Below are 65,671 nucleotides of genomic sequence, written 5' to 3'. Positions count from 1 at the left end.
TCTTCCAGTGGAGGCAGGACAAACACCGTCTTTAAAGGAGCCATTGCTGCTGTCAGATACTTGCCTTGGCCTCCAGGATGTGGATTTTCCCCTCTTGTGGATAACTTCTCTCATGGATTTCAAAGGGACCTAATTGCAATTCACTATATCTTGTGCAAAGAGAAAAGTCACTGGAAAAGACCCTGATGCTGGGAAAGATTGAAAGCAAAAGGAAAAGGGGACGGTAGAGATGGCTAGATAGCATCACCAATGCAATGAATATGAACTTGAGCACGCTCCGGGAGAGAGCGCAGGACAGCAAGGCCTGGCGTGCTATGGTCCATGGGGTCACGAAGAGTCAGACATGACTTAACGACTGAACAACAACAACAAATGTCTTGAATCCAATTTATTTCTCTCAATCAGGGGTGCCTGGGGGCCAAATCCAGCCCTCTTGGGGTCTCAATCTGGACTTCTGGAGTTCCCCAGATGGCCTGCAACCTACTCCTGGCCTCACCCAATTTCCTCTGACCACCAATCAATTGGTTTCCCACTAACTATAAAGGGTGTTAAAGGCTTAAAGCCCTTACTGGAATTAATCTTTATGCTAAAATATGCTGGAATTTTTGGTATTTTGCCCACACACTAGGGATGTCAGAGAATTCCACCCAAATTTTAAATGGGATCAAATTCTGACAAATCTGGTCCGCAGAATCCTCCTCAGAACAGGGTGGCCCAGTCAACCTGGACCGGAGCTCATGTGGACCCTTTTTTTTTTTTGTCCACCGATTTTACAAAAATAATCATGAAAAGAAATCCATAAATAAGAAATGGGGGAAGAAGAACGCAAATGGCTTTACCCTTTTTATGAGGCATTTTCCCTGTGACCCAAGGCTTTCTTTTGCTGGGGCTCAGTTGTGAAGTCCACGGAAATCCTCCATCTTTTCTGTTTATTGTCTGTGGAGGTGAGGTCAGGTCAGGTCAGGTCAGGTCCGGTCAGGTCAGATGAGGTGTGGTCAGGACAAGTCCACTGAGGTCAGGTGAGGTCAGGTCCGGTCAGGTCAGGTAAGGTGAGGTCAGAACAGGTCCAGTAACATCAGGTAAAGTGAGGTCAGATGAGGCGAGGACAGGTCCGTTGAGGTCAGGTCAGGTCCGGTGAGGTCATATCAGGTCCGGTGAGGTCACGTGAGATCAGGTGACCGGAAGTTATGTGGGGAATCCCCACAAAGGGCTTTACCCTTACAGAGACTGACAGTGGGCGCACAAAAAGGATTTTTCAGCGATACTTACAAAATTATTTATGTAAGTTCGGGGAGCTGGAAAAAAACAGGGGAATCTGGGGCATGCAGACGGCGGAACGGGGCGGCCCTGGGCTCTGCAGAATCCTCACAGAGAGGAGCCACTCCACGAGGATTCCAGGAGGGAGGAACGGATCACATCCCCCCCTCCACGGATTTCCCACTAGAACGGACAGTGGGGAATCTATACATCCCTACCACACACACACACACACACACACCACCACCACCACCACCACCAGGACTGGAAGGCATCCCCCAAGGCCTTCTCCAAAATGGGATTCAGCCCTCAAGCTGAAAGAGGTTCAACAGCCCTGCTCTAAGTTGTGGAGGGAAAAGGGGGAGGGACTGCAGTTGAATGATTGACAGGCCCACCTTCTAATCCTAGGTCACAAACACGGGCGGTGTAGTGAAGTGGAAGGAATCAATTCCCCAAGCCTCACCACAAAATTGGAGAGCTCCCCTTCCACATGAACCACTGCACCTATCCTTCTGAAACTAGGTTGTTTACTTACTTAAGGAAACATCTGGGATATCTATCATTTTCAGAACAATGGTCCACAAAGAGCATAGGGTGATAAGCACGTCCCCCTCAAAATGTCAATGCTCTTTCACACAATTAATGTGCTACAATCATTATGAAATTTGGCAGAATTCATCACTTCAGAAGGGGTAACTATCCCTGCAATTTTCATTTAATTCTTCCAGGACATTTTTTAAGAAGCTATCGGGAGTTCCGTTTTCAAAAACCAAAACATAGTGGTGTATAGCAGGAAAAAACCTACACCTCTTTCCCTGAGGGGTTAGTATTCCTGCAAATATCATCCAATTCTAACCAAGAGAAGAAAACACTATAGCTGTTCTTGGATTTCCCATGATAATGAATGGGAAGCACAAAGCCTGTGGAAATACTCTGAATCGGCCAAGTAGAAGCAAACCATTTTCAGAAGCACCAAATCAGGGTCTGAGTCTAAGCTGGGGCGGGGGATGCCTGCACAGATCCCTAATATTTATTTCTGAGCAGCACCAGCACTCTCTTCCCCCTTACTGCTTGGGTGTAAAGATGTATGAGCTTTCCCCTGCTCACCTCAATAGATTCAGAAATGAACTGAGTTATTTCAAAGACATATATCAAAAATATATTTGAGACAATCCAAAAGTCTAAAAAGCTGATGGCTAGCAAAGCAATATTTTCTGTCACTTTGTTAAGGGAGAAGGGTTCTTTTTAGAGCTGCTCCCATGAAACCTGGGGGTGGGGGCCAAAAACCCACCCCATGGGAGATCCTGGGGTTAAGAGATCCCTTCCATAGGGATGTCAATTCCATCATATACTGTACCTGTCTTATGTTATCTATGCTGCTCTCTCTCTCTCTCTCTCTCTCTATATATATATATATATATATATATATATATGATAGAAAGACTAACAACAGAGTATTAAAATATATTTTAAGCTGAATGTTTTGGCTTCCACCCTCATCAGTAGCTCTGCTGTCATTTTTTATATATACAAAAAAACACTTATGACAGGTTCAGCCATCTGCTTTGAGTAAGCTCAGTTACAATGTCTTTAAGCTTCTTACAATTTGCATTTTGTCAGTGCATCATGATGTAATGCAATGAGAGGGAGACACGGTGGGAGAAAGCGACTGGGTGTGAACACCTGGGTGTGTGCCCACCCTGTGGCTCTCATGGATGGTTTTTCCCCTCACCTGCCCACTAAGATCTCTGGTATTTCCAAGTAGGAAAGAACTCTCACTTGAACCCTTGCAGAGCAACTGTCAATCATGGCACTAAGCTACATCGGCTGTGAGAACTTGGCCCAGAAAATCTGTTGATGACCATGCCCCCCCACGCCCCCAAGGGAATATCAAAGTTTAGATGGTAAGCTCTTCGGAGCAGAGACCATTCCTTTTTGCCACTTTCATTTGTAAATCATAATACTTCATTAATAAATATTTTTGAAACAACATAACATGCTTAATAAACTCCAACAGGACAAAAAGTAATTGGAAGTGATCTGATGAAAGACTTGTACTTCAACATGATAAAGCAGAACATCATCTTCCCCATACTGTGACTCTGCATTTAAGCTTTGGCCTTCAGAGAGTGAGCTGTGGCTGGACTTCGATCTAGCTCTAGCAAAGACACCCCAGTCTCTCTGTCACTAACTTCATTTTATCCCTGAAAGAAGAAAATAATAAGTGTAGGATTCAGGAAAAGACCCCTTTTAGTTTTGTCATGCATGACGCAACTTCAAAGACTAACAATACACTGGAGAAGTGATCATCTCCCATATCATTGTCTAAATTACTGGTTTCCATACTGTTACTCAATGGATTTCCAGAGCCCGATGACAAGATCAACAGTCAACATCTGGACAAAGCTATAAAACCCCACATGCAGTTCAGTTCTCGATTTCGGCATAGCCAGGGCAAGGCACTGCAATATGTGTGTATGCACAATTCCCTTTTATATTTTAGGCACATTTCCAGCAACACATTCTACATTGTTTTAGTCCAAAAAAGTATGCTGTGAGTACCTTTCTTCATCACACCTTCGCCTTGACCAGTTAATCTGGCAACTGCTCCTTTCTTACTCTGAAATCTGGGACCGTATTAAAGTCTTATGAATTAATTGCCTTAGCCTAATATGATGTGCCTTGCATTCCTCTGAGTAAATGTTTTGTATTGCTCCTTATCTTTGCAATTATCTTGCCTCCTTCTTCATTACTGCTCTTTAAAAATTCTAATTCACATAATTAAAAAGAACGATAGGGTGTTCTCAAGGTTCCACTTTTTTCTTTGTACAGTGCTGTGAAGGTATTATTACCTATAGCTGAACAGCTATATATGAAGATCATAAAAAGAAGCTTGTAATTCTCCCTCAGCCTTAGTGGGAAAGTGAGGAGATAAAAAAAAATACTGTTCTGGGAAACTGATGGTCAAAGAGACATTAATAAGTATAAGACCATGGAACTGGCAAACATTTTGTCCAACAGGCCAAGCAGTAAATTGGTGTAGCAATGGAATCATCCACAATTGAAGGGAGGCTGTAACAACACCGACAATATAGATGCATAAAAAGCTACCGATGGAAAAATGGGAATTAATTAGAAGATGTTTTCTCAGCAGGATGATCATGCTGGTGTTGCTGCTTCTACTGCTATGTCATACTGTTTGTAATACATGTTCTATTAAATGCACTACATATGATGATCCTCTCCCTATTCCTCATAAATTTTTCCAGCCAGGTGACCTAGTCATAGGTGGAATTGTTTCGCAGGTTGTCTTCCTCTATGATGATATTTCTTTCATGGAACAGCCAGCACAGATGTTGCATGATGAACCAATGTAAGGCATAATTTCTTCTTCTTCTTCTCCTTGTCCTTGTCCTTCTCCTTCCTCCTCTCCTCCTCCTCCTCCTCCTCCTCCTCCCCCCCCCTCTCTCTCTCTCTCTGTGTGATATGTTCAGGTCATAATACTAAGAACATGAATCACTGTGCTTCAGTAATAATTTATTTGTGGGACAAAAGTGGAATTCTAGCAATATTTGGGCTTGGTAATCTTTTGTCCCCCCTTTGACCTAGTTTGTACATAACACTAACCAATGGTTGATGTAACCCATGGAATGCTGTCCTTCCCAGGGGTTGTCTGGCAGATGATTGAAAATGAAAACTCTGTGGTTTGTTTTCTCAATCTGTGAGAGTTTTGTTTCCATCCTCACTCATCTGCTCCCTCCCTGTGTGGTGTAGTAGTACTGGTATGTACAGTGGCTGAGAGGGGTTTTTTACCACTCTTGCCCATCACCTCTTTTGCCTCATTCAAGAACCTGAGAACAACTCGCAGCTCTGGCCTCACATGCAATAACAATCCATGCTTTAAACAACCTGGAGCTCACAACATAAAGACAAACCATGGGTTCTCTTTCTGGGTTGTTCATGGTTAACAAACCTTTTTTTTCATGCAGCTGAGTTGGCACTTCACAACGACCCAAAATTCAAAAACCCATGGGTTAACTAAACCATGGATTAGAATTATGTGAAAAACAGGACATTATCTCACTGAGTACAAGCTACCATGAGTTTTCCTCCACAGGGTGCATCAGAATGAATCAATAATGAGCATTTCTCTAGGGCAGCCTTCCCTGACCAGGTGCCCTTCCAGCTGACCAGGTGCCCTCCAGACCTCTGCTGGCTGGTACTGATGGGAATCAAAGTCCAAAATGTCTAGAGGGCACTAGGTTGCAGAGGGACTGTCTAGGCCTTTGACAGAATAACTACATCATGGACTGTGCCCATATTTAGTTTTTGAAGCACCACTCCTCATTCCCTGTCATCCTTTCCCTTCATCTTATCCCCTCCTCATGTACTTCCAGTCTCCCATTTTCTAAAAAAAAAAAAAAGTAATTTCTTATTATTCTATTTTAGAAATACTACCATGTTTCATTCTTCTTATTATTTTCATCTCTGTAATGGGCCCAGCAATTTCTACATTATGCAGGGACAAGCTTGGGCTTATTGCTGAAACTTGAAGCACATTTGAGGGGAACCCGCAAGCAAATCAAACGTCCTAATCAGAAAATGTGTGTGACTAGTAGAGTAGTGGCAAATTCAGAAGTGCAGCATCCCTTCATGATGATCACAGCCACGCCCCCTCACAACCATGCCCCCTTCTAAAATTGTACACCCTTGTAAGATTATACAGTACAAATGAACTATCAGTGACTTATTTTGTTTGGAGTATCTGGTCACCCTAATTCAGAATTATTAAATAGTACCTTTGAAAAGAAAACACACACACACACACACACACACAAAGTCATCTCCAGCAACTTGCTAGAAAATATTACTTGGTTAGTCCTTTTTAATTCAAGAAACATGTAGTAGTAGTAACAATAATAAAAATAATACATTTATTATTAATTATTATTATGAAGAGCCATTGCAACCAGGTGTGAAGTGACGCCCTATTAAAATAAGTGGAACTTAGTCTGTGATGACCCACAGTTCCTTTAAGACTGCAATCCTATACACACTTATTTGGCAGAAAATCCCATTGAACATAATGGCACTTACTTCTGAATAGACAAGTAGGATTGCCCTACAAGGATACAAGTGTAACTACACTCAGTATGGGAGAATACTTGCAGGAGGAAGAAGGAAGAAGATAGGAAAGTAGAGGGAGGAGACCAGGAAAAGGCGGAAGGACCTCTCAGAGATCCCCTCCGACCTTACTCAGGTACATATTAACCCTTCAAGTTCAGGTTACGTGACTCATGGCCCTAGTCCCTCCAACATAAATGCCATCGAACACTTTGGGACTTACTTCTGAGTTAACAAGCCTAGGATCCTACTGTCAACCAGAGGGGTTGGACCAACCCCAGACCCCCTCCTGTGACTTGAAGGGAAAATTTGATGTGCAAGCAAACAGCAGGTGAAAACTTTTCACTGCATGGTGCTAAGACACGATCCCCTGCAAACGTCTGCACATCAAGCCCTCTAGAGTCCCTCTCCCACACATAGCAAACCCCACGTGTAAGCCTGAGCAACAGACAATGGCGGCAGCACCCCCACACACACCTGCTCCTGCTGCCATGGCCAGCAGCAGCAGCCCTGGATGGGTGGCCAGTGCTGCAGGATGATTGGGGCAGCGGAGGAGAAGAGGACGGCAGCAAACCCACGCAGCCCCCTGGGTGCACGGGCACGGAGCAGAACGGGCAGCACAGTGGGAGAAGGGGCAGGAACCTGAGGGGCTAGCTGGGGACTGTCGCGTTACGAGGCGTGTCAGCTGCTCGGGGGGTGGAAGGCGAAGAAGCCAAGGGCTGAGGAGGAGAATACGGGGCGCAGAGGAGAGGGGAGGTGGCTTTGCTCCCTTGTGCCACTTTTCTCCCTCCTCCCCTCCTGAGGAGGGGTACAGCTGACCTTGGGGCTGCTGAGCGCCCTCAGGCTCCCTCTCTCACCCCCTTTGTCTGGCCCGCTCGGTGTGGTAGGCAACAGGCAACCGCCAGTGGCCCGCACTCCCTTCCTCAGCTCCTGCTCCACCCTCCTCCCACTGTGTCTGTCCCCGCAGCGGCAGCGGCAGACTGAGACCCAGCTGGGAGCCGGCTCCAATAGAAGTACAGGAGTGAAGCTCCAGTGCGACCTGCCAGCACTACACTGCTGTGCATGATGCACAGGATTTGCAAGCACAGTCTTTTCCACACATATTCATACTTTTACGTCACAAAGTGCACAGTTAAAATATTTATTTATTTTTATTTATTTATTTATTACATTTATATCCCGCCTTTTTTCCTCTTGCAAGGAACCCAAGGAGGCTTACATTATCTTCCTCCTCTCCATTTTACCCTCACAACAACAACCCTGTGAGGTAGGTTGGGCTGAGAGTCTGTGACTGGCCCAAAGTCACCCAGTGAGCTTCCATGGCAGAGTGGGGACTAGAACCCAGATCTCCCGACTCCCAGTCCAACACTGTAGCCACTACACCACACTGGCTCTCCATGAAAATATCATGGGGGTATAGGGTTTTGGGGGGAAAAATGTGAATTGGCCCTCGACACCATCCACTGTTTTGGCCTATCTGGGGTATTGTCATATCTGGGGTATGGCAAATGGCACTTCTAACCATTGGCCATGTTGGCTGAGCCTGATGGGAGTTGAAATCCAAAATATATAGAGGGAACCAGGTTAGGGACGTCTGTTCTTGGTTTCTGTAGAAAAAACACATGGTGGATTTTGGAGATAGATGGATGGACGGACGGACGGACGGATAGATAGATAGGCACACACACACACACACACACACACACACATCACTCCTCATTCCCTGTCATGCTCTTCCTACATCTCTGCCTCCTCTCATGCACTTCCAGTCTTCCCATTATTATTTTTTAAATGTTATTTCATATTATTATATTTTAGAAATACCACCATTCCTCCTATTCATTCCTCCTATTCTTTTCACCCCTGTAATTTGCCTGGGCTATTCGCACATTACAGAGGCACAACCCTGGGTTTATTATTGACACATGATGCACGTACAAGAGGAGCCCACAAATTCTGACTTCCTAATCAGGGAACGTTTATGATGCAGGCATTTGCAGACACAGGCTTGTCCACACATATTCAGACCTTTACACTAAAAAGTGCACAAGTAAAATATATCATAGGGGTATATGTTTTTTGAAGTAATTTGTGAATTGGCCCTCAGGCACCGTCCACTGTTCTGACATATCTGGGGTGATGCCTTCAAATGTAGATAAGTTTATGGAAGCCCTAATGCTCCCCTTTGAATTTCCCACTTTCTGTATGTATGTATGTATGTATGTATGTGTGTATGTATTTCACTTTTATACCACCCAATAACCGAAGCTCTCTGGACAGTTCACAATTTTCCCTCACTGAATGTTCCGAATTTGAATATTTTTAGGATAGATGCCCTTCAGTATTATCAATGTGTCTCTAGTATCAAGCAATATAAATAATCCATTAGCAATTGCTTGACTTCATGGCATCGTATATTTCCTGTTTCGCAGAAATGTTGGTACAGCGATTCAATGAGCATGAACTGAGTCTTGATTTACATGCCCTGACTTCTTAGACTTTGCATTTAAAAAGCTAATAAACACAACATAACTTACATATAGGTTATTTCATGGCTTCTGTCATATTTGTTCCTGCTTGGTAGTTTTGTTTGTGGTTGGTTCGCACAATTGAAAAGGCCACCATGGCTTATTTCAGCCAAGGTGGGCTGTGATGCATGTCGGCACATGCATGTGGGTGGCCATTTAAAATATTCAGTGTCCAGGCATAGCTTGTTGTGTTGTGTGAATCCAGGCAAAGGGGTTGTGTGAGAGTTAAACAACCCTTGCATTAGACCACAACAGACCATGGGTCTGGGTTCACACAATAACACAAGCCATGGGCAGGCACTGAATATTCAAATCCTGTCTGGCATGCACCACTAGCATGCACTGCAGCCCACCAGGGGTCAAATAATCTGAAAAAGTAATAATTGAATAATAATAGTAATAATGAAATAACAACAATAACAATGAAATAATAATAATAATATTCCAATAATAATAATAGTTACATAATTAGTGGTGGTAGGCTCTTTTTATCATGTGGATCAGGTCTTTGGATGAAAAGAACCTGACTCCAATAAACGCATGCAAGTTTACTAAGTACTAGGACTCTCCCAAAATATTCTGAGCACTTAGCTCTATTTCAAATGTCTTGCTTTTTAAAAACTTCCCTCTATTATCTTCCTTCACTGTGTTATATGATTTTAAGCTACACCTCAGTCTTGAAACGATGCTGGTAACTGATGACGAAAGATGCAAATGCATGTTGTTGTTCCTTGGTTACACAGCCTGTAACTCTAATTCCAGTTCGGTGCCTAAGAACTACCAGCATGTCCTGGCCTTGGCATTTGCGGTGAAAGAGATCAATGAAAATCCCCAGATCTTATGCAATCTCTCTCTGGGGTTCCACATCCTCAATAGCTACTATGCTGCAATGATGACCTGTAAGGCCACCCTGAGCCTGCTTTCCACACAACATAGGTTTGTCCCCAACTTCACGTGTCACAACCAAAACAATATGGTAGCTCTCATTGGAGGATGCATCTCTGAAACTTCTGCCAATATGGCCATCGTTTCAGCAAGACATAAGACTCCACAGGTAAGCTGTATGCACGGGTGTATGGAGGCTTCACAGGTGTGACACACCACCTTCTTCATGTAGCAAAGCATTGACAGAGGGTTCCATGCTCTTTTGGTTAGCAAACTGGTTAAATGCAGGCAAAGTGATAAAGTGGGTCGGTGGATTCACATTGGACACATGCTCTTCATGTAGCACGTGGGCTCTACATTGGGCCCACAGTCTTCAATATCTTTCTCAGTGTCTTAGATGAAGGTATGGAAGGAATCCGTATCAACTTGCAGGGGTAGCGAACACCTGAGAAAACGGGTAATATACAAAATGACCTTGATAGAATTGAAACCCGGGCTGACGCGAACAAAATGGAATTCAGCGGAGATAAAAGCACTGCAATGCAGTATTAGGCAGCATTAAAAAAAAATGTTTTGAACCTATGTGAAGTAAGAGCGCCACGTTATTTCACACAGGTCAGACCATAAGTGCTATACTGAATTTGAGAGCTGCCCTTTAAGGCTATAGACAAATTGAGTCAGGTTCAGAGGAGAGCAATGAAGATGGTGAGGGATATGGAAAAACAAGTACTATGTGCAGACGTTCAAGAATTTTGGTTTTTTAGCCTGGGGAAGAGGAGACTCAGGCTGGGGGGGGCATTATAGCACTTAAAATACCTATGGCTGTCCCAAACAAGAGGACCAACACATGTTCTCTGCTCCCCACAGAAAAGAGCTAGATTGTAGTCCAACACTGGGAGAAATATCCTAATGGTAAATGCAGTTGAACACCGGAACCTATTTCGATGGGCAGGGGCTCTCTATTAGTGGAGAATTTTTTGGCAGAGGCTGTGCAGCTGTTTGTTGGGAGATCTCTAATTCTGGATTTCCTGCATAACACAGGGTGTTGCTATACTAGATGGCAAACAGGAACCCTTGCTACCCTACATTTCTATGATTTAACATTCGCATATAATCCATCTGAAAAATGCTTTTATTCAGCTCACCTACGGATCATTTTTGCCAGCCCATGGTGCCGAGATCTTATCCCCATTTTTGTACCAGATGGTCCCAAATGAAGCCCATCAGTATATGGGAGTAGTGAGGTTACTTCAGCATTTTGGATGGACATGGATTGGGCTCTTTGCTGTGGATGATGACAGGGGAAACACGTTTTTACAGACAATAGTGCCAGTGCTTTCCCAGAATGGCCTCTGCTATGCCTTCATAGTCAGAATACCAAAATGGGATTATGTGGATAAACTGACAGACATTATTTTACAGCAGTGGGAAAACTATAATATTGTCATTGAGAGTGAAGCCAATGTATACTTCGTATATGGAGAACCTCCATCCTTTCAAGCTTTGAGAATATTGCTCTTTGCAGCACCCTTCTTGTCATTGCCACCACTAGGTAAAGTGTGGGTCGTTACATCCCACTGGGATTTTGCATCACTATCCATTCAAAAGATTTGGGATATGCAAACCTTCCATGGTTCCATATCCTTCACTGTTCACTCACATCAGCCATTAGGATTCAAAACATTTGTCCAGAAGATAAGACCTTCCTGGGCCAAAGGAGATGGTTTCATCCAGGACTTCTGGGAACAGGCATTCAGCTGTTCACTAAAAATGTCTGATGTGATGGAGGGAAGCAAGGAAACCTGCACAGGAGAGGAAAAGCTGGACACTCTTCCTGGAACTTTGTTTGAAATGAACATGACCGGCCACAGCTACAACATCTACAATGCTGTCTATGCTGTGGCACATGCATTGCATGCTATATATGAATCCAGCTCCAAAAGGAGAAGATTGGTAGAAACAGGGAGACTGGCACTTCAGAATGTGCAGCCATGGGAGGTAATTGTATATCAACACTTTTTTAAAAAGTAGGTTCGCTTATGATCTAGAGATAATGGGAACTCTAATTTTTTTATCAAATCATTCCAGCACAATGGTTTGGTTTTTCAAATCCTTTTGAATTAGTAGTGCCAGCCCCAATGAGTTGGATCTAGACTTAGTCATGCATAGAGTAGTCCAACCGAAATAAATGGGACCATTGATCTCAATGGTTCTACTCTATGCATGAATAAATCTGGATCCAATCCTTTATAAAATAATGATTTTTAAAATTATTATTTATGATCAGCCACATGGAGTCAGCTGGAGGGAAATGACAACTAGAAATATACAACTGGTGTCCAAAAAAAGAGACAGGTCTTTCTGAAGTTAACTGGAGTAACTTCAAGTTCTAGTTCTCTCTTTGTTCATAATCTCTTTTAATCGAGGTCCATCACTTTCTAAGTAACATCTTATTCAACAACAGTGCTGGAGAAACTATACATTTTGAGGGAAATGGAGAACTGGTTACACCATTTGATGTTACAAACTGGATGATGTTCCCCAATGGCTCAGTGGTTAGAGTAAATGTTGGAAGACTGGATCCCCAGGCTTCTCCAGGCAAAGAGTTAACCATTAATGATGACCAAATCGTCTGGCATAAAAGCTTTAACCAGGTTAGCCATAGCTGGAGATGCCTGAGTACATAAACCTCCTCGTTATTTGATGCGTCACATAAAAGAGGTTTGAGGACCAAATGTTGTCATATATCCATTGCTACAGTTCAGTAGTTTTGTTTTAAACTCTAGTCATAAGAGTCTTATGGGGGTGTGAGTTGTGCTCTTTAAATGGTAATGTGTGTTACTTCACTTAATTGAAAGAGTAGTAAGGCAACTGTGCTGCATTTGAGGGCCTTCCTGCTCAGTCTGTTGAGTGGGAGCCTGGAGGTATGCTCCAAAGTCCTACCCTCATTGCACCTCTACATAATAAGCCAGTTTCAGGACTTTTGAAAACTCCTTATTGTGTTCCAACCTTAATCTTTCTGAAAGATCACAAAATCTCTGATTTTTTCATGAACTGATCCCTGGGGTAGGAAAGGGGTCCGGCCCCTTTTAGCATCTCACTAGGCACTGGGTTTGAGGACAACAATGCATTTTCACTGGTCACACTTATGGCTGAAGCATTATTTTATAAATCAGACCACTGAATCAAGTAACACTTAGATGACATTCTTTTTTAGACCTTCTCTGTAACTTGGCCCAGCCCTCAGGCTCACAGTTTGGGTGTTCTCCTGGACTTGACCCTGAACCTGGAAGCCCATGTTTCAGCAATGGCCAAGAGTGTGTTTGTGCACCTGAGGCTAGTCCACCAACTGTGCCCATTGCTTAAGGGTGTCTGATCTGGCCATGGTTACATCCTTAGTTAATACTGTTACATGGGCTGTTCACACAATACACTAATCCACACTCAGAGGTTGAGAGCAGGTTGTTGTTGAACCTTGGGTTGTTTGTTGAACCATGCGTTAGTGTGTTGTCTGAACCTGGGATGCTTTCCACAGGGTCAGTTGTTAACCACCCTAACCACCCACAACAAACCATTTGTTCTCAAGGTGGCTTGTTCAAAAAAAAAAGTCAGACTGAATGATTAACAAGCCATCCTGAAAAAAATATCCTGGGTTCAGACAACACATTAACCCATGGTTCAACAAGCAACACACACTCAACCACTGAGTGTGGGTTAATGAGTTGGGCGAATCTGGTTGCTGTATGTAGGGCTGCCTTTGAAAACTGTTCAGAAACTTCAGCTGGTCCACATTGTTGTTACAGGGAGCATGATACTTCCTTATTATAACAGCTTCTCTGACTACTGGTCTGTTTCTGGGGACAATTCAAAGTGGTGGTTTTGACATATAAAACCCTATTTTATTTTGGACCAGGCTACCTGAAAGACTGCCTTTCCCATGCAAGATCGCACTTCTCAAGATCTTTGGGCGAGGCCCTTCTGTCAGGACTGCCACCTTTGGTGGTAATGCAAGAGAAGGCCTTACCAATTGCTCCTTCCAGGCTGTGGAACTCCCAGTAGAGGGGAGGCTATGATGAATCCCTTTTGTTGTTCTACTGGCTGGCAAAGACATTTTTATTCAAACAGGCCCTTAGTGTGTAAATGGGTCTGATCGATTGGGTGCTGGTTTTATTCTGTTCCTGTTGTATTTGTAATTTAATTTTAATGTGCTTGTTTTATTATTCTTTTTTATCAAATCTTATTTATCTATGACTATAAGCCCCTTCAGTTCCATTTTCAAGGGTCTCTGAAGTTCCCTTCCAAAACCAACTCAGGAGAAATCTTCTGTGCATCTCTAATGTCATCATTCAATCAATGTCAATAGCCCACTATGAGCAGCACAGACTTTCCGAAGACACTGGCTCTTATTGTTAGTCACTCTCCATGATTCTGTACAGGTGCTGCCCCTTTCTGTGTGTAATGACAACTGCTTTCCTGGCTACAGCAAGAAAAAGAAGGAAGGAGAGAAATTCTGCTGCTATGACTGTGCTCCATGTCCAGAAGGCGTGATCTCTCACCAGAAGGGTAGGAGGGTGTATTGGCCCCAGGCCTGTAACCAAGTCACCTGTAGTTTTAGAGGGGGCTAGAGATCCATAAGGCTTGGCTTAGGTTCATTATTGGTGCAATTTCCTTGCTAGTGGGCCTCTGAGCATGTGAGATGCGTCAAAGGTCGATAGCGCGGCCTCAGCACATTCCATGCTAATGAAGACTAGTATCTTATCAGGGCCTAGGATGTGCCTGAGAATAGGGGTGTACGAACCCCACTCACCATTCCGCCTGGGGGTCCGCAGTGGGGGAGGCGATCCGTCCCTCCCCCCAGAATCCTCCCCAGCCGGCTCCGCTCTGCAGTGAGTCCGTGGAGCCGCTGGCCAGGCCTGTCTGCAGCTGGACTTCCATCCGCTGCTGGTCTGCATCCACAAATGGCGTGGCGGACGCCATTTGCATCCCTGCTTTGTTCATGGTAGGCTACATAAATATTTACGTAGCCTATCATGGCAAAGAGCAGGGACGCAAATGGTGTCTGCCATGCCATTTGCGGATGCAGACTGGCAGGGGACAGAAGTCCGGCATAGTGGACTCAGCAGACGGACCTGGACCCAGCCAGCAGCAGGTAGGGTCCATCCGCGGTGAACTTCATGGGGTGGCAGAGGTAAGGGGTTCATTCCGCCATGAATCCAAAGAATCCGGCCTCATTGGAGTCTGTGGTGGAATTCTCCGCCATCCCTACCTGATAAGTGAGGCTGCATTTATGCCAAGTTACAGGTGGCTGTGCTGGGAAAGTTCTGATTGTTTTCCTTCTGAACCAGTACCATTAGTCTATGCTGGGAAAGTTGCAGATGAGTGCTAATTAATGCTTGCTGCTGTCATGCTGCTTCACTGCTGACATGTATATTATAAAACCCATTGTACCCCTTGGCTCTGGGTTCAGAGAAGCTGTCTGATCCAACCACTGGGTACTCCTGTGCGCTGTAAGTATTCAATAAAGGCTCCTTGTAAGTAAACCTGGGTCTGGCTTATCTTGGCACCTCCAAACCTTAGCAGCCCACGGCTGGGGCATACAGAGGGATCATGCACAGAGTTATCCCAATTATGTATGTATTTCTTATTTATGCATTTGGAGAATGTGAACCCCATAAATGTATGTGAAGGCAGTTCTCAATACAGTTTTATTTAAAGAAAAAACAACTAAACATACTTGTAAAAAAATACTTTAAAAGAGAGCAGAATGACTGGTGAAATTCCAAAATCAAAACCAGGCTCTCTTGGAAGGAGGTTCTACAGCCTAGGTGGAGCCACTGAGAAAGTCCTGTCCTAGATTCCAGCCAATTATATCTCTGGAATTGGAAACCCAGTGAGACACTTTCCAAAAGATCTTAGTGAAAGGGTAAAATCATGTAAGAGGAGGTGTTCCTTAAGAAAATTGTACAAGTCATCACCCAGAGATTTGAATTAAATTCAGAATTAGACTGGAAGGTGGTGAAGCTGCTTCAGTCAGAGAGGCACACATTCCCAATAACTGCCTCCAGTTAACTATCTGTCACATTTTGGACCAGCTGAAGTTTCCAAACACTGTTCAAAAGCATCCCTCATAGAGAACATTGCAGTAATGCCATCTCAATATAATATAGGCATATATCTCCATAACAAGACACACTTCCTCTAGTAACAGATGGAGATGGCACACCACACCAAATTGGCCAATTGCATCATACTCCTAGTTATGGCTGACACCTGGCCATCCAGGAGCAAAACTAGTAAAACACTATAAAGAAATATAGTAAAACTAATCAAATGATGGTTTGATTAGTTTATTACATATTATATCCTCTTTGATCCATAATCAAACTCTAGGCAGTGTACATCAGGCTTCATGTAATAAAGGCTGTCAGTGGCTACTAATCATCATGGCTATATATTATGTCCAGTCCAGTACCAGATGCATTATGACCCTGAGTACCAGTTGCTGGGGAAGAAGACTGTAAAAATGATATTGTGCTCATGTCCTGCCTCTGGGCTTCTGATAGGCATCTGGCTGGCCATTTTGGGAGCAGAATGCTCAAGTAAACAGGTCAGAACTAGCAGGGCTCTGTGACCAGACAAACATCGCTGCAACCTCATCAGGATGGCTGTACTATGCGCCTTCAGAACATGTCTGGGAACTAAAGTGTCTTGTAAGGTTAATATTATTATTACTTCCATTTTTAAAATGAGGGATAAGGTGGAGAAAAAATGACTTTTCATAAAGGCTACCTAGTGAGTTCATAAGTTGGCAAGATCTGAGTCCAGGGTCTCCTATCTCACCAAAATACTTAACTTAGCCACTACATAATACGATTTCAGAACAATCCAAAAACTCTTTTTAAGGCAGAAGAACGCAGGAAGGTGCATTCGTACTGTTAGACTTCACACCCCTTCGTAGAAGTTGCACAGTATCATGAAATAATCAATCCGCTCTTCCTTTATTTCAGACATGGATGCCTGCAGCAAATGCCTAGAAGTTCAGTACCCCAACAAGGACAAAACTCAATGCATTCCCAAAGTTCTAAGCTACCTCTCTTATGAAGAATCCTTAGGGATCATCTTGACCATCTTGGTGATTTCTTTCTCTTTGATCACAACGTTGGTGCTGGGAACCTTTCTGAAGCACAAGGACACTCCCATAGTCAGAGCCAACAACCGGAGCTTCACCTACATCCTCCTCATCTCCCTCTTTCTTTGCTTCCTCTGCACATTGCTGTTCATTGGGCAGCCTGGAAAGGCGGCCTGCCTTCTCCGACAAATGGTTTTTGGCATTGTCTTCTCTGTGGCCCTTTCCAGCATCTTGGCAAAGACTATCACTGTGGTTGTGGCATTCATGGCTACTAAACCAGGATCCAGGATGAGGGAAAGGGTGGGGAAAGGACTGGCCAATTCTATTGCCCTTTCCTGCTCCTTGATTCAAGCAGGCATTTGTACAGTTTGGCTAAGTACATCTCCGCCATTCCCAGATGTGGACACACACTCATTGGATGGGAAAATCATTCTGGAATGCAATGAGGGCTCTGCTTCCATGTTTTACTGTGTCTTGGGCTATTTGGGCTGTCTTGCAATTGTCAGTTTCATTGTGGCTTTCTTAGCCAGGAAGTTACCTGACAGTTTCAATGAGGCCAAATTTATTACTTTCAGCATGGTGGTGTTTTGCAGTGTTTGGTTATCCTTTGTTCCATCCTACCTGAGCACCAAAGGAAAATACATGGTGGCTGTGGAGATCTTCTCCATCTTGTCCTCCAGTGCTGGATTACTGGGTTTCATCTTTTCCCCTAAATGCTACATTATTGTACTGAGGCCTGAACTGAACAACAGGGAGCACCTAGTAAGAAGGAGAAAATGAAAGAATATGTTTCTGTCCTAACAGTGAGATGTATTTTACTGGAAATGCTGATGGCAGAGATGTCATAAGAGTTTGAAAATGGGTGTTTGCATCTTGTAAGAAGAATTGAGTGGCTTAGCCAGCCTCAAAAGGGTCCCCATCTTAAGTGAGTTTACACACTCCCCAGCCCCTAAACTGCCTGCTTCCCTATCCCCAGTGGGGGTGACCATAACTTGTAGCCTGAGAAAATGGGAGGTGCACACTGAGCCTGTCCTCCTTCCCTTGTAGCTATTAGTAAAGTGAAGACATTGCCAGCATAATGCTCTGGTGTCATTTTACATGTGGGCTTTGTAGTTCAGCTCCCAAGATTGCTGATGGAAAAGATGCTGCCAGCATCATCACACTGGCAGCCTCTTCTTCACATTAGAAACAGTTGTAAGCAAAGATGTGCAGGCCCAGCAGACCTGCATGTTTCCAGACTCTGAACCCAGAAATTGCATGTTCAAGAGTTCCAAGGTGATCAGGCAAAAAGCAGCATTTCAGCAGTCCAGGTCACAGACAATAAGGTCCCAAGGCGATACACCAGACAAGGAGCAGGCAGAAGAAGAGTCAGAGTTCAGTCCAGAAGTACAGATGACAGGAAGAAGTCTGCAGTCAAGGCAAGAGAAGATGGATTCAGGAAAGTCTGGTCAACATTGTCTCCAGAAACTCTCTCACCCTTACCCTGCTGCTTTTATTCACAGGCTGACAGTACCACACCTAAGCTTCAGCTGTGAGCTGTTAGTGACTGCAGCTGAAAGGGTGCTCCTTGTGAGCAGGCCTCAGATGTTTTAATATACCTTTTTCTTACAAGGAGGCCTCTGGCTCAGTTTGCACTCTTGAGTTCTGGTCTTCTCAGGCAGTGTCTTTCCTGAGAGCTTGGGGGGTTCCCTGCCTTCATCTCCAAGGCAGGGTCCTTGTCATCCACAGGTGATACACTCATGTAGTCAGCCCTGAAGGGCCAGATTTCTCCTGTTCTACTAGTAGATCCTGTGCATTGATGGCGGTGGGCGATTCCTGGTCCTCCAGTTCTTCCTCCAAGAAGGAATCTTCCAGTGGGGGCAGGACATGCACCATCTTTAAAGGAGCCATTGCTGCTGTCAGATACCTACCTTGGCTTCCATGATGTGAATTTTTCACACTGGGCATGGGGACAGTGCAGCAGGCATTAGAGGAAATTTGGCCCTTTGCACACTGAAATGAAACACTTGAAACATCCAACTGCTGCTCCGTGTGACCAGTGGGATATTGGTACATCCATAACTGATCGAGTGATGAAACAATTACAGTAAATTGGAAGCTGAGTCTGATGCCTTGATTGATGTGCACCTACATCTTTGGTCAACAAAAATGTCCCATGTTTTCCTGGTCCTGTAGTGCCTTATGAGGCATCTAGCCTCACCGCTTAACCCACCCATCCAGCTACTGATGTAAGCAACAAACTGGCATGGGTCAACTCATATAATGATTGTTCGAGTAATACAATAAGGCTCAGAAACTTCATAAGGCAACACAGGACCAGGATAACACGGGGCATTTGTGCTGGTCCCAGGCACTCCATCCTCCTCATCTGGATTTAGGCCTGAAAGACCAAGGAAAAGTCTTGGTGCATGGAGCATAAGTTGTAAGCAAGCACAATTTGCAAGATTACACAACATCATAGAGCATGTCTGTTAAAGCATCAGCCTTAGCTTCCAGTTTCCTGACTTTTTGGAGATTGACCCAATATGAGATACCATTAACTCTAGCCAATGATGAAATAGTCAACTATGAAACAGCCAACTATGAGACAGCCAACATGACATAGCCTGAAACCAGGAGGTTTTATGCTATTTTTATTTTTTTGTCATTGCATATAGCTTTTGTCCATTCTAGTTTTTTCTCAAGCAACTCTTTAAGGTTCCTGACAAGGGCCTTTGTCAAATTATGCTTTAGACCCAGATCGGGGGTGGGAATCAATGAATGAGAATTGACCTAGCAATGTGGATGTCCATCTAAATGTTCATTCATATGCAGCTGTGCAAGTGAAGGCCTGGTTCCACTTTTGCATCTCCCTGGCAAGATTTGGGGGCTGAAAGATTTTCTTGAAATGGACATAGTAGACATTTTTTTTTTTGACTGATTAAAAGGGAATTCATACCTTCCCTGACTTTTTCTTTCCAATTTGTACTCATGGGCCATGTCTCCCACTCTTCTTTAGATAGGGATGTCAGAGAATTCCGCCATGGACTGAAATGGGATCAAATTCCCTTCAGTCTGTACCACGGAATCCTCTGCGGAACGGCACCATGAGGTCCTGCAGAGCCAGCAGTCATGCGGCTTTTTTTCATCATCTGCAAAGAGTCACGAAATTTTCATAAATAAAAACGCAGTATAGTATATTCCGATAATAAATATGTAAGTTTAAAAAAAAAAATGAATTGTGCTCACCGCCTTGTTTGTGGGTGTTCTTTTTAAATTGAAATCCTCCATCTCTGTTTACTTTCAGCCAAAACACTTCCTCTTCCTAGGGGCTTCCCAAAAGAAGGCTATCTTAGGTGTGACTGAGCGATAAACTATTTGTTTAAAGCAATGCTGTTTTAAAGAAAGAAAAATGTCCTGGAACGGCAAGGTCATTTTAAAAGGTTTTTTCTTTCTTTTTTTTCAAAGTTCAGGTCATTCCAAAATTAAGGTTTTACATGTTCACATAAAACCTCCACACACATTTCTCTCTCTTCAGTCATCCTTATCTGAACAATAACTCTAATTGGGAACATGTTCTCCAGTGCACTTTGCACATACACTTATTGCCGACACAACGCAGGTAGGGATGTCAGATAATTCTGCGACAGATCTCGGTGAGGCCGAATGCCAGTGCCCCAGCCCCCCAACCCATGAAAGGCACGTGAAACGGAGCACTTCCTGCTCCCGTCCACGCTGCTGTGCGAATGGCGGCCGTCCTGCGGCTGCCATTTGCTTCCTCCTTCTTCAGCCTTGATAGGCTACGTAAATACTTACGTAGCCTATCACGGCTAATGCAGGGACACCATTTGCGTACCTGCGGAGGCCGTGATAGGCTACGTAAGTATTTATGTAGCCTATCACGGCAGGGGGGGGACCCAGCATACGCAATAGTGGCAGCTACCGCCATTTGCGTACGCTGAGGTTTTTTTCCCCCTGCCGTGATAGGCTACGTAAATATTTACGTAGCCTATCACGGCAAGGGGGGAAAAAACCTAGCGTACGCAAATGGCAGCAGCTACCACCATTTGCGTATGCTGGGGTTTTCCCCATGCCGTGATAGGCTACGTAAATATTTACGTAGCCTATCATGGCTCACTGCAGGGACGCAAATGACGACGGCTACGACAGCCGCCATTTGCATCCCTGCAGGGCTGCCCAGCAGCCGGATGTCTGGCTGCAGGCAGCCGGAGCCGGCTGGCGGCTCCGCGGCTTGGCTGTGGAGTGGAGCCGGCCAGCCAGGATTCCGGGGGGGGGAGCACCTCCCTCCCCCAGCGGATGCCCCGACCAGAACAGGTGATTCGTACATCCCTAAATGCAGGTGCCAATTTGGGTTCTCTCTCGACTCTGTCAATACATGTGCATCAATGGAGCACAGCACAGCTCTTAAGAGGTAAGAGAAATGGGTAGTGGAAGAGCAGCAGCCATTTTGAGGAAAGATCTGTACTGATCACTTCTGTACTGAGGAAAAAGACCAAATGTTCTAAAAAGTTCATCAGCCATCCAGGCAGAATGCTGAAGTATATAGATGAGGGCAGCAAAGGTGTGAGTGGAAAATCCAATGAAATGCACAGATAGGAGCGGGATAATTCAGATTCCAAAAGCCTCAGGGCTAATGGCACATGCCAGAAAGGTATTGCCAACCTGTATGCACTCAGCTAGTGGAGGACCTGCAACAAAGAAGAAGAATTAGGCCACCTACCCACATTTATTAGGAATGTGCATTGAATTCAGGTAAAGTCCAAAGCCTGAGAAGAAGCAGATGCTTTGGTCTGCTTCTGTTGCTTCCCTAGGTGAAATAGGCTTCCATCCAAACAGAAGCTCCCCCAGAATGAAGCTACATCAGCACCTTATGTTTAGGGGACTCTCCGGATGTTGTGTATTCAAATAGCATATCTTGCTTTTGTTTCTCTAAATCAGGGGTACCTGGGGGCCAAATCCAGCCCTTTGGGGTCCCAATCTGGACTTCAGGGGTTCCTCAGATGGCCTGGTACCCTACCCCTGGCCTCACCCCCTTTCCTCTGACCCAGCAATCAATTGGTGGTTTCAGCTTTTGTGCAATTTCTCCCACTCTCTAAAGGGGTTTAAAGGTTTAAAGCCCTTTCTGAAATTAAGAGCTTTATGCTAAAATATGCTGGAACTTTTGGTATTTTGCCCGCACACACACACACACCACCACCACCACCACCACCATGACTGGAATGCAACCCCCAAGACCTTCTCCAAAATGGGATTCAGCACTTGAGCTGAAAGAGGTTTGACACCCCTTCTCTAAGTGGTGGAGGGAAAGGAGGGAGGGATTGCAGTTGAATGATGGGCAGGTCCACCTTCTAATCCCAGGTCACAAAACACAGAGGGGGGGGTGAGTGAAGTTGAAGTGAATGAGTTCCCCCACCCACCCCACCCCAAAATTGGAGAGCTCCCCTTCCACATGAACCACTGCACCTATCCCTTTGAAACTAGGTTGTTTACTTACTTAGGGGAACATCTGGGATATCTATCATTTTCAGAACAATGGTCCACAAAGAGCATAGGGTGATAAGCACGTCCCCCTCAAAATGTCAATGCTCTTTCACACAATTAATTTGCTACTATCATTATGAAATTTGGCAGAATTCATCACTTCAGGAGAGGTAACCATCCCTGCAATTTTCATTTAATTCTCCCAGGAATCTTTTTTTTAAAAAGTAATCAGGAGTTCCATTTTCAAAAATCAAAAAATCCTATAGGTGGGATCTTATGGGTGTTTAGACAGAAAAAAGTCCTACAACTCCCAGCATGTACCATGGCTTGCTGGGGGAAGCTGGGAGTTGTAGGGCTTTTCCCATCTAAAGACCCATAGGATTGCACCTTTAGACTCAAAATTGAAGGCAGGGCCTCACCCATAGGGTACCCACAGGGTAAAACGTCTATACCCTCTAATCTTATGCCAGCCATATATCTAATATATTACATGGGATCTGTTATGTTTTAAGCTTATTGGTTATTATAAGGTGGTCTAGCTCCATCCAAGCCCCTTACTCTAAATCTAAGTGTCTCACACATCTCCAAAAGTCATTGTTAATGCCTTTGACAATTCCAGAGAAAGTTCCCAATTTTTCCTTAAGCATCCTGTCTCTTTAACCTGGGGTCGGTAACTTATAAAAAAAAGTTTCATCAACTGCAGCCTGTTATTCTTAAATTTCTCTCTTTTCCAAAGTAGAAATGACTCTTTTACCCAAACAAGCACTTCTCAAAATCCACTCCTGCTCAAACTAGGCCCACAGAACCAATCTTTTATCAGGCCTCCTAATGTTTGGTTCACTTAGCTATCTCATCCTATGCCTATCTTATGCTATCTATGCTGCTCTTATATATATATAAAGAACAAACCACTTATGACAGGTTCATAAAGCCATCTGCCTTAAAAACGCTCAGTTAACATGCCTTTAAGCTTCTGTGAATGCCTCTGTGTGTGCCCACACTGTGGGTCCAATGGATTATTTGGTCCCTCACCTGCCCACTGAGGTCTCTGGCATTTCTAGGTAGGAAAGGACTCTGCCTTGAAATCTAAGGTTTCACAGTACTAAGCTACATTGGCCATGAGAACCTGGCCCAGAATATCCCAGAGTAACGGGCCCCTGCCCGCCTACCCGCCTGCCCCCCGCAACACACAAACACAGAGTGTCAAAATTTGAAACAACTTAACACTCTTAATAAACATCAACAGGACAAAAAGTAGTTGGAAGTGATCTGATAAAAGAGCTGTACATCAATCTGATAAAGCTGAGTATCAAATTCCCCATATGTGACGCTGCATTTAACGTCAGCCTTCAAAGAGTGAGTTAAGTTCATCCACTTAAATCTAGCTCAGGGCAGAGGAACCCCAGTCTCTGTGCCAGTTACATCATATTTTTTTAATGCTTTATAGAAGAGAATAGTAAGTGTAGGATCCAGGGAAATACCTGGTCACATCTGATGCAACTTCAAAGACTAACACATCGGAGAAGTGATCATCTCCCATATCATTATCTAAATTATTGGTTTCCATACTGTTATTCAATGGATTTCCAGAGCCTGATGGCAAAGTCAAAAATCAGCATCTCAAAAAAGCTATAGAACTCCACTTGTTGTTCAATTCTCAATTTAGGCATAACCAGGGGACTTCCATTCATGTGTATGAATAATCCCCTTTTATACTTTATGTATGCTTCCAAGAACTGATTCTACATGAATTCTAAGCCAAAAAAAAAGTATACTGTGAGTCCCTTTCTTCGTCATACCTTCTGCTTGCCCAGTTATTCTGGCATTTCCCCCTTTCTTACTCTGAAAAATGGGACCTTATTAATGAGTTATGGATTAATTGCCTTACCCTAATATAATGTGCCTTGCATTCCTCTGAGCAAATGTTTTGTAGCATATTTGCAATCATCTTGCCTCATTCTTCATTACTGCTATTTAAAGTTTCAAGTTACATAATTTAAAACATGATAGGGTGTCCTCAAGATTACACTTTTTTCTTTCTACACCACTGCAAAGTTTTGTTGCCTATAGCTGAACAGCTACATACAATGATGGTAAAAAGAAAAAGAAGCTTATAATCGTTACTCAGTCTTAATGCATGACGTTAGGAGATAAAGAAAATATACTGTACTGGGACACTGATGAACACTGAGACATTTATTAAGTATAAGATCATGGTTCTGGCAAACAGATCACTAGGGATGTACGAAGGTCACTTACCTTTTCGCAGGAGTGATTCACAGTGGAGGGGAGGCGCTCCGCACCTCCCCCCGAAATCCTAACCTGGCCGGCCCCGCTCCGCAGCAACTCCGCAGAGCCGCCAGCTGGGTGCATTCGCAGGAGTCTGGATCCTGCAGGCGCAAATGGTAGTGGCCGCGGCGGCCGCCATTTGCATTCATGTTTTTGGCCATGATAGGTTACGTAAATATTTATGTAGCCTATCACAGCAAAAGACAGGGGCGCAAATGGCAGCCGCTACGCCATTTGCACCCCTGTTTTTTTACCATGATAGGCTACGTAAATATTTACGTAGCCTATCAGGGCAAAAAAAACAGGAACGCAAATGGTGGCGGCTACGGCAGCCGCCATTTGCATTCCCTTTTTTTGCTGTGATAGGCTACGTAAATATTTACGTAGCCTATCACAGCAAAAAAACAGGGGCACAAATGGTGGCGGCTATGGTGGCCGCCATTTGCGTTCCCTTTTTTTGCCATGATAGGCTATGTAAATACTTACAAAGCCTATCACGGCCTCTGCAGGGACGCAAATGGCATCCCTGCATTAGCCATGATAGGCTACGTAAGTATTTACATAGCCTATCACGGCTTAACTAAGGGAACGCAAATGGCGGCGGCTACGGTGGCCGCCATTTGCGTTCCCTTTTTTTTTGCCATTTTAGCTTACATAAATATTTACATAGGCTATTAGGGGGGAAAAAGGGGACGCAAATGGCGGCCGCCGTAGCCACCGCCATTTGCGTCTGCTGTTTTGTTTTGTTTTTGGCAGTGATAGGCTACGTAAATATTTACATAGCCTATCATGGCAAAATACAGGGACGCAATGGCGGCAGCTACGACAGCCGCCATTTGCATCCCTTCAGGCTGCCCAGTGGCCGGATGTCCGGCTGCGGGCGGCCCTGGCCAGCAGCTCCATGGAATCTCCGCGGAGCGGAGCCAGCCAGAGAGAATTTCGGGGGGAGGGACAGAGCGCCTCCCCCCACTGCGAATGTCACCCTTCTAAAAGGTAAATGACTTTCATACATCCCTAGTGTCTGGACTCTGGCTGAGGCTTGTCATGTTGTGTGAATTCGGGTGGCAGGGATTGTGTGTGACTTAAATGACCCTCACGTAATACAACAGACCATGGATCTGGGTTCTCACAACTAGGGATGTCAGAGAATTCTGCCACAGATCTCAGTGAGGCCGAATGCCAGTGCATTCGGCCCCCCAAAATCCGTGGTGAAATGAAGCCCCCCTGCCCCCCCACCCATTCCAGGCAAAATGGGCCTGGAATGGAGCACCTACCTGCTGCCATCCACGCTGACCTGCGAATGGCGGCCGCGTCTGCAGCCACCATTCGCTTCCTCCATATAGCCGTGATAGGCTACATAAATACTTATGTAGCCTATCACGGCTTAACTAAGGGAACGCAAATGGCGGTGGCTATGGCAGCCGCCAATTGCGTTCCTTTTTTTTTTGCCGTTTTAGCCTATGTAAATATTTACGTAGGCTATTCCGGCAAAAAAAAAGGGAACGCAAATGGCAGCCACTATGCCATTTGTGTTCCCCTTTTTTTTTTTTGCCATAATAGCCTACATAAATATTTACATAGGCTATTACGGCGGGGGGGGAAAGGGAACGCAAATGATGTAGTGGCCGCCATTTGCGTTCCTTTTTTTTTTTTTTTTGCCATAATAGCCTACATAAATATTTACGTAGCCTATCATGGCAAAATACAGGGACGCAAATGGCAGCGGCTATGGCAGCCACCATTTGTGTCCCTGCAGGCTGCCCAGCAGCTGGATGTCCGGCTGCGGGCGGCCCCGGCCGGCAGCTCTGCGGAATCTCCACAGAGTGGAGCCAGCCGGAGAGAATTTCGGGGGGAGGGATGGAGCGCCTCCCCCCCACCGCGAATGTCACCCTTCGAAAAGGTAAGTGACTTTCGTACATCCCTACTCACAACACGGCAAGTGTTGTGGGAACCATGGCCAGACACTGAATATTCAAATGCTGCCTGGCACGCACGAGCAGGCGCTGTAGCCCACCATGGCTTAACTAAGCTTAAACAATAATAATTCAATAATAATAATATAATTCAATAATAATAGTAATTCAATCAAAATAATTAAATAATAATAATAATTCTATAATAACCCATGCTGGGCTCTTTTAATCATGTGGACTGGGTCTCGGTTTGCAAAGGAGCTGACCCCAATACATGCATGCAAGTTTACTAAGCACTAGAATTCTCCCAAAATATTTTGAGTACATAGCTCTTCAGAGAAATATCTACTTCAAATGTCTTGCTTTTTAAAAACTTCCCTCTATTATTTTCCTTCATTGTGTTATGTGATTTCAAGCTACACCTCAGTCTTGGAAGTATGCAGGTACTTGATGATGAAGAGTAGAAATGTATGCTGCCGTCGTTTTTTGGTTAAAGAGCCTGTAACTCTTATTCCAGTTCGGTGCCTAAGAACTACCAGCATGTCCTGGCCTTGGCATTTGCTGTAAAAGAGATCAATGAAAATCCCCAGATCTTACCAAATCTCTCTCTCGGCTTCCACATCCTCAACAGCTATTATGCGGCAAGGATGACCTTTAAGGCCACCCTGAACCTGCTTTCCACTCATTAGAAAACCATACCCCCAACCTGGTTCCTCATCAAAGTGGAAAGAGGTTTTGGTTCAGTGCTGCTCAGCTCTACATTGGGCCCATGTTCTTCTTCAATATTTTAATCAATTACTTAGTTGAAGGTATGGAAGGAATCCTGATCAAACTTGCAGGGGTACCTAACTCCTGAGAAAACAGGCGTGATAAACGAAATGAACTGGAGGGAAATGGCAACTAGAAATATAAAATCATCACAACTGGTGTCCAAAACAAGGGTAATCCAAATGTTGGTTGAGACAGGCCTTTGTAAAGTTAACTGTAAAAATTTCAATTGCTAGTTGTCCCTTTGCTCATATTCTCTTTTAATCGAGGTCCATCACTTTCTAAGTAGCATCTTACTCAATAACAATGCTGGAGAAACTACATTTCATACCTGGTTGAAGCTTTTATGCCAGACGATTTAGTCATCATTAATGGTTAACTCCTTGCCTGGGGAAGCCTGGGGATCCAGCATTCCAACTTTTACTCTAACCAATGTGGCATTGGGGAATATTATCCAGTTTGTAACATCACACTGTGTAACCAGTTCTCCTTTTCCCTCAAAATGTACAGTTTCTCCAGCATTGTTATTGAGTAAGATGCTACTTAGAAACTGATAGACCTCAATTAAAAGAGAATATAAACAAAGAGACAACTAGCAATTGAAATTTCTACAGTTAACTTTACAAAGGCCTGTCTCAACCAACATTGGGATTACCCTTGTTTTGGGTACGCCAGATGCCATTTGAGTCCCCGCTCTTTGCCATCCCCGCTCTTTGTCCCCGCTCTTTGCCACTACGCCAGACACCATTTGAGTCCCCGCTCTTTGCCATGATAGGCTATGTAAAGATTTATGTAGCCTATCACAGTAAAGAGAAGGGACATAAATAGCGTCCACTATGCCAGATGCCATTTGCTTCTGCAGACCGGCAGCAGACGGCAGTGGACGGACCGGACCCGGCTGGTGGCAGGTAGGATCCATTCCAGGGAAACTTTTCAGGGTGGCGGAGGTGGGTGGTCCATTCCGCCACGGACTCTGAGGGGCCAGATTCTTTAGAATCCGGCCTCATTGGAGTCCATGGCGGAATTCTCCGCCATCCCTAATCCTTCAATTGCTGTATTGCAGTCATGGGAATCATCCCACCAAGTTTCAGTTACACCTATCAAGTCATAATTTCCCTCCCATATTAAGAGTTCAGGTTTGTTCTGTTTGTTTCCCATACTCTGGGCATTAGTATATAGACATCATAGACCATGTGATTTATAGTCTGGCTTTCTTCCTACATGTTTTTGAAGACTATGATTGGGCACTATTAGAGCTGTTCTCTCCGTTGTGGTGCATGAGCCTTCATCCATTGTTACCCCCAATTTTACATCTCCCTCCCCTGTAGGATTCCATTTAAAGCCCTCCTGATGAAGATCTTCATGCTGTGGCCAAACACATTCTTCCCAGCCTTTGTGAGGTGCAACCCATAGGGATGTCACAGAATTCCGCCACGGATCTCGGTGAGACCGAAGGCCAGTGCATTCGGCCCCCCGAACTCCGTGGCGGAATGGCCTGCCACCCCCCGCCCCCCCCCACGGACACCCCCCCCCATGACGAGACTTACCTGGGGTGGATCTTCCGGGTGGCGGTGACGGCTCCAGCGGCGACTTCGGCAGCGGCGGCGGCTGGTCTTCTGACTGGCTGCCACCACCGCCATTTGCAGTCTTGTAAAAAACCCAAAACAAACCAAACAAAATGACGTGATAGGCTACGTAAAGATTTACATAGCCTATCATGGCTGGGTTTAAAAAAAAAAAAGACATGATAGGCTATGTAAAGATTTACGTAAAGACGTGATAGGCTACGTAAAGATTTACGTAGCCTATCATGGCTAGGTTTTTAAAAAAAACCATGTACGCAAATGGCCGCCACCATTTGCATTCCTTATTTTTGGCCACCTTAGTCTATGTAAATTTTTACGTAGACTATGACGGCGAAAATAAAGGGGAACGCAAATAGCGTAGCGGGCGCTATTTGCGTCCCTTTTTGATTCGCCGTTTTAGCCTACGTAAATGGTTACGTAGCCTAAAAAGGTGAATCAAAAAGGGATGCAAATAGCGCCCGCTACGCTATTTGCATTCCCCTTTATTTTCGCCGTCATAGTCTACGTAAATATTTACATAGATTAAGACAGCTAAAAATAAGGAACGCAAATGGCAGCGGCCATAGCCGCCATTTGCATATGCAGTTGTTGGTTTTTTTCCCCAGAGCCCTCCACGGCCAGAACGCCTCCCCCGCCACCATCAACATAATCCGCGGAAAGGTAAGTGACTTTCGTACATCCCTAGCACCCCATCCCTTGCCAACAGTCCATCTTCCAGGAAGTATAGCTCGTGGCCCCAGAATCCAAAGCTCTCACGTCAGCACCACCTTCGTAGCCAGTCATTCACCTGGAGTATTTTTCTTTCCCTTTCTATCCCTCTTCTAACTACTGGAAGGATAGATGAGAAAACTATCTGGGCCCCAAAGTTCTTGAGTTTCCTTCCCAAAGCTTCAAAGTCTGACATGATTTCTTTGTTGCTCTGCTTGGCAGTATCATTTGTTCCCATATGGATGAGAAGAAAGGGATACCTGTCAGTGGGCTTTATGAGTGCAGGCTCACTTCAGTCACATCTGGGAGACAGCATACCTGGCAAGTCCGTGGGTCTTCATGGCATACTTGGGTTTCAGTGACATGCAGCAAGGAGTCTCTCACTACTACTACTACTACTACTACTACTCTCTTCTTGTTGTAGGCCTTGGTTTCATTGCCTCTGTTTGACTGACCTTCAGCCTCCTGCTCACTGTCAGGGCTCAGTTTCAGTACTGCAGTGGGCCTTGTAGGTTATAGCCAGGATCTAATTAGAAGTAGCCTGGAAGGGCTTGGGCCTTTTCAGCCTCTGGAATGTCAGAGTCTGTGTGAGCTTCTCTTTGTCAATGTTCTCAGAGCAGAGCCAGGAGGAATCACCCAGCTCCCTGTTCACCTGCTGGTCTGGCCTTGGCAGGCAGGGAGGCTAGAAGCTGTCTGTGAGAACCTGACAGATGTGGGATGGGATTTGCAGAAGGGTCACCCAGGTTGAAACGTCACTGCTGGAAGGCTGAGCAGTGCCATCCTGTTTAGACAGGGGCCTTGCTGAAAAGCTAAAGGCCCTTGTCTGTCAAGGGATCGGGGGGGGGGGTGTCCTACAGTCACACCTTCCCTTTTAAGCTGATGCAAAGGCGAAGAGCCTTTGCTAGGAACATCTCGTCTTCATTGCCTGAAGCCTTCTCTGTTTGGATCCATCATCATCTGGGCTTTTGGAGGCACTCTGCACATGGACTGGAACTTAGGATTGTTAAGGACTTGCCATGAAAAGTACTGTGGGGGTTTTCATAGACTTGAACTCTCGTTGCTGTGGATTGTGTGTCTGTGTTTGTAGTCAGCTCAGTGTATGGCAGGCTGGGTTTGATCTATCACTTTTGGACTTCCCTCTGCCAGAACCCATGCAGCGTGGAGTTGCCAATGTGAAAGTGGTGGCCTGGAACTCCTTGGTTGTGTGGGTATGCCCTTCCCTTGATCCTGATGGGCCTTGACTATGTAGCCTAGAGTTTCCTGCTCTCCCACCGAAGGACAGCGGGAAGCAAATTAGCCCTTCCCACTCGCCTTGGGCAGAACGAAGCCAAGAGGAAAGCGCGTGCTATGACAGCTATGTTATTCTCTTCCCACCCAGCCCTTTTGTAATAAATTTCTATTCATTCTTCTTCTTTGTTCATTTAAAAATCCAGAAAATTTCACTGTAGTTGCTTATCTCCCCCACCCCCGCCACCTGTTCAATTCTCTCTCAACCATTACTTTGCCCTTACCTTGATTCTGTGTATATATATATTCCTTTCCTTGTTCTTGGCTCCCTCCATCTCCCCTTCTCAATTCCTGTATTCCTTCCCTTCCCATGTTTGATCTCTATAATCATCATCATCATCATCATCATCATCCCCATTCTCTTCTGTTAGGATTATAGTTAGTTTCCCCCTGCCCCTTTGCTTGTACAATAGTTTAGTGTTTGCTTTTGTGTGTGTGTGTTGTGTGTGCGCACTTGTGCTGTGTGGACAAGCAAACAGTGTGCCAAAGGACTATGCACAGTCCACATTTCCAGAAACAGTGGGCAAAGCGCTACACAAATTAACACTATTAGAACAAACAAAGGGCTGGATGTGCCCGATCTCGTCTGATCTCAGAAGCTAAGCAGCATCACCCCTGGTTAGTACTTGGATGGGAGACCACCAGGGCATCAGGCTTCCTGCATTGAGCAGGGGGTTGGACTCGATGCCCTTGTAGGCCCCTTCCAACTGTATGATTCTATGATTCTATTTAAATAATACAATACTATGCTGTGTGTTGCAAAGCAAGCAAGCCCAATATGAGGCATCTTCGGGGTATTGGCAAGGGCAGAGGTGGGCGAAGTGCTGCTGTGCCCTCCTGGCAGGGTTGCTGTGTTGCTTCCTGCCTCTTGTCAGTCCAGGAGACAACTGTCGTTGCTCTTCATTCAAGACAATGTGCCCACCTGGCAGGGTTGCTATCTTTGCTTCCCGCCTACCAGCCAGTGTTTTCCCAGGCAATTCTGCCAAAGAGACCCTGAGGTTTTTGACTGTGAATAGGAAAGTAGTACTAGGGGAAAGAGGTTATTTGCACTTCAAAGAAACTCACAGCAGAGTTTAGAGATAGTGACCTCCTCACCACTTCACCACTTAACTTGATTATCCCTTTATGAACTTTGGTTTGAGTTTTTGGGAACAGCACAATTTAACTGTGGCTAGCACAAAAACTCCTTGGACAAACTGTCTGAAATTTGGCAGGTGGGATACTCTCCAGGGAGGCTGTGTGTTCTCCAACTTTCATGCACTTCTGTGCAAGCAGTGAAAAGTTGCAGCTCTTTGCTTGGAGAGATGTCCTTGAAAAGATCAAATTTCACCTTCACCTTGCACAAAAACTACTGGGACAAACTGTCTGAGATTTGGCAGGTTGAATGCCCTCCAGGGGGGGCTGTGTGTTCTCCAACTGTCATGCACTTCTGTACAAGCAGTTGAAAGTTATGGCTCTTTGCTTTGAGATACTTCCTTGAAAAAAATCAAATTTCACCTGCAATTAGCACACAAAAAACTGGGACAAATTGCCTGAAATTTGGCAGGTGGACACCCCTCTGGAGGTACAGAGAGCTCCCCAAATTTTATGTGTGTATCATAAAAACTGAAAAATGTATGGGCATTTGTGTTTTCCCATGCAAGTCCATGGGAAAGTGCCAAAAATGAGTGATTCGGATATCTGAATATCACTTCAGATTTGGATCTGAGTCAAAGCGGATGGGGTCTGAATCAGTCTGAAGCAAAGTGAGGCTCCTTTGGAAGGTCTGAAGGGGCATCCAAAGCAAAGTGGGGGGTCCATGCACAGCCTCTTTTAAAGACCAGGGTTGGATCTACATTGCAATGGCATGTGAAGTGCTTTCATGTTTAATGCGGATTTTCATGAAATCGGCTTTGGTCTGTCAGGGACACCCATAGCCAGAAAAGCAGAGTATACAGTACCTTAAAATGCGCTTTCACCGGTCACACTGCACATCCACCCTCCTTACTTTGGGGTCATGTAGGCAGAGTCCCGCCACTTGCGCTGAACATTATCAAACACAGAGATGCTGCTGAGCAAATGAGAGGCTTGTTCCCCACCCCATATCCACCCTCAGGGAAGTTTGGAAGCACTGAATTAAGCCCCCATAGTTCAACCCCACATCTCTCCCCTCTCATCCACCACTGGTACATTATGAAAGATTAAAGATTAAAACTGAGCTTTTATGAATAGAGAAAAAAGGCTGCATTCTATGAATGAGTCAAGAGCCTCTAATGGGAAAAGCAGCCCTATGGCGGGGGGGGTCCAATTTTCGCAATGGGAGAAAGATGCTATAGACATGGTGAGGAGGGCAGGCTGCTCAAGGGGGCAGTGGGGAGGGCAGGCAGTGGCAGAACAGCGGCTCCTGATGGCACCCCTTCGCCACCCCTTTGGCTCACTTTCTCGCCTCTGCTCCTTACACCTGAGTAGACCTAGCAGGCTATTCTCCCAGTCCCTCACAGCCAGGCACAGACACACCCCTAGGCATGCCCAGCATGCAGGATTTAATTTGGGTGAATGGGGCACACTGCAGCTGAAGCACCCAAGAGCTGCATTTAAGGTAAAATACTCGCAAAAATGACTTTGAGAAAATGTGCATTTTAGAGGGGGAAGCGGCAGGGTGGCCACAATGTCATGTGTTCTGTATGACCCTGAAGTGTTTTCCCTCCACGGTAAATCACATGTGTGGGTTGGCTCTAGATCCAGTATTGGGACAGGAGGGACATTAATCTCTAGTCCAAGGGATTTTGCCATTCTGAGGATTTATCCCATGTATGGCCTTGCATCATCCAACAGGGAGAGAGGATTTTGATCCCCTAGGGTGGCATCTGTTGAGGAGGTTGAGGCCTGGACAGATGAAGTGGGAAAAGAGTCTGTTGGCTCCAGGAGTTTTTTCAGGATCACATTTTTTTCAGGATCACACATTTTCACATTCTGAAAAAAGAGGAGGGCAGAGAGTGAGAGGCAAACTCCTAAAGCTTGGGACCATGGTAGTTTCCAGTAAATGAGCAACAGGTGGTTTGGTTACTTTGTGAGAAGGTGTTGCACAGTTGGAAGCTGCCTTAGATCATTCTAGAAAGTGAGGGGAATGAGAACGTTGGGAACGGGAATGGTGATGCAAGCAGTCTCTCTCCCTGTACTCATAATGGTTCTGTCTTGGTGGTGAATGGTCTTCATAATGATGGGAAGGAGACCTGTAGAAGTGGCAGCAACTATGGCTTTCCCATGGCATATCACAGTGATGATGAAGAAAACCTCCAAGAGAAGCTAAGGAGGCTGGCGAGGTCTGTCAGCACTGAGGGGATCTATACTTCCTTGGAAGGTGGTCTTGAGGGAGGTTATGGAATGGTTCCAGAGAGAAACATTCTCTGAATTCACCTTCTGATACCGAGCCCAGGCACAGGATATCATCTGGGGAGTTATGGACCCATGGGTGTAAGATTGGCATTGGTGATTGCATAAGAGTTTGAGGCATGATCTGTACAGAGGGTGGCTGATTTGGAACCAGCGTAGGTTCAGGTTCAATGTCAGACTCTATCATGCAAGCCATCTTTTTTCTTTTTCGGTCCTGGCACCTGGGAGTTATCAAAGCCTTTATTTTGGGACTTGGTCTGTCTGACCTGTTTGTTCTCAACTGCTGGTACCAAAGGGCCGGTCTTGATTTGTTGGTCTGAGGGGGTGGACAATGCTGTCAGTATGGCAGAGAGTGGTACTTTCAATGCCCAGAATGGTTGCCTTGAAGTGCTTTCCATAGTGTGCACTGGAAGATGCTGAGAGAGAGCCAAAGCTGGCTTCTTGCAAATGGAAGCCGAGGCAGGACGCAGAGGCTGGTTCGATGCGGCTGTGTCTGCTGCCTTGAGGGCTTGTTCCCACAACAGGGCATGGAGGTGTGTCCTTCTGTTTCTCCTGGCCTGCTTTGTAAAGGTCTGGCAGTGGGCCCAGGAGCCCACCTGGTGTTCTTCTCCAAGGCAGAGAAGGCAGTTAGATCAGTCAATGGCATCTTCTTGCTACAGCTAGTAAAATTTCTGAAAAAGGCTTTCGAGACCATGTGACTCAAGGGGCAATGAAGAAAAAAGGAAGAAAAACTCAGAGAAGATAGGAAAGGAACAAAAAAGAGAAAGAAGTACTCTGTTCAGTGTCCCAGGAGGGGACAGCAGAATTTTTGTAGAATATTTGCAGGGAGGCAAAAGAAAGTTCCAGATGCTGCTCATCACTGCAACAGATGAAAAGGAACTGAGAGGGAGGTGAGACAGAGCCACACTTGGACCATGTGCAGAGGAGGTGGGTGGGACTTCCGCCTAAAACTCCATTTCACTCTAGAATGTTCCAAATGACTGTTCTGTGCAAGTGCATAACCCATATACAGTATGTGAATGACAGAGACCACAAAGAAGAAACAATAACTTGGGTTAAGTTGGCTGTTAATAATTGGGGTTGTTTATGTTTATAAATAAATGAAACAGATCTGTTTACGACATTTGTAGATACTTATTTTGTTCCTGTTCATATACGTGAAGCTTCCTTATAAATGATGCAGAAGAAAATATATATTCCATCAAATACTGCTGTATTTTCAGGAAAGAGTGTTTCTATAGAGACTATACTAAATGTTTGCTTAGAACTTACTTGTTAAATACTGTAGATAAAAATTGGTACTATTAATAGCCACATAAGTAACACTAACGCTATGTAAAAAGTAGGGCTGTGCATTGCTTCAGCCAGGAAGCCTGAACTCTGAATTGAAGAGGGCCACTTTGGCTGCCTCTGAGTTGAAGCAGAGGGAGCATGAAGCGGCCCAAAGCAGCTTGGATCACTCCGAATAACTTCAGTGCACTTCGGAATGATCCGAAGGCCCGGCCGCCATACCACAGCCACTGCCGCCGCCGCCCAGCCCCCAGCTCCTTACCTGTTCCTCTGGATGCATGCTGACAGCCATCTTGTTCCAGAGAAAGGGAGGAGCTGTTATTAAAAATGGCTTCCCCCTTTCCCCAGAACAAGATGGCTGTCAGCGCCCATCCAGAGGGCCTAGGAGCTGGTGGTAGCAGCAGCTCCCCCTGTGGCAATGGCAGCAGCAGCAGCAGCTCGGCCTCATTGCAAGCTGCCGCTGCTGGCCTGACTCAGGCCTTCACAGGCTCCTCACAACCAAGGAACCAGTGAAGGCTTGAACATAGGCAGGACTCGGCCTCCAACCGGGCACCCTCCCCTCCTTCCAAGGAAGGGAGAGAGCGCAGTTGGAGGGCGACTCTTGCCCTCGTGCCTGTCAAATTTGCGTGGTCCCCTTCTGTGCAGGGAAGGAGGCCATGCATGCTTGACAGATGGCCAGTGCCTCCTGCCAATCACCTGTTCTTCCCTCCTTGCAAAGAGGGCAGAACAGGCAGTTGGTGGACTCTGATGGGCAATGGTTTCCCCAGCAGTGCTGGCAGCGCCGTCCCCAGTGGCTCCCCCAGCAGTGCTGGCAGCAGCATCAGCAGAGGATCCCCTGGTGGTGGCACCCCTCCCCACCACAGAACAAGGGCCCAGGTAAGGAGCTGGGGGCTGGACAGCCTGTTGAGGGGGCCTAAGCAGAATTTGGATGTCCGAATCCCGCTTCAACTTCATAGGCCGAGGCAGGTCGTGGGGGCCCTGAATCAGCCCGAGCTGAATCGTGCCCACCTCGAAATCCCCAAGGCAGCTTATGAGTTGAATCGGGGGGTACATGCACAGCCCTAGTAAAAACCATGAACAGTGAGTGTTCTAATGAAGTTATGGCCTCTGTCCTAATTAGTTTTGGAAACATTTACTAATGGATGGTTTTGAAAGGACTATAAAATGGTGACAATTACTGAATAACCTGTTAAAAACTTAGTAGATGTTTGTTACCATGTGATGGAATTTGCTTGAAATACTTTCGTTATCTCAGGCAAAATGGATTGAATCAAGAAACATCATAGAAAGGCTTTTCTGAAGCTCATTTAAAGATCTAGTTGTCTCGTTATTCATAGCTCCATCACGTTCTAAAGAGCTTCTTATTCAATAACAATGCTGGAGACACTGTGCACTTTGATGTACATGAACAGTAGTTGCAGGATTTAATGTTACAAACTGGAGGATGTTCCCCAACGGCTCAGTGGTTAGAGCAAAAGCTGGAAGACTGGCTCTCCAGGCTTCTCCAGGCAAAGAGTTAACCATTAATGCTGACCAGATCATGTGGCATAAAAGCTTTAATCAAGTGAGCCCTAGCTGACTATTGATGCATGACTATTTTAACCTGCATGTTCATTGGCATGTCCCTTACTTCAAAAGGTGGTAAGCCAACCATGCTGTATTTGGCAGCCCAGTGCTCATTCTGCTGAGAGAAGCCTGGATGTCTGGATGACAGTGTCCTGCCCTCATGACACTGCTGCATATAAGCCCCCAATGTGTTTGCGGGGGACACACACCCTTTGCATTCCAGGTTTAATTCTGCTGAAAGGACAAAAAAATCTCTAAGTATTTCATGAACTGATTTCTGCAGGAGAAAATGAGGTCCAGGTGTTATCTCCAAGGCACCTTTATCATCTTGCTATGTATTCATATGTTCTGGGCATGAGGCCACCAATACATGTTTGATAGCCACCCTTATGGCTTAAGCATTACTCTATTAGGGATGTTGTGGGAGTCCAAGACTTCCCTACACTCAGCTACCCAGACCCTGCTCACTGAGCTGCTGTCATTTATCAGACCTGTTCGCTGGACACTCACATGGTCCAGAAGTGCCCCGCAGCCGTCCATCCCCTTAGCGAGCCACCATTTTCCACAAAATGGCAGCTCAGGAGTTTACGGGAAAGTGATGTTGGGTAAATGGCACCTTTACTGCCACCATTTAGGTAACAAAAAATGTTTCTGTAAAACCCCAAGCCACCATTTTGCACAAAATGGTGGCCGCTAGAGTTCCTCTCACCACCCGCCAACCCCTTGTCTTCAGTCTTCCAACTTTTGCTCTAACCACTGAGCCGTTGGGGAACATCCGCCAGTTTGTAATATCAAATCCTGCAACTACTGTTCCATTTCCATCAAAGTGCACAGTGTCTCCAGCATTGTTATTGAATAAGATGCTCTTTAGAATGTGATGGAGCTATCAATAACAAGACAACTAGATCTTTAAATGAGCTTCAGAAAGGCCTTTCTACTTGCAAGGAGAGAGCAAGCAGTAGGCGGGCAGCAACGGGGCTCCTGCCCCCACCACCTGTCAAGCCCTCGCGATCTCCTTCCTTGCAGGTAGACTGTGAGGGGTTCAAAGGTGGCAGGGGCAGGAGTCCTGCGCAACCCGCCAACCGCTCAATCTCTCCTTCTTGCAAGGAGATAACAAGTGGCTGTTGGGCAACTCCTCCCTCCAGCTCCTGTCAAACTTTCACGGTCTGGAGACCACAAGGGGTTGACAGGCAGTGCCGACAGGAGTTGCCCACCAAGCACTCATTCTCTCCTTGAAAAGAGGAGAGAATGAGCAGCTGGTGAGTGGCATGGGACTCCTGCCCCCACAGCCTCTCAACTCCTCACAGTTTCCTTGCAAGGAATGAGACTTGAGGGGTTGACAGGTGGTGGTGGGAGGAGTCCATTATTATTAATTATTATTAATGGAAATAACTTCCATTAAACACTCAGGGGGCATAAAACACCATCAGCTTCCCAATAGGCCTAATAACAGTTGAAATGAATTGAGACAGAGAGGAGACAAGGATGGTGTCCCTCGGCAGGGACTTCCACAGCCTAGATGCAGCCACTGAGAAGGCCTGGAGAAGGCTGTTGAACTCTCTGCCGAGGAAGACAAGTTGGCTCCCTCTCTGCTGTCCTTCCACCAGCTGGAAAATACCCTTTAATTGAAGCTGGCTTTTTGTGTGTAAGCGGGTCTGTTGGGTTGGGTGCTGATTTCATTGTGTTACTGTTGTGCTTTCAGTTGTGTTCAATGTATTTGTTTTATTATTGTTTTATTGAAGTTTTTATTTATCTGTGATTGAAGCTGCACTGAACGCCATTTCTTGATAGAAAGGCAGGATACAAATGAAATAAATTAATATTATATAAAATATAATATTATAATATATAATATTATAATATATAATATTGTAAAATATAATATATAATAAATAATATATAATATTGGAAAGTTTTCCAAGTTGGACAACTGGATCCCCAGGCTGCTCCAGGCAAAGAGTTAACCATTCATGATGACCAAATTGTGTGGCATAAAAGCTTTAATCAGGTGAGTCACAGCTGCAGAAGCTTGAGTAAATAAAAAAAGGTAAAGGTGTCCCCAACCAGTCATGTCCGACTCTAGGGTGCGGTGCTCATCCCCGTTTCTAAGCCGAAGAGCCAGCGCTGTCCGAAGACACTTCCGTGGTCATTTACTGAGATGTCCAATAGAAGAGATTTTCTGACTGAATGTTTCCATAAACATAGCTATACCGTGAGAAAATTTAAACTCTGGTCATAATGGTATTATGAGGCAGGAGGGAGAGCGCTCTTAAATGGCACAGTGTGTTACTTCACTTTTTTCAAAAAGTGGTAAGCCAGCCCTGCTGCATTTGAGACCCATCATTAATGTCCTCTGTAATATGTACTGAGTGGAGCCTTGGACATCCGTCCCAAAGACCTGCCCTCATGGTTCCACTGCATCTAAGCCACTTTCTTGCTGAAAGTTCGCAAAATCTCGTATTTTATGAACTGATTTCTGGAGGAGAAAACGGGAAGTGGTAAGCCAACCCTTCTGCATTTGGGAGCCCCCCTGCTCGTTTTGCTGACTTGATTAAAGAAGATCTTCCTACCACTACTGTCTGCTTCCCAATAGGCAAATGCTTTTTTGGGCTGCATTCATAGAAGCATCGCTTCCAAATCCCGGGAAGTAGTAGTTCCCCTCTACCCAGCACTGGTTAGGCCTCATCTGTAGTACTGTGTCCAGTTCTGGGCACCACACTTTAAGAAGGATGCAGACAAACTGGAGAGGGTTCAGAGGAGGGCAACAAAGATGATCAGGGGACTGGAAACAAAGCCCTATGAGGAGAGACTGAAAGAACTGGGCATGTTTAGCCTGGAGAAGAGAAGACTGAGGGGAATGATAGCACTCTTCAAGTACCTGAAAGGTTGTCACAGAGAAGAAGGCCAGGATGTCTTCTTGATCATCCCAGAGTGCAGGACACGGAATAATGGGCTCAAGTTACAGGAAGCCAGATTCCGGCTGAACATCAGGAAAAACTTCCTGACTATTAGAGCAATACAACAATGGAACCAATGACCTAGGGAGGTGGTGGGCTCTCCCACACTGGAGGCATTCAAGACGAGGCTGGACAGCCATCTGTCAGGGATGCTCTGACTTGGATTCCTGCATTGAGCAGGGGGTTGGACTCGATGGCCTTGTAGGCCCCTTCCAACCCTACTATTCTATGATTCTATGATTCCCCACCCTAAGCCCAGTTCCATGGGGATGGCATGCCCAGCACGCTCTCTTAGATCATGTGATCCCTGGCTGCCAAAGCATCTCATCCTCACAGACCCTTGGTGGGAGGGAGTCTCTTGAGACTTGGCTGGGTGATCCTTGGCTGAAAAAGATTTTGACTGGCTGGCCTACAAGAGACCTTGCTCCTGCCTCTGCATAGCATTTATCAAACAGGAAAGGTAGTCATTTGTCTCTCTCAGTTTCAGCTGGAAGAGAATTCTTAGGTTTGTAAAGCTCACTTATGACTTGTGACAGGCTATAAAAGCCATTGAAGTTATCTTCCAACCCGAGTTCAGGAGAAATTTGCTGGGCATCTGTAATGTCATCACTCAGTCACTGTCGACAACCCACAATTTGCAACATGGGCATTCTCAAGACACAGGGCTTCTCGACATGGGGCTTTTATCCTGTGACTGAGATAGGTGATTCACAGTGTCCTTTACGTCATCAACCTCCAGTGCCTCTCTCGTGCTTTTCAAGGATTTATGCGGCTTAATTTGAAATGGAAATAATGAGTTAACAAAAAGATCCACGTTCAATCAGTCTAATTTTCTCTGTGAAAAGAGGAAGTGGCATTGTAACAACACCGCCATCTTGCTGTATGATGAAATATATAGAACTCTCAGAGAAAGTGGGGGGAGCATGTAAAGGACCAATCTTACTCACGGAAAGAATCTGGAAGCAGAAGCCCAAGTAAAATCATGGGATAAAAAGCCTCCATGTGGAGAAGCCCATAGGCATTTATTGTTACTCACTCTCCATGCATCCGTGCAGGTGCTGCCCCAGTCTGTGTGCAATGGCAACTGCTATCCCGGCTACAGCAAGAAAAAGAAGGAGGGGAAGAAATTTTGCTGCTATGACTGCGTTCTGTGTCCAAAAGGGATGATCTCTCACTGGAAGGGTAGGAGGCATACTGTACACAGATAACCCCATTACAACACATACTCATTAAGTATGTATGTACGTACTAGGTGTCAAGGGCTCCTTGGAGGGCACTCAGTCTAATCCAGTAGCCAAGTCCAGACACAGACAAAGGGATTATTTTCAAAGCTTTATTCTTCTTTTATAACTTAACAGCTCTACAGGTAGCAACTAGATCTGAGCAGCAGCATCCCTATGCCCTAAGTTAGAACAGTTGGTCCCCGTTTGAAGGGCAATTACTGGCAGACCCCTGAATATAAGGACTAGGGAGAATCCCTCCCCTTTTCCCTTGGATCCTTTGGGCGCAACCGTTCTTTGAGCGCGAACCATTTGGCGCCGCTCTTTGCGTCTGCGCCGCGCATCCCCCCCAGTCTGCTATTTGTGCTGAGTCACTCCCTGGACTGCTTTCTAAACTAGGAATGTGGGTGGGAGGAAGCTCCGTCAGCTGTTGGTCCTGGGAAAAAAGGAGCGCGCTCCTCTCCCGAAGGAGCAACTGCTCTTCCTCAGCATCAGAACTACTCTGGGATTCTATGGGCTCAGTGTCCACCCTGACACTAGGGATGTTAGAGAATTCTGCCATGGATCCCACAGAATTCAGCCCCCCAGAATCCGTGGCGGAACAGAGCAACTCGCCACACCACCCCGCGAAAGCCCTGCGAAATGGAGCCTACCTGGCTGCGGCTCCAGCGGTGGCTCCACTGGCAGCGGCGGCTCTGGCAGTAGCAGCAGCTCCAGCTCCGGTGGCTCCAGCCACTGCTGGGCTGAGGCCGCAAATGGCGGCAGCTATGCCGGCCGCTATTTGCGCCCCTGGCAAGCTGTGATAGGCTACGTAAGTATCTAGGTAGCCTATCACGGCTCAGAGCAGGGACGCAAATGGCGTAGCAGCCGCCATTTGCATCCCCGCTTTTGCTGTAATAGGCTATGTAAATATTTACGTAGCCTATCACGGCAAAAGCGGGGATACAAATGGCAGCCGCTACGGCATTTGCGTCCCCTCGCTGAGCAGTGATAGGCTATGTAAATATTTATGTCGGCTATCAGGGCAAAAGCGGGGATGCAAATGGCGTAGCGGCCACCATTTGCATCCCCAGTTTTGCCGTGATAGGCTATGTAAATATTTACATAGCCTGTCACAGCTCAGTGAAGGGACACAAATGGTGGCTGCTACACCAGCCGCCATTTGCGTCTGCAGACCTGCCGTGTGGATGCACCCGGCCAGTGGCTCCGCAGAGTTGCTGCGGAGCGGAGCCAGCTGGGGTAGGATTTCAGGGGGAGGTACAGAGCGCCTCCCCCCCACCGCGAATGTCACCCTTCGAAAAGGTAAGTGACATTCGTACATCCCTAGTATGTACGTATGTATGTATGTATTTGAAGAGTGTGTACCTCTTGAATGTGTATAAATAATGTATGTTCTTTAAAGAATCAAATGAATAAACCTTTTTTAAAATAACAGTTTAAAAAAGAGAGGGATGATCAATAAAATTCCATCAAGGCCTTGGGAATCGTCAAGAAGCTTCTGCTGCCCAATAGGCCTCATACCTGTCAGAATAAAAAGGGACAAAGAGGGGAGAAGGCTGCTATCCCTTGGCAGTGAGTTCAACAGCCTAAGCGAGTTTGTATTAAGGTTTTATCTCTTATGGTACACTGCCTTGATTGAAATTCTCTTGGTAGGAAGATGGGCCACAAATCAAACAAATAACTAAAAATGCATATATGAGATTAATAAGGCACTCTGCTATGTCTCAGCAAATCACAACTCTGCAATCAGAACCCCAATGAGACCCTGTACAACAGATCTTAATGCTAAGGTGAATGAATATGTCAGGAGAGGTCCTTCACATAATCAGTCCCTAAGTCATTTAGGTGTTACAAGTAATCTCCTAGACATTTGCAATGGGATCGGAAATGGATTGGACCCTCTCTCTTGAGGAGTTTCTGTCCTGTTGGACTTGGACCAAATACTCCCTTCCAACTATCCATGGCCCTTGCTAACAAGGCTCAGGTGTGCAAGTTGAGTACATGCTGAATAGCTCGTTGCCTTGGCCAGCTAGCCCTTGTAAGGGGGATTTGAAGCCTTTGTCAAGAGACCAGGGAGGGGTGCGTCCATTGGAGTTGGATGCTGCATTGCTCTGAGCCAGAGAGGGATTCCTTGGGCAAGTAGAAGGTGCAAGAGACCCCCCTGGGCTTCAGTTTACAATGCAAGTTACAGAGGCACACGATGGACAGCTTGTAGCTTGGTTTACTGTGTTACTGTACCCTTGCTTGCTGTCTTGCCTTATTTTTGTTAACATGAAAATAAATGGGTCTATTGGTCTGGCTCTGTGTCATGTAATTTGAGGTTTCTAACCAAATGTTCTAGATCTGGAAGAGCGGGTTGGAGGTGGATAAAGTCCCACGTGGGATGGAACTATTTTACAGCTATATCTTATCCTTAGCATCAAAGGCAGTGTGCTTCTGAATATGAGCTGCTAGGAAATGAAAGCATGATGGTTCTGTTGCAGTCATGCCCATAGGCATCTGGTTGGACACTGCAGAAGCAGAATTCTGGACAAGATAATCGTTGGGTCTGATCCAGCAGAGCCCTTCCTATACAATTTACAGTGATAACAAAACAAAACAATATGACTCTAAGTGTCAGTTGCTGGGGAACATGACATAAAAGTGAGCTATTGTACTCATGCCCTGCCTATGAGCTTCTGATATGCGTAAGGTTGGCCACTATGGGAGCAAAAAGCTGGACTATGTAGGCCCTTGGTTTGATACGTTACAGCTCTTCTTTTGTTAAATGACTAGACCCAAAGCCCTGTAGCTTCAGCAGGATGGCTTTATGTGCCTTCAGAACATGCCGAGGGATTAAAGAGCTCCCCAACCTAGAATGACAAGACTTTTTAAATAAAACCACCACCACACACCAACAACAACAACAACAACAGCAACACTGAGCATATTAGAAGAGCTGCACTCTTACAGTAGCCTAGAAAGCTTAGTATTATTATTATTAGTTTCAAATAATAAATGAAGCCTAGGGTTAAGAAAGAATGGCTTTTGCCAAAGGACACCTGCTACATGCATAGCTTGAGATGAGATCTCAATCAGGTATTTCCTCTCTCAAATAATAAATCTTAGCCTCTACAGAACTAGGGATGTCAGAGAATTTCGCCACGAATCTCGGGGAGGCTGAATGCCAGCGCATTCAGCCCCCCAAAATTGGTGGTGAAACGGTCTGCCACACCACCCCCCCCGCCACCCCCGGGGATGGGACTTACCTTGGGCGAATCTCCCTGGCAGCGGCGGCTCCGGTGGCAGTTCGGCAGCGGTTCGGCGGCAGCAGCTGCAGCGGCCGGTCTTCCGACCAGCTGCCGCCGCTGCCATTTCCAAGTTTTAAAAAAAAACGCGATAGGCTACGTAAAGATTTACGTAAAGATTTACGTAGCCTATCATGGCTAGATTTTTAAAAAATACCATGATAGGCTACGTATATGTTTATGTAGCCTATCACGGCTGAGTAAAAAAAAAAACCCGTGTGTACGCAAATGGTGGCGCCCCTGGGCACTGCCATTTGCATTCCTTATTTTGGCACGTCTAGTCTATGTAAATATTTACGTAGACTACGGCGAAAATAAGGGGAATGCAAATAGCGTAGATGCTACGCTATTTGTGTTCCCCTTATTTTCGTCGTAGTCTGCGTAAATGTTTACGTAGACTAGACGTGTCAAAATAAGGAACGCAAATGGCGGCAGCCATGGGCGCCACCATTTGCGTACGCGCAGTTTGTTTGTTTTTTTAACTCAGCCGTGATAGGCTACATAAACATTTACGTAGCCTATCACAGCTGACTGCAGGGACGCAAACGGTGGCAGCTACCATTTGCAGTCCTGGCCGGCCAGGATTCGCAGCAGGAGGGACGGGGCGCCTCCCCCCTGGCCAGAATTTCGGGGGAAGGGACGGAGCACCTCCCCTCCACCGCGAATCAAATTTCGTCACAGGTAAGTGACTTTCATACATCCCTACGATGCGTTCTCACTGTTATAATTGACTCCTTTCAGTAGATACTGGCCAGCGTCTTTAAATAAATAATCAGCCTTTCCCTTTTTTTCAGACATGGATGCCTGCATCAAATGTCTAGAAGATCAGTATCCCAACAAGGACCAAACTCAATGCATTCCCAGGATCCTAAGCTACTTCTCTTATGAAGAATCCTCAGGGATTGTCTTGATCATCTTGGCTCTTTTTTTCTCTTTGACCACAACTTTGGTGCTTGCAACCTTTCTGAAGCACGAGAACACTCCCATAGTCAGAGCCAACAACCAGAGCTTCACCTACATCCTCCTTATTTCCCTCTTTCTTTGCTTCCTCTGCACCTTGCTGTTCATTGGGCAGCCTGGAAAAGCAGCCTGCCTTCTTTGACAAATGATTTTTTGCATTGTCTTCTCTGTGGCCCTTTCCAGCATCTTGGCAAAAACCATCACTGTGGTTCTGGCATTCATGGCTACCAAGCCAGGGTCCAGGATGAGGAAAAGGATGAGGAAAGGGCTGGCCAATTCTGTTGCCTTTCCTTGATTCAAGCAGGCATTTGTACAGTTTGGCTAAGTACATCTCCCCCATTCCCAGATACATGCACTCGTTGGACTGGAAAATCATTCTGGAATGCAATGAGGGCTCTGCTTCCATGTTTTACTGTGCCTTGGACTATTTGGGCTCCCTGGCAATTGTCAGTTTCATTGTGGCTTTCTTAGCCAGGATAGTTGCCTGATAGTTTCAGTGAGGCCAAATTTATCACTTTCGGCATGGTGTTGTTTTGCAGTGTGTGGTTATCCTTTATTCCGTCCTACCTGAGCACCAAAGGAAAATACATGGTGTCTGTGGAGAGCTTTGCCATCTTGTCCTCCAGTGCTGGATTACTGTGTTTCATCTTTTCCCCAAAATGCTACATTATTGTACTGAGGCCTGAACTGAGCAACAGGGAGCACCTAATAAGAAGGAAAAAGTGGAAGAATATGTTTCTGTCTTTATCCTGGGACATATTTTACTGGAAGTGCTGGTAGCAGGTATATCATAAGAACTCAAAAATGAATGCTGGCATATGTGAACATCCCAGCTCAGACACTTGTGAGCAGATGTATGCAGGCATACCCGATATCAAATGGGGCCCAATCTCAAGTCAGCTTACACACACGCACCACCCAACACTGCCTGCTTCCCTATCCCCACTGGAGGGAAACACATCTTGGGATGTTGAAAAAATGGGAGGTGCCCACTGAGCTTGTCCTCTTTCCCCTGTGGCTGTTTGTAAAGTGAAGCCACTGCCAGCATAATGCTCTGGTGTCTTTTTCCACCAGGGATCATGGGCTTTGTAGTTCCACTTCTATGATCACCAATGGAAAAGATGTTGCTAGCATCACTACACTGGCAGCATCTTCTTCACATTACAAGTAGTTACTACTGAAGGCCCACAGGCCTCTTTTATCTTTCAAGGAGCCCTTGGTGGTGGCTGCAACCCCATCTTGGCCTCTAATGTGGAGGGGGGGGTTCCTTTAGGGATGGGGAATGTGCAGCAGGAATGAGACAAAATTGGGTCCATTCAGCATTGAAATGAAACACTCTGATTCCTGCTGAGGGTGATCATTGGGGATGTATGTCCATAGCCAGCTGATGGAGTTAGGAAAACATGACACACTCAAAAGGTGTAATTCATTTGACTCCTTGTTTGAACTCCAGAAGACATTAAATTGGATTGGAACTACCTGCAACCATCTTGTAGCTATTTCTTTCCTGGATGAAATACAGCTTCTGTTCCTTGTACTTGTTTATCACACCATGTCCCTGAGAGGGATATGCATCAAACAGTACTTTGGGACAGACCAGGGTGGCAGGGCAGACATGCCTGAGAATTGACATAGGAATGTAGATGCCAATCGGTGAAGGAACATATCTGTCCTCCATGTATTATTTAGTTTGGGTTTTCGTTGATATGAGGCTTAATCTTGTCTGTGTGTGCTCATCAATTTCAGCCAAAATGGTAATCTTTTGGAGGAGGGGTCCCCAACCTTTTTTGGTCCCATGGGCACATTTTGGAATTTGAGTAACTACTGTGGGCACCACCACCAAATGCCTGATCAGCGGATCGCTGCTTTGGCATCTTCCTGTTGCATCTATGGATCCTAGGCTGCATCTTATTCAGCAACAACTTTTGCTTCATGTCTATTGGACACAGCAATGTCTCTTTACTAAGGGATTGTCTAATTCTGCTAATTGCTGGTGGTGCAATACAGTTAATGCTTCTTTTAGAGAACACTCTTATGTCCCCTAGATGGCACCAGGGGAGATAGGATTTTTCAGTTTCCCAGCTCAAGCTCATAAACAGCAATATGAGCTCAGGGCTGGGAAACCATGCTCCCCGCCCCCTCCTCCTCCTCATAGCTGAGGCAGAGAGAACTGCAGTGGCTGCCCCTCTGTGCCTGTCTGTGCTCCTAACACAGAGCACAGACAGAGCGGGGGGGGGGGGCATTCCCAGGTGAGGAGGGCAGAAGACTGTGGAAGCTGTTTTAGACAGCTTCCTATGCGGTCTCCAGACCCCTTCCCCTCCCCTCCCCTCCCCAAAGCTGCACCTAAATGCCCAAAATCAGGCATCTAAAGAAAACTGCAGAGCAGCCAGAGCATGGAGGGAATCCTCTCCTCCATGCTCCAACTACCCTGCATTGGATAGGCGGTTGCCTCCGACTTCAGAGGAGGTCAGGGGTGACCATCTATGTCAATAGGATTGCACCCTTAAACACATGTTTTGGCAATGTCCTGCAGTTGCTTCTTTGGGGGGAGAGGTTATTATACAGGAAAATTGTAGTGGAACGATCTTTCATATTCACTGCTGAATATCCTCTTTTAAATTACCTTCCTGCTTCATGGAAATTAACAAATGGTCAGTGTAAATGGATTCCCTGTGCCCTTTTGACAGCTAAAAGACTACTTTTACAACACTGGAAGGAGAAACACTCACGTCCTATAATGCAATGGATTGAGGCCTTACAACGTTTTCAGTATTTGAACAGGTGACATTGAACCTAGTGGCAGCAGAAAAGGCCATAGGAAGACAAGGGCAAGGAGGAGTGGGGCATACTATTTTGACTGTTCTCCCTTCCACTCACAGAATAGGATCTTCCTGGTCTGCAACACCTTCTAAATGGATTTTATCAGAACTGATAAACTGATCAGCTGTGCAAGCAGATCCCTGCTTCCACTTTTGTTTCTCCCTTGCAGGACTGGGGTGCTAAGAGGTTCTCTTGAAATACTGGACATTTTCCTTGACTGATTAAAAGCAAATGCAAGCTTTCCTTGGCTTTTTCTTCCTGATTTGCCTACATCTCCCACTCTTGTGTAGGCAGTTTTGGAAATCAGTGGGGATCACCCACTCCCTTTTCCTGAGATTATGCTCAAAAAAATGATTCATGATATTCCCCCTCCCATTGTGCAAATATAAGCAAAGCCATAGGCTAAGATGGGATGAAAATCAGTTTTTTCAAAACCTATCAATACTGTATACTTTTTTCTGAAACACAGAACATCCTATGCCTTCTCCCTTACTGAATAATACAAACTGTTTACCAAAATACACTGTATAAATGGAGAAAAAATACTACAAGGTAAACCCCGTGTAAGTCCATAAGAGCAGAAGCAGACAACACCTGTCAAACACCTGATGCATCTCCTATAAATAAGTAATTTCTTGTCCTTCCTACCTCAAAATTGGCATGGATCATCCTCAAACGGTCCTCTCCTATACTGCCAAGATCAGTCCATTTAGACATTTTCTCAGTATAAAATATACAACCTACTACCCCCCCCCCCGCCACCTTTGGGTTATAATTGTGGAATGTGATACAGGCAACTTGACCTTAACACAGGGTCATAAGGTGGTTGCCTTATAGGAACACTTACGCAAGACCTCCACATCCTGCCCACCAAGGCCCTGGTCAACCAACATCATACTGTGGACTTGCTATTTTCTGGCTGTTGCTTGCTTTTTGAGCATATTATAAGGAGAAAAGGTGGCCAAAATATAAGGATAATCTCTGGTGCATCATGGCAATTTCTCTCAGGTACACTACAGCCAACTTTCACCTGAGTCAATGAGGTTAGCAGCGATTACTAGCTGGAGTCTTGGGGAAGATGACAAAGGCCCTGCCCACTCCCTGAAGTCCCACCCTCTGGCAAGGCAAGGGAAACCAGCTCCATTGGGAGCTGTCACCTTAAGGTACAGAAATGGGGGGAGCTAAACGTCCCCTCCCTGTGATCTCCCCACCATCACCACTGCCCGCCACTGATTGGATGTTCTTTGGGGCAGAGCCCTTTCCTTTTTGCTTATGCTCATCTGTACGTTATAATCGTTCATGATATCGGCTTTTTAAAAACAACACAATACTGTTAATAAGCATACATGACACAGAAATTAATTGGAAGTGATGTGTTGAATCCCCAGGTTGCGACTCGGCATTTAAACCTGGGCCTTCAGGTTATCCTAAATAGGGGTGAGTTGTGGCTGAACTTAAGTCCCGCTGTGGGCCGAGGCCTCCCAGTCTCTGTGCCACTTACTCCTTTCCGTCCTTCAAAAAAGAGAATAATAAATGCAGGATTCAGGGAAATATCCTTGCAATGTTGTCGTCTCTTATGCAATTTCAAATGCTAACAACACACTGGGGAAGTGATAATCTTCCATTCTATTGTCTAAATTACTGGTTTTCATTCTGTTACACAATGGATTTCCAGAGCCTGCCAGCAAGATCAACAATCATCACCTGGAAAAAATTATAAAACTCCACATGTTGTTCAGAACTCAGTCTAGGCATAGATAGGGATCTGTCATTCATTTGTATGATCAGTTCCCATTTATATTTTAGGTATATTTCCAACACCTGATTCCATCAAGATTTTTAATCCCAAAAGAGTATAGTGTGAGTATCCCTCTTTGACTGCCCTTCTCCTTGCCTAGTTAGCCTTTCATTCGCTGGTTTGTTATTCTGAAAACCTGGACCTTATTAATGAGTTATGAATTACCTGCTTCACTGTACTGTAATGTAGCTGGCATTTTTCTGAGCAAATGTTTTATATCACTTTTCATCTTGGCCATTATCTTGCCTCATCTATCATCACTCCTTTTAAAAGAATATATTGTACAAAATTTTAAACAATTCATTTTTTACAATCCTCAAAGTTACATTTTTTTTACACCAGTGCGTAGTTATTGCTGCCTATTTATCTGAATGGTTATATGAGATGAATTTTAAATGGAAAATAAGCTTATACTTCTCACCCAGCCTTAGCAGATAAAGTGAGCAGATAAAGAGGATATACAGTTTGGGGACACTGATGGATACAGGGATACTATAAACTATAAGACCATGTACTGGCAAACATATTGCCCAACAGACCAAGAAGTAAATTGGTGTAAATCATCTCCAGTTCAAAGGAGCGCATTGCAAAATGGATAATATAGAAACATAAAAAGCTGTTGTTGGAAAAATGCGAACTGATTTTTGGAGAGAACATTTTGTCAACTGGATCATGTTGGTGTTGCTGTTGCTGTTGCTGCTTCTCCTGCTATGTCATACTAAATGCAAGACACATTCTATTAATTGCACCGCATCTGATGATCCCCTCCCTATTCCTCATAAATATTACCAGCCTGGTGACTTTGTCATTGGTGGGATTGTTTCTCAGGTCTTCTTCCTCTATAATAACTTCTCTTTCATGGAACAGCCTGCGCAGACGTTGCATGATGAACCTATGTAAGGTGTAATTTATTCTCTCTCTCTCTCTCTCTCTCTCCCCTCCCTCTCTCTCCCCCTCCCTCCCTCTCACTGTAATACGTTCAGGTCATAATAACTCAAAATGCATCACTGTGCTTCAGTAACAATTTATTTGCTCAATGATGTGAGAAAAGTGACATTCCAGCAACCTTTGGGCTTGTTAAATTTTTTCCAGCTCCCTTCTATATTATCTTGTTGGGTACAAAACACTCGTGAGTTTTTCTCTGCAAGGCCCATTGGAATGAATGGCACATTAGCATTTATCTGGAGGACACCTTCCCAAAGCTGGTGTCCTCCAGAGGTTTTGGGCTACAGCTCCCAGGATTTCTAACCATCAGTCACACTGGCTGGGGATGATAGGAGTTGAAGGGCAAAACATCTAGAACACACTAGGTAGGAGAATGCCTACATTTGGTTTTTCTCACAATGCTCCTCATTCCCTATCATGTGTTGTCTCCATCTCTGCCCCGTCTCATGCACTTCCAGTCTTCCCATTTTATAAATTGTCATTTCACATTATTGTATTTTAGAAATACCATCATGTTTCATTCTTCCTATTCTTTTCAACACTCTAATTTGCCCGAGCTATTTCCACATTGCACAGTCATAGCCCTCGGTTTATTGCTAAAGCCTAAAGCACATTTGAGAGGAACCCACAATCAAATCAGACTTCCTAATGAGAGAATGTGTGTATGCAGGCATTTGCAGACTCAGCCTTGTCCCCATTTATTGTTCATACTTTTACATTTAGAATCATAGACTCATAGGGTTGGAAGGGGCCTACAAGACCATCGAGTCCAACCCCCTGCTCAGTGCAGGAAGCCTGATTCCCAGGCGGTCTCCCATCCAAGTACTAACCAGGGCTGACCCTGCTTAGCTTCCGAGATCAGACGAGATCGGGCACTCTGAGCATGTGAAGTGCACAGCTAAAATATAGGGGTATATGGGTCTTTTTTAAGTAACTTGTAAACTTGGCCATAAGGCACCATTCACTGTTCTGACAAATCTGGGCTATTTCCTTCATATGGAGATGAGTTTATGGCAGCTTATAATACTTTCCATTTGCAATACCTTCTGTCATTGCATAGGCTACAAATGCATGTTGTTGTTGTTGTTGTTGTTGTTGTTTCTGGCTTTAACAGACTGTAACTCTTATTACAGTTCTGTGCCTAAGAACTACCAGCATGTCCTGGCCTTGGCATTTGCTGTAAAAGAGATCAATGAGGATCCACAAATCTTACCCAATCTCTCTCTGGGGTTCCATATTCTCAATAGCTACTATGCGGCAAGGATGACCTTTAAGGCAACCCTGAACCTTCTTTCCACACAACATAGGTTTCTCCCCAACTTCAAGTGTCACAGCCAGAACAATCTGATAGCTCTCATTGGAGGCTGCCTCTCTGAAGTCTCTGCCAATATGGCCATCATTTCAGCAAGCTATAAGACTCCACAGGTAAGCTGTACACATGGGCATATGGAGACTTCACAGGTGTAACACACCATTGTCATCATTTCAACAAAGCATCTGAAAAAGAGTGCCAGGATCTTTTGGTTAGCCAACTGGTTTTATGCAGGCAAAGTGATAATATTGTTATATAGGGATGTAGGGTGTTTCTACATTAAGCAAAAAACCTACAAAAATCCACATCCTTTCTGGAGCTTCCTGCTTTTGGTTTCTTTGCAGGATTAAGGAGGGCTCCTTTACATGGCAGACATGTGGTTTGAACTGAGGGAGTGCCTTCCTCCCTCCCTGGCATGTGTGCAAAGGAGCTGGGTGGGGGTTCTTGTTTCCATAGTTAACTTCTGCTGTACTCTTTTCTCGCAGCCCCCAGGAAACCTCTGACTTACTTCTGAGTAGACAGAAAATGTAAGACTGTCCCATAAGCCTGCAACCCTTGGCACACTTACATGGAAGTAAACCCAATTGAACTCACTGGGACTTACTTCTGAGTAGACATAAGATCGCCCTGTAAGTCTGTAACCCTTGGCACACTTACTTGGGAGTAAGCCCCACTGAACTTAATGGGGTGCTCTGAATCAAGAGAGGACGTTGCTTCTGGGCTTGGTGGGGTGGGGGATCAGATGCGTCTTCCTTCGTTGCAGGGAGGCATTTTACCCTCTTCTCCCTCCAACTGAGAAATGTGCTCAAGCATTTATATGGACACCTGGGAATCGAGGAAAGTCCTTCCTCAGCAACACTTGAGTGGAGGCAGAGTTGCAATCAACAGGCAAGTCTTGCCCTTGCTCCTGTCAAATCTGCTCCTGCACACCCCACCCCCATCCTCAATGCCTTTGTCATCCTGACCGCACGCACCCCCAGCAACTGAAAACAAATGCCCACAGCAGGCAGATAGAGCGGTTCCTTCTGCTATTGGATAATTTTACAGAGAGGTCATGATAGGCTGGGGGAAATTGCGGGAGACACCCTGGAGGATAACGGCGTCATCTCAACAGCCCGCAAACTTCCATGAGAAAGCCATCTCAATAGCAGGATAAAAGCTCCAGGTGATGAACCCCATAGATTCACACCGCTTATTGGAAAGCCATACCCAAAGAATGGCTCCTCATCAAAGTGGAAGGAGGTTTTGAGTGCTGTTAGGGATGGGCGAACCCATCTGGAACCAGTGGGTGCTCTCTGAAGTGCTGCCCCTGTTCTAGCCCCCATGAGCTCACTGAGCCACTCACACTCACCCTGGATCCTGTCCACGAATGCCCACCATTTTGCCGAGCTTGTTTTTACAGAAAAAATGGAGGTCACTAAAAAGCACATATTTAAATATGCATACATTCAGGCTGGGAAAGCTTGATATAAGTAATATTAGAGGCGTAAATGGGTCATTTACGCCTCTAACATTGCTTGTATCATCCTTTCCCAGCCAAATTTGAACATATTTAAATATGCGCATTTTAATGACCTTTTCCGTAAAAATAAGCTCGGCAAAATGGCAGACACTTGCAGAAGTGTACAGGGGAGTGCAGGGAACATCTGGGAGGATGCAAGCAGGGGTTAGCAAGGCCAGAGGCTTGGTGGGCATGGTCCAGGGGTGTGGGCAGGGGGGAAGACCAACAGACTCCTGGACACAGTCGCACATCCGTGCCATTCCTAGGTGCTGCAGGGGTCTGTCCTGGGCCCTTGCTCTCCAATATTTCTATCAATTAGTTAGATGAAGGTGTGAAAGGAATCCATATCAAACCTTCAGGTGACACAAAACAAGGGGGTAGCTAACACCTGAGAAAGCAGGGGTAAAATTCAAAATAAACATGACACAATGGGAGGCTGGGCATAAATTCACAAAATGGAATTCAACAGAAATAAAGGCAAAGTTCTGCATTTAGGACCCCCCCCAAAAAAAAAAAAAAAAACCCTCACAGCAATAGGACAGGGAAATCCTGGATTGGCAGTAGTACAATTAATAAGGATCTCAAGATTAGAATCAGCAGTATTATGCAGCTTTTAAATAAAGCATGGGTTTGCTGCAACAATATATACCCTTTTCTGGGAGCTAGCCACATTTAACTCAATGAGTAGACAAAGCATACAGATTTCAGTTCTGGGTGCCACACTCTAAGGCTATAACCAAATCAGAATGGATTCAAATTCATGAACAAATGGAGTGTATTTAGCCCGGAGAACAGGGGACTAGGGGAATGGGGGGGAGGGTGGACATAGGAAGCTGCAGACCATTGCTCCACCTAGCTCTTCATTGTCAACACTGACTGGCAGAGGCTCTCAAGGGTTTCAGGCTGGATTCTTTCCTAGACCTACCTGGAAAAGCCAGGGATTGAACCTTCTGCATTCGATGCACATGCTCTACCACAATGGCTATCACATAGAAGAAAGCAAAGACTTCTCCCCTGCTGCCCAAGGACAGGATTAGTTTATAGTTCAACATTGGAGGGAAGGTCTTAAAAGTAAACACAGTTGAACAATGGAACCTATTATCGGAGACAGGGGTGCTCCATTACTGTACAGCTGTTACATTTTTCGACTGTACAGCTCTTAGCTGGGGAATCTCTAATTCTGGATTTCTGGCATCAAAAGGGGAGCTGTTGGACTTGATGTTTCTGTGACTTAACATTCCCTTATAAAGCATCTGAAAAATACTTACATTCAGCTCACGTATGGATCATTTTTGCCAGCACACGGCGCCAAAGTCCTATTCCCATTTTTGTACCAGATGGTCCCAAATGAAGCCCAACAGTACAGGGGAGTTGTGCTGCTACTTCAGCATTTCAGATGGACATGGATTGGGCTCTCTGCTGTGGATAATGACAGAGGCAACACGTTTTTACAGACTATGGTACCAATGCTTGCCGAGAATGCCATCTGCTCTGCCTTCATTGTCAGAATACCCAACTGGGATTATGTTGATGAGCTGATAGATATGTTTTTACAGCAGTGGAAAAACTATAACATTATGATGGAGAGCAAAGCCAATGTATTCTTTGTCTATGGAGAGCCCCCATCTTTTCAGGTTTTGAGAGTGTTGCTGTTTCTAGCACCCTTTTTGTCATTGCCCCCACTGGGGAAAGTGTGGGTTGTTACATCCCACTGGGATTTTGCTTCACTACCTGTTCAAAAGATTTGGGATATACAAACCTTCCATGGGTCCATATCCTTCACCGTTAACTCAGATCAGCCATTAGGATTCCGAACATTTCTCCAGATGATAATACCTTCCTGGGCCAAAGGGGACGGTTTTATCCAGGATTTCTGGGAACAGGCATTCAATTGTTCACTAAAAATGTCTGATACGATGGAGGAGAGCAAGGAAAACTGCACAGGGGGGGAGAAGCTGGAGACTCTTCCTGGAACTTTGTTTGAAATGAAGATGACCGGCCATAGCTACAACGTTTACAATGCTGTCTATGCTGTGGCACATGCTTTGCATGCCATGTACGAGTCCAGCTCCAAACGCAGAACATGGGTAGAACGAGGGAGACTGGCATTTCAGAATGTGCAATCATGGCAGGTACTTGCATCTCAACACTCTTTTAAAAAGTAGGCTACCTTCTTTCCAAAGGGACTTTTAATTCTGTATAAAACATTGCCAGGAAACAGTTTTACTTTGCAAATTCTTTTGAAGTAGTAGTTCCAGCCCCACTTGGGTTGGATCCAGACTTAATCATGCTTACAGTTGACCTCTTGAAATGAATGCAAGCATTGATTTCAGGGGGTCTTCACTAAGTATGACTAAGTCTGGATCCAACCCCCAAAATAGTGAATTTTAAGAATTATTCATCCTAATCTGCCACGCACATGAAGCCAACTGGATGGAAATGCTGTCTAGACATGTAAAATCACCACATATTTGGTCCAAAAAAGAGTAATCCTCATGTTGGTTGAGACAGGCCCTTGTGAAGCCCATGGCAGTAATTTGAAGACCTAGTGGTCCCTTTGTTCATATTCTCTTTCCATCTAGGTCCATCACTTTCTAAAGAGCACCTTATTCAATAACAATGCTGGAGACACTGTGCGCTTTGATGTAAATGGAGCATTAGTTGCAGGATTTGATGTTACAAACTGGTTGATGTTCCCCAATGGCTCGGTGGTTAGAGTAAAAGTTGGAAGACTGGATCCCCAGGCTTCTCCAGGCAAAGAGTTAACCATTAATGATGACCAAATCATGTGGCATAAAAGGTTTAATCAGGTGAGACATAGCTGCAGATGCTTGTTCATTGATATGTCACCTACTTCAAAAAGTAGTAAGCCAATCCTGTTGCATTTGGTGAACCCATGCTCATTCTGTGAGGGGGGCCCAGGATGTCTGCCCAAAGTCTTGCCCTCCTGACACTGCCGCATATAAGCCAATTCCAATGCTTTTTAAAACAATTTATTGCATTGCAGCTTTAATTCTGATGAAATGTCACAAAATCTCTTATGCTTTCATGAACTGATTTCTGGTGGGGAAAAAAAGTGGTCTAGGTCTCATCTCCAGAGTATGTTTATCATCTTTCTACATGTTTGCATGCTCTGTGCAGTGCATTTTCACTGGTCACACTTAGGGTTGAAAGTAACATTATTAATAAATCAAACCAATGAAACTATTAAATTTATGTTAGCCAATCAATATATGATCCCCAATTAGTCAAACTTCACTGGCCCCCTATACAGCCCACTGGACACTCAGCTCTTGAGACTACTGGTTTTGTGTGTGTTTTGGTGGTCCAGTCCAAAGTGAGTAAGACAGAGGAAGAGCTCCCTTCAGCCTTCCCCTACTTGATCTTGAATCCTTGTCGAAGAGGTGAGTATAAAGTATCTCTGCACAGGTTTGGAGCTTATCAATTTTGTGTTACTGCTTAAACTTGGATTGGATCAAGATTTAGTCATGCTGGGAGTAAACGTGTGGAAATCAAGAGGACTTAACTTAGTTTTGACTAGCTTAAGTCTCACTGCTTTAAACGGGTCTACTATAAGTATGACTAAATCTGGATCCAACCCAAAATCTCTGAAGAGAAGGAAACTGTCTCAGTCTGAGCAGCTCTTCCCACCAACACTGTCTGTTTCCCCACCTGAAGCCCAAGTCATGGGGATAACTGGCACACATAGCTCTTCACCCTGGGCTTCATGAACCCTGGCTGAAAAGAGACTTTGATTGCCTAGCCTTGAAGATGCCATTCTCCTCTCTGTGCAAAGCATTTTGCCACCAGGAAATTTGTCTCTCTCAGTTCAAGCTGGAAGAGAATTTTTGAGCTGGTAAAGATCGCCCCAAGTGTGAGGCAGGCATTAATTGCCCCTGAAGTTCCCTTCCAACCCCCGCTCAAGATATATTTCCTGGCCATCTGTAATATCATCATTTGATCGAAGTCAGCAGCCCACAATTTGCAGCACAGATATTCTCAAAACACAGACTCTTACTGTTAGTCATCCTCCACACTTCTGTACAGGTGCTGCCCCTGTCTCTGTGCAATGACAACTGCTATCCTGGCTTCAGCAAGAAAAAGAGGGAAGGAGAGAAATTTTGCTGCTATGATTGTGCTCCATGTCCAGAAGGGATGATCTCTCACCAGAAGGGTAGGAGGCATAATCTGCAGAGATATGCCCATTATGTAATGCACTTCTTAATTATTTATAAATAATTTATTTATTATATATTTGGAGAATGAGTACTTCTTGAATGCATTTGAAGGTGGCTCTGGCCACAGATTTTTTTAAACTATCAAATGATTCATCTGTTTTTTAATTAACAGCTTTAAAAAGAGGGATGACAGGTAAAATTTCATAAAACACTTAGGAAGCATAAAACACCATCAGCTTCCCAATAGGTCGAATACCTGTTGAAACAAATCGGGGCAGAAAGGAAACAAGGATGTTGTCCCTCGGCAGGGACTTCCACAGCCTAGATGCAGCCACTGAGAAGGCCTGGAGAAGGCTGTTGAACTCTCTGCCGAGGAAGACAAGTTGGTTCCCTCTCTGCTCTCCTTCCACCAGCCAGAAAATACCCTTTACTTGAAGCTGGCTTTTTGTATGTAAGTGGGTCTGCTGGGTTGGGTGCTGATTTCATTATGTTACTGTTGTGCTTTCAGTTGTGTTCAATGTATTTGTTTTATTATTGTTTTAATGAAGTTTTTATTTATCTGTGATTGTAAACTGCCCTGAGCACCATTTCTTGGTAGAAAGGCAGGATACAAATCAGATCAATCAATATTATAATGAGACACTCTCCTAGGTCTAATGAACAGAGATATTCCCATTACTTACCATCTTCATTATTTATTTATTTGGAGAACTTGTACCCCTTGAATGCATATGAAGGCGGTTCTCGCTACAGATTTTTTTTTTTTAAAGTATCAAATGAGTAAAAATATTTTTCTATATATGAACAGTTTGAAAAAGAGGGATGACAGGTAAATTTTCATAAAAGACTTGGGAAGCATAAAATTGCATCAGCTACTCAATAGGCCAAACACCTGTTGGAATAAAAAGGGACAGAGAGGAGAGAAGGATGGCGTCCCTCAGCAGGGACTTCCACAGGCTAGATGCAGCCACTGAGAAGGCCAAGCGAAGGCTGCCCCCAGGCTGTGGAACTCCCTGTCGAGGGAGACTAGCTTGGCTCCCTCTCTGCTGTCCCTCCACCGGCAGGAAAAGATTGTTTAACTGAAGCGGGCTTTTTGCATGTAAGCAGGTCTGTTGGGTTGGATGCTGTTACTGTTAAATTTTTAACTGTGTTTTTAATTTATTTGTTTTATTATTGTTTTAATGACATTTTTATTCATCTATGATTGTAAGCCACTCTGAGTGCTATTTTCTTGGTAGAAAGGCAGGGTACCAATCAAACAAACAAACAAATAAGGGCACTCTCCTAGGTCTACCAAATCATAACTCTGGAATCAGAACCTCAATGAGACCTTCTGTAACAAAGCTTAATACAAGGGTAAATTCATAAGGCAGGAGAGAGTCCTTTAGAAAATCAGTTCCTAAGACATTTAAAGTTTTAAAAGTCATCACCCAGAAATTTGAATTTGGCTCAGAAATGAATTGGAAGGCGGAGAAGCTGCTTCAGCCAGAGAGGCACATGCTCCCGATAACTAACTCAAGTCAAAGTACAGCCCATCACATTTTGGACCAGCAAAAGTTTCTGAATACTCTTCAAAAGCAGCCCAACATAGAGCACGCTGCAGTAATGGCATCTTGATACAATTTCAGCATATAGAACTATGATCAGATCCACTTTCTCTAGCAACAGAAAAGCTGGCACGTGAGTGAAAAATGAGCAAATGCATCCCAACCGGGTTAAGACTGCTACCTGATCAACCTGGAGCAGAACTACTAAAATGCTAGACTTAAATGTAGTAAAACCAATCCCATGATGGTTTGATTTCAATATGTTCTATTTATTACATATTGTTACTTTTAATGGTGGGTATATATTGCCTCCAGTATGAGAGACAGTACGCCAAATACTATTTTTTTAATTATTTATTTAAAATATTTCTTGGCCGCCTTTCAGAGCAGAAGCCCTCCCAAGGTGGCTTACAACAATAAAATACATAACACAGTTAAAATATTAAAAGTGATAAAAACATAAAAACAACAATAAAAGGCAATAATAAAACCAGCAACAATGTTAACAGCAGTAACAGCAAAAATAGCAGTCATATCTCGAGAAGGCCAAGGTAAAATAATATGTTTTCAAGGCCTTCTTAAAAGTCTGCAATGATGGAGCATGGTGGACCTCTGATGGCAGCTTGTTTCAAAGGTGTAGAGCCACTGCAGAGAAGGCCCTCTCATGTGTGGTCACCCACCTGACTACTCTCACAGGTGGGCAAATGAGAAGGGCCTCTCTTTCTGATCTTAAAGTGCGGACAAGCTGATATGGGTGAAGGCGGTCCTTCAAGTAACTTGGTCCCAAACTGTTTAAGGCTTTAAAAGTCAAAACCAGCACTTTAAATTGGGCTTGGAAAAGCACCAGTAGAATACTAGCTGCTAGGGAAAACAAGCAGGAGGGTGATATTGCACTCATGTCTATAGGCTTTCCACAGGTATATGGCTGGCCACTGTGGGAGCAGAATGCTGGACTAGATGGGCTTTCGTCTGATCCAACACAGCTCTTCCTATGTTAACTGACCATACTTAGACCTCTGTAGCTTCAGCAGGATGGCTGTATTAAGTGCCGTCAGAACATGCTGTCAGATTAAAATGATCCCCAGTCTAGAATGACAAGACTTTATTAATAAAAACAACAACACAAGCACCAGTACCAGCACAATACTCAGCATGTGAAAAGTACTGCATATATGTAATCCCTATAATTCTTATAATAGTCTAATAAGGTTAGTATTATTATTACTTCCACATAACAAATAAGGCCAAAGACTAAGAAAGAATGACTTCTGCCAAATGCTATCTACTGCATTCATAGGTTAACATGAGGCCTGAAACAGGAATCGCCTGTCTCAAAGAAAAGAAAGAAAAGTAGCCACTCCAGGACACCAGCTCAGAATGTTCCACAGTTTTTAAAAGAAGAAAAACACAAAAAGATGCATTCTCACTCCTATAATTGCCACTGTTAGGTAAATGTTGTCCAGCATTTTGAGAAATTACATCAGCTCTTCCTTTTATTCAGACATGGATGCCTGCATCAAATGTCTAGAAGATCAGTATCCCAACAAGGACCAAACGCAATGCATTCCCAAGGTCCTAAGCTACCTCTCTTATGAAGAACCTTTAGGCATCATCTTGACCATCTTGGCGCTTTCTTTCTGTTTGATCACAACGTTGGTGCTGGGAACCTTTCTGAAGCACAAGGACACCCCCATAGTCAGAGCCAACAACCGGAGCTTCACCTACATCCTCCTCATCTCCCTCTTTCTTTGCTTCTTCTGCACCTTGCTGTTCATTGGGCAGCCTGGAAAAGCAGCCTGCCTTCTCCGACAAACAGTTTTTGGCATTGTCTTCTCTGTGGCCCTTTCCAGCATCTTGGCAAAAACCATCACTGTGGTTCTGGCATTCATGGCTACCAAACCAGGGTCCAGGATGAGGAAAAGGGTGGGGAAAGGATTTCCCAATTCTATTGCCCTTTCCTGCTCCTTGATTCAAGCAGGCATTTGTACAGTTTGGCTAAGTACATCTCCTCCATTCCCAGATGTGGACATGCACTCGTTGGATGGGAAAATCATACTGGAATGCAATGAGGGCTTTGCTTCCATGTTTTACTGTGTTTTGGGCTATTTGGGCTGTCTTGCAATTGTCAGTTTCATTGTGGCTTTCTTAGCCAGGAAGTTGCCCGACAGTTTCAATGAGGCCAAATTTATCACTTTCAGCATGTTGGTGTTTTGCAGCGTGTGGTTATCCTTTATTCCATCCTACGTGAGTACCAAAGGAAAATATGTGGTGGCTGTGGAGATCTTCTCCATCTTGTCCTCCAGTGTTGGATTACTGAGTTTCATCTTTTTCCCTAAATGCTACATTATTGTACTGAGGCCTGAACTGAACAACAGGGAGCTGTTCATAAGAAGGAAAAGTTGAAAGATATGTTTCTGTGTTTATTCTGAGACTTACCTTTCTGGAAATTATGATGGCAGGGACATTATAAGGATTCAAAAATGGGTGCTCCCATAGATGAATACCCCTGCTTGTATTCTTTTGAGGAGACATAAGCAGGCATAGCCCACATCAAATGAGTCCCCATGTGTCAAGTCAGCTGACAAACACCCCACCCTGTACTGCCTGCTAACCTATCCCCACACATCTTGAGCACCTCAGAAGATGGGAGGTGCTCACTGAGCCTGTCCTCTTTCCTCTCTGGCTGTTTGTGAAGTGATGATGCTGCCAGCATAATATTGTGGTGTCTATTTCCAGTAGGGATCATGGGCTTTGTAGTTCAGTTCCCATGATCACTGACAGAAAAGATGCTTCAAGCATCACTACACTGGCATCATCTTCTTCTCTTCACAAACAAGCAAAGGAAGAGAGGTCAAGCAGGCATATGTCATCTTTAAAAGAGCCATTGCTGCTACCTGCTCCTGCATCTTTGCGTCCAGGTTTTTTCCTTTGGGAATATGGATCATGCAGCAGGCATAAGTGAAATTGGTCCTATTCAGCATTCAAATGAAACATTTGAAAAGCCAGATTCCTGTTCAGAATACCCAGTGGAATATTTCTGCATCCCCAGCTGATGAACTGAGGAAAAAATTACAGGCTCAAATGTGTAATACAAAAGACTTCTTGTGGGAACACAAAAAGATATCAAATTAGCTTGGAACTAGTTGAACTGTCTTGTAGCTAGGGATGGGGGAGAATTTCTCCCCGAAACTTCGGGGGGCCGAGTGCCAATGTATTCGGCCCCCCGAAGTAGTTTCGGGGAGAAATTCTCCGCACCCCCCGCACCCCGCACCCCCCCCCGGGATGGGACTTACCTTTCCCGAATGTCCCTCCCGGCGGCGGGTCCCGGCGGCGGTTTGGCAGGTCTTCGACAGGGGCAGAGGCGGCAGCCGGTCTTTCAACCGGCTGCCACCGTCGCCATTCCAATAAAAGTTAAAAAAAAAACACCCCCGTGATAGGCTACGTGACGATTAACGTAGCCTATCACGGCTAGATTTGCAAAGTCAGCCATGATAGGCTACGTAAATCGTCACGTAGCCTATCACGGATGACTTAAAAAAAAAAAAAAAGCGCGTACGGCTAATGGTGGCCCCCATAGGGAGCCGCCATTCGCATTCCTTATTTGGTCACTGTAGTCTACGTAAAGATTACGTAGACTACGGCGAAAATATGGGCAACGCTATTTGCGTTGCCCTTATTTTCGCCGTAGTCTACGTAAAGATTTACGTAGACTACAGCGACCAAATAAGGAACGCGAATGGCAGCTCCCTATGGGGGCCGCCATTTGCGTATGCACTTTTTTTTTTTTTTAAGTCACCCGTGATAGGCTACGTGACGATTAACGTAGCCTATCACGGCTGACTTTGCAGATCTAGCCGTGATAGGCTATGTTGATCGTCACGTAGCCTACCACGGGGGCGTTTCTTTTTTTTTTTAACTTTTTATTTCACGGCCAGGCGAGGCGAGGCGCCTTCTCCCCGGCCTGAATTTCGGCCGGGCGAGGCGGAAAGCCTCCCCCCCGGCCTGAATTTCGGCCGGGCAAGGCGGGAAGCCTCCCCCCCCCGGCCTGAACTTCGGGGGGAGCAGCAAAGCGCCTCCCCCCCACCGTGAAGCAAGCTGCGAGACCAGGTAAGTGGCTTTCGTGCACCCCTACTTGTAGCTGTTTCTTTATAGGATGAAATTGGACCCATTCCAGTCTGGTTTCAGGCCAGGGTACAGCACTGAAATGGCCTTGGTTGCTCTGAATGATGACCTACTCTGGATGAAAGACAGGGGGTGTGCTACCCTGTTGATCTGCCTGGATCTCTCAGTGGCTTTTTGATACTATTGATCATGGTATCTTACTGGATCGGCTTTGCAGGATGGGAGATGGGGGCACTGTGTTACAGTGGTTCCAATCCTACCTGCAGGGCCAATTCCAGAAGTGGTATTGGGGGATTTCTGTTCTACCCCATGGCTATTATACCTGTGGGGTGCCACAGGGTTGCATTCTATCCCCCATGCTATTCAACATCTATATGAAGCTGTTGGGTGAGGTCATTAGGAGTTTTGTGGTGGGGTGTCACCAGTATGATGCTCAGCTCTACTTCTCCTTGTTGTCTGAGTCAGCTGGGGTGGTGAAGGTGCTGGACCAGTGCCTGGAGGCTGTAATGGGCTGGATGAGGGCCAATAAATTGCAGCTAAATCCTGACAAATGGAAGCTCCATGGATTGGAGGTTGCTGAGTCTGGGAATTGAGTAAGTGACCTGTCCTGGATGGGGTTGCACTCCCCCTGAAGGAGCAGGTGTGTAGCTTGGGAGTACTCCTATATCCATTCCTGTCACTGGAGCCCCAGGTGAACTCCATGGCCTGGAGTACTTGGGGCCAGCTTCAGCCTTTCCTGGACAGGGATAACCTAGCCATAGTAGTGCACATGCTGGTAACTTCCCAGTTAGACTACTGCAATGCACTTTATGTGGGGCTGCCCTTGAAGATGACTCTGAAGTTACAGCTAGTACAAAATGCAGCAGCTAGATTGTTGACCGGAACATCTCATAAAGGTCATATAACACCAGTTTTAAAGGAATTGAACTGGCCGCCAATAAGCTTCTGGTCAGAATTCAAGGTGCTGGTGATGGCATTTAAAGCCCTAAGTGGCTTGGGACCTTGATATTTGAGGGAACGCCTCCCCCTATATATGCCTGCCTGAGAACTGAGATGTGTTGGAGGATCCCTTGTCTGCATCCCACTGGTGCGAGACATACACTATGGTGGGACATGAGAGAGGGCTTTCTCTTCTGTGGCACCCCAGTTGTGGAATGCCCTTCCCTTGGAGGCCCAATTGGCACAGACATTGGTTTCATTTTGGCGCCAAGTTAAAATATGGCTTTTCACCAAAGACTTTGAGGGCTAATGGAATTGTCTAAAGTTGTACAATGTTTTAACTGTTTTATTGATTTAGATTTTTAAATTGGTATTAGCTTGCTTAATGATTTGATATGTTTTAGCTGTTTAAATTATTTATTGTTTTATACTGCTTAAATTGATTTTATCTGTATGTCGCACTGAGATGTTAATGATATAGGGCAGGACACAAATGTTTTCAACAAAGAAAGAAAGAAAGCTTTTGTTCCTCCTACTTTTTTTCTCACACAACTCCTTTAGATCCCTGAGAGGCATCTGTATCAAATGATGCTTTGGGCCAGACCAGTGGAGGCATGAATTAGAATTGATTTAGGAATGTAGATGCCAATCTGTGAAGGAACACAACTGTCCTCCATTCTTTATTTAGATTTGCTTTTGAATATTATCGAGTTTAATCTTCTCTGTGTGTATGTGCTTGTCAGTTTCAGCCAAAATGGTAATAGTTTAGAGGTTAAAAGATTACTTAAATTATAGGACTCAGGATGTTTGCTCAGGAAGCTAAAGGTCTTCAGCAGTTCCAACTAAAAGTAAGAGGGAAAAGGGAAAAAAGAGTTTGCAGGAGGTTCAGCTGAAGGTCAGAA

The 65,671-nt window shown here is 45.0% G+C and overlaps 3 protein-coding genes across 3 annotated transcripts; all 3 read left to right on the top strand.

Annotated features, from left to right (window-relative positions):
* The first annotated feature begins 9,594 nt into the window (after positions 1-9,594).
* On the top strand, positions 9,595-17,703 carry LOC146341718 (vomeronasal type-2 receptor 26-like). Its single transcript, XM_084807047.1, has 5 exons — positions 9,595-9,963; positions 10,935-11,684; positions 12,221-12,448; positions 14,231-14,357; positions 16,802-17,703. Exons 1-5 carry the CDS (start codon positions 9,595-9,597, stop codon positions 17,701-17,703), a joined length of 2,376 nt encoding a protein of 791 aa, XP_084663173.1.
* An 18,582-nt stretch (positions 17,704-36,285) lies between these two features.
* Positions 36,286-47,090, top strand: LOC146341717 (vomeronasal type-2 receptor 26-like). The gene is made up of 3 exons (XM_084808403.1): positions 36,286-36,493; positions 41,196-41,322; positions 45,442-47,090. Exons 1-3 carry the CDS (start codon positions 36,365-36,367, stop codon positions 45,747-45,749), a joined length of 564 nt encoding a protein of 187 aa, XP_084664529.1. The 5' UTR covers positions 36,286-36,364; the 3' UTR covers positions 45,750-47,090.
* Positions 47,091-55,899: 8,809 nt separating this feature from the next.
* On the top strand, positions 55,900-62,111 carry LOC146341716 (vomeronasal type-2 receptor 26-like). The gene is made up of 4 exons (XM_084807045.1): positions 55,900-56,070; positions 56,566-56,793; positions 58,031-58,157; positions 61,210-62,111. The coding sequence occupies exons 1-4, from the start codon at positions 55,900-55,902 to the stop codon at positions 62,109-62,111; spliced, it is 1,428 nt and encodes a 475-aa protein (XP_084663171.1).
* Positions 62,112-65,671: the final 3,560 nt, after the last annotated feature.

The sequence above is a fragment of the Heloderma suspectum genome, chromosome 6 (genome assembly GCF_057233095.1).
Source record: "Heloderma suspectum isolate Gila_16-S chromosome 6, 16-S_ref, whole genome shotgun sequence".
Classification (NCBI taxonomy): Eukaryota; Metazoa; Chordata; class Lepidosauria; order Squamata; family Helodermatidae; genus Heloderma; species Heloderma suspectum.
The sequence above is the reverse complement of the archived record's forward strand: the minus strand, read 5'-3'. Positions and strand labels throughout refer to the sequence as shown.

Excerpts from the sequence above, each read along its gene's own strand:
- LOC146341718 (XM_084807047.1), top strand. The coding sequence starts at position 9,595 with ATGCTGGTAACTGATGACGAAAGATGCAAATGCATGTTGTTGTTCCTT. Across the intron at positions 11,685-12,220 it reads GCTACAACATCTACAATGCT|GTCCATCACTTTCTAAGTAA; the intron begins GTCTATGCTGTG and ends CTTTTAATCGAG. Across the intron at positions 14,358-16,801 it reads CGTGATCTCTCACCAGAAGG|ACATGGATGCCTGCAGCAAA; the intron begins GTAGGAGGGTGT and ends CCTTTATTTCAG.
- LOC146341717 (XM_084808403.1), top strand. The coding sequence starts at position 36,365 with ATGGGCAATGGTTTCCCCAGCAGTGCTGGCAGCGCCGTCCCCAGTGGC. Across the intron at positions 36,494-41,195 it reads ACCACAGAACAAGGGCCCAG|GTGCTGCCCCAGTCTGTGTG; the intron begins GTAAGGAGCTGG and ends GCATCCGTGCAG. Across the intron at positions 41,323-45,441 it reads GATGATCTCTCACTGGAAGG|ACATGGATGCCTGCATCAAA; the intron begins GTAGGAGGCATA and ends CCTTTTTTTCAG.
- LOC146341716 (XM_084807045.1), top strand. The coding sequence starts at position 55,900 with ATGGAGGAGAGCAAGGAAAACTGCACAGGGGGGGAGAAGCTGGAGACT. Across the intron at positions 56,071-56,565 it reads GCTCCAAACGCAGAACATGG|GTCCATCACTTTCTAAAGAG; the intron begins GTAGAACGAGGG and ends CTTTCCATCTAG. Across the intron at positions 56,794-58,030 it reads GGCATAAAAGGTTTAATCAG|GTGCTGCCCCTGTCTCTGTG; the intron begins GTGAGACATAGC and ends ACTTCTGTACAG.